The following is a 72,089-nucleotide window of genomic DNA, read 5'->3' as shown; positions in this document are numbered from 1 at the left end:
AAAAGGAGTCCTTAAATTCTTACATGAAGTAAGTATTGAATTATAAATATTGCATTATACAGCCTATTTTTAAATGTAAATAAATATTGCTATGATTTCTTAAAATTCAGATGCATTTAAAAGCTGTGCTATTTTCCCAACCTACAGTCACTAGGCATAGGCTGCCATCATGGATTCGGGTTAGGGGAGGTGTCTAGACACATTGATATGTTAAACGGAGGGGTGATAGGCCTCGGCTGAGGCAGTGAGGGAGACAAGGCTGGTTTGCAGTCATATTTCTGATCTGGAAGGATCACATCAGCACCAAGGGGTCCATATGGGTTATAGAACAAAAGTCTCATTGGAGAAAGGGCAAGCAGTCAGGAGAGTCTGTGAGTGAGGGGAGACAAGGGACAAGCTGACAGACAAGTGGTGCTAATGTGTAGAGAGTAGCCTATCCAGGAGGCGCTGAAAATGGGGAGCTGAGAGGCCGGCCCAGGCGACTGCTCAGTTGGTTAAATACAGGCATGGGACCTAAATCTGACCCTGTCTTTAAAACCAAAAACAGTCCGGCATAGTGGTGTGCTTCCGTAACCCCAGTAATGGGGGGGGGGGGTAGAGCTATGAGGACGCCTGGGGCTAGTCAAACCTAGTCTGTGCACTGTCTTACACACACACACACACACACACACACACACACACACACACACACACACAAAGAACTGATGGAACTCTGTGAGCAAGCACAGACGAAGATGAAGGAGACAGGGATCCAGGATGAGTTCTGGTCTCTTGGTCTCACAGTGACTGAGACCATTCACCAAGGTCATCTGCATCCCCTCCTGTTGCCCTCACTGGTAGCCACCTGCGTGGTGGGTCCCGTGATCAGCCCCATTCCAGATATTAACTTAATGCCTGGAGCTTTCCACTAGGAAATTGCCAAACTCCGTGGAAAAGAGATTTGGGAGCCTTGATCAAGTGTTTGAAGAAAGAGGAGGCAGAAGGAACAAAGTCAAATGGTCTAGGCACCGGTGATCCCTTTAGAAGCCAGAGGCAAGTGCATGAAGCTTCAAGATCCGGGCCACTCTGAGCCTTGTTTCTGAGCTGCTCTGAATTTACTTAATGTGTGATATTACTATCCCGGTTTTACAGAGGGGAAAGGGAGTCCCATGCAGATGAAACCACGTATCCAAGAGAGCACACAGGGTGGATGGGGAAGCTGGAACTTAAGCCTGGCAATCTGGCAGCAAAGACCCCCTCTCTTTGGCCATGTCGCAACACCCCAGGACCAACTACAGAGCCTGCCCAAACTAAGCTGCACTGACTTGGTACTAGACAGAGTTCCCATGGAAAGAGAAAAGAGAGCCAGTTCAGGCCAGAGCAAGGAGAGGCCAGGGGAAGTGGGTTGTCTCAGCGAGGGGCACGTGGTGGGGCTGTGGATCCTGGAGGCCAGGGCCGTGGTGGCTCCAGCCTGGTCAGGTAAGAGACTGAGGGACTACCAATGTCCGTGGGGGCTGAAGCAAGGGAGCTGTGCTCGGAGGCTGGCAGGAAGCTCACTGGGACTCAAGGCCGGGCATTTTACAAGAAAAGTCAGGTTTTCTGGGTCTTGTGAAATTGATTTTATTTTTGTGTCTTAAGTTTGTGCCAGGATGTTATTTCTCAGTTGAATTCCTTTGACTACTTCTTTCTTGAAATTACACTCTCATCTTCTTCCTGTAGCTGCACATGCGTTCCCACTTGCAAACAGGGGCACCGTGCGGACAAGCCTTGTTTCCTGTAGGCTAAACACGCTGTCTGCTGTTGGCCATGACCCAGAAACACACGCACCTCTGACTCCAGCAACGCACACTAAGCCAGGACTTTTCCCTAACCAGTCAAGGCTGCCTGCCTCTTTTTATTTTTTTACCTCCACTTGCTTCAGTAACTCCTCACTCCCAAACCCAAACTTATTTTTTTTCCTTTTTAACTGCAGAAACTCAGTGGTAGCAAAGACCAAGAGATTGGGGATCATGCTCCTTCATTGCCTGCCCTGTCCTCGGTACCAGGTGCCCTCCAGACGTCACTGTTCCCTGCCAAGGCACTGCCCTACTGAAGGCTGCTTCCCTTAGGGGTTCCACCTTATAAAGCAGACTCCAGGGCAAGAAGAAGGGCAGTGGATGAGATGCACATTTACTGAGACCCAACTATGCACCCCTGAAAATACTGGGCATCTCCAATTTAATGCATTTCCTAGATGTCAAACTCCAGGCTACACACGTTATGCAACAGAGTGGCCTGGGTTGTAAAGCATATTTGATTTTTGGAGACAAAGTCTCACTATGTAGCCTAGGCTGACCTCAAACTCAAGATCCGCCTACCTCTGTCTCCAGAGTGAGTTCTGGGATTAAAGGTGTGTGCCACCATGCTCTCAGGGAGCTTTGTGTCTGATTGGGAAGAAGCAACGGGGGGTGAGGTGGGGAGGGGGACGACACTGACCATGGTTTCTGACCATGTCTTCGGCCTCAGGCATCAGTCATCTGATCCTTGTAACTTTATCCTGATATTTATCCTTCAGACTTCAACTCAAAAGCCACAGCATCTGAGAGTCAGGAGAGCAAAATGGTTTTCTGCAGGGCCTTGATGGCTAAATTAGGTTCAGATCCTTACTCTGGATCTGATTGGTCTCATCTGGGCTTGTGCATCAGCCAATCACTAGTCAGGGTGATGGACAGTGCTGCTTGATTTAGCCAGCTCCCCATGCTGCCCCCTAGAGGTCAGGAAGGAAATCGCATTCTTTTGGAGTTGGTGCAGGAAAGGGTGAGTCATTGATAAGAGCAAATCACAGGTCTAGGGAGATGGGTGGCTGTAGCCTCTGCCTGCAGTCCCAGCAATGGAGAGGTGGAGACGAGACAAGGGGATTCCACGGACTTCCCAGCCAGCCAGTCTAGCCAAATCGGTGAGAGCTAGGTTCAGTAAGAGACCCAGTTTCAAAATCAGTAATTGACGCAATCCTCCACTGTCAACCTCTGGCACACACACAGACATATACACACCCGCACTCCCAAAGGACACACACACACACACACACACACACACACACACACACACACACACACACACACACACACACACAATAAATAGGTAGAAAAACAAATAAATGGGATTCAATTAGACCAAGTCAAGCAATGTTGGTCCAAGAAGGGAGCAGGCACACGGTAACAATGGCGGCTTGCTTCCCGATGATGTTATGTTTTCTAGACTTTGATTACAAACCCCCCTCTGTCATTTTCATTTTGCCTGTGTACCAAGTGCACTATTATTTAATTAGCATGTTTCAGGGCCTCCTTTATGTACTTAGAACTTCATTTTTAAATACATTTGTTTCTAACACAGCTACAAATGAAAAGCCAATATTATTTGCCGTAAATGGGAGGGAATCTTAATTTTTTTAGCAATAAAACAAAACCATGTTATTAAATTTATTTCAGAGACAGTGGCCTGCTAAAAACAACCCCAATATGGTGGCCTTGTTCTCTTTGTTAAAAAGAGAGATTATCAAGTCTTAGAGAGGTGTAAAGACATACTAACACCAACCGGAGCCTCTCTCCCTGATGCAATCAGAAAGCTTCGGGAAGAATTGAAAAGGAAATTACTTTCTCACTGTGTGATTTGATGTGATGTGGTGGCACATCCACGCAGCCTCAGGAAGTCATGTGCATGCCACTCAAGAGGTGCTGGTGGTGCTCCCGGCTCAACACTCTCCAGGACATTGTATTTGAGCTTGGTCAGAAAAATACAGGGAGACTGAGGACCAGTCGATTATTGGAGGGGATGAGGCACACAAACAGTTTGTTTCATCACTAGGCTGTCCCCTCTTTGTCTCCTTCACCTTCAAAGTGAGTGGAAGTAGATGACAACAGCTGTGTCTCTCCCATGTCCCCTCCTGCCCTCCGCATGGGGCTATCTTTCCCCTTCAGAAATGCTGTGCTTCTTAGCCGGTATCTACAATCTTCCCGAAGAGACCCTTCCCTCTGCCCAACTAAAAACCTGAACTCCATCCTCGATTCCTCCATTTTACTCATCACTTTAAGCAGGACTATTTCCCTGGTATATTCAGTCTTTCCACTTCCCAAATGACTTCTCTCTCTCTCTCTCTCTCTCTCTCTCTCTCTCTCTCTCTCTCTCTCTCTCTCTCTTTTCTCTCTCTCTCACATACACACACACACACACACACACACACACACACACACACATCTGTCCCTTTCTGCGCATTCCTCTCTATGACAGTCACCAAGGTTCACACTCCCACGATCTTCCTTCTGGACTACTACAAACACTCTTAACATAGGTTCATTGTGTGCCCTAGTCTCTCAGTCCACTTCCATCTTTCATGCTGAGTGATCCTGTCAGAATGTGTATTAGAAAATTCACTCCCTTGTATTAAGATGTCAGCGGTTGTTCGAGATTAGGATAAAAACCCTAGCAAGCCCTACCTTAGTCTCCCTTCTGACCCCACATCATCACCTGTCTGCTCCATCCCTGGCCAGGAGAGAGCCCTCTCCTGTCTTTTTCCCACACCCCTACTCTACTGCCCATCCAAATGTTCATTTCCATCCTTACACCTTCTCTGCCCCCCAATACAAAGCTTATCCATTCATGGGAAGACTGCCATAGATAAATATAGGTTTGTGCATTCACACCTGTGTGTGATCTCCTGCACACAAACACACACACACACACTCTCTCTCACGTTGCTTAATGTCATTCTTCCCAACCCACACAAAGATGCTTGGGAGGAGGGGAAAGTTCTGCCTTGTTCATTGACATTTTCCCAACCATTAGTCCAGAACTGGATCTCATTGATGTTTGTTTAAAATCACACACACACACACACACACACACACACACACACACACACACACACACACACACATGTTTCCCACAAAGCAAATCATGTCCTTAACATTTAAATTGACTAAGGGGAAATTGTACTAACTTAGAAGAGGAGAAACTGTAGGTTAAACATTAAATGTCTTTGGTAGGGTTTGGTAGCAGAACAGTTTTAATTGTGTGGCTTAAATATATTTAGGGATAACTGATGTTGTGTGCTTAGTTGGTAGAAATAAAAATCTCTTTGAGTTGGGAAATTTAAGAAAAACAGGAGAGTTCATTAAGAAATAGGGGGAGCACTTCAGTGGCCCTGAGCACTCACCTTCTTCTGCCCACAGGAGAGAGGGGAGCAGTGGGCTATGCTTGAACTCCAAAACTGGGGACTGTGAAAAGGCCACCCAAATGACACCTCCCTGCTTGTCTTGCTCCTCCTGAGAATTAAGCCAGGCATGGGAAAAAGCCATCTGCTAAGGGGGCAGCGACAAAACAGACCTATGCTTGATCCACCCCAGAGAGGGACTAGGTAGGAAGACGTTGAGATTGTGACACTGGCACTGGACAAATCGCTTGGATGGGACCCTGAGTCTGGATCCCCAGAACCCCATGGGAAAGGCTGGGCGAAGTGGTGTGCTCATGCCATCACAGTACTAAGTGGGGTGCTCACGCCATCAAAGTACTAAGTGGGGTGCTCACACCATCACAGTACTAAGTGGGGTGTTCACACCATCAAAGTACTAAGTGGTGGGCTCACGCCATCAACAGTACTAAGAGAGGAAAGATGTAAGCAGCAGGATCCATGGCTCATTGGGCCCTCCATAGCAAAGTTCCAGACCCTTGAGAGAGCCTGCCTTGAACAAAAAGTGGAGGGAACCTGAAAACTGATACCAATGCATGAGCACGACATCATTTATCACTCATCACCTACAAGTGAGCAACCGTGCACCACACACACACACACACACACACACACACACACACACACACACACCACATCACATCACATCACATCACACAGAAAGTTGATGTGCTTGAGAACTCTGTGAGCAGCGTTCCTCAATGTGTGTCTCCCCTTTGAGCATGTGGCAGCCATTGCTGATCACTCAGGGATTTCTCAGTCCATGCTTCTTCCTCTATCCTGCCCAGCCCAGCTTCTTGAAGAAAACCCTTCGCATAAAGAAATCTTAGATTCCACCAGGTTTTAAAAGTCAAGTATTGCCAGGCAGTGGTGGTGCACACCTTTAATCCCAGCACTCGGGAGGCAGAGGCAGGTGAATCTCTGTGAGTTCGAGGCCAGCCTGGTCTACAGAGTGAGTTCCAAGACAGCCAGGGCTACACAGAGAAACCCTATCTTGAACTCTCCCCACCAAAAAAGTCAAGTATCGTCTTCCCACTACATTAATTAGGCCAACAGAGCCGAGACGCTGATGTGTGAACAGGACAAGCTCTCATGTGATTAGTATGAACACATTCCATGTAGATAGTCAGAGCACAAACCCCACAAGTTCCCAGTGAGCTGCCTCTTGGACAATGGATCTGCTGGAGATCTACTGCAGAGTAGGTTTGACCATCAACACCAGATTCCAACTGGGCAAAGCAGCAGCACACTCATAAACTTGCAGAAGTCGAATGCTAAGATCTCTGCAATTTTCTCAAATGACTGTTGGGCAGTTTATTATCATTTCAAGCTCAATTCTCTAAATCTACAAATAACTAAATTGTATTTAAAACACAGATAGTTGGCGCCCCCAATCACCTGGAACTCAAGACCCAGGAGATCTAACACCCTCTTCTGGTCTCTGTAGCAACTATACACATTTAACACACACACACACACACACACACACACACACACACACACACACACACCACAAATTAAAAAGAATAACAACCATGAATACTTTTTAAACATACAGACAGTAAGTATCCAGAGCTCATCACATCATAATTAGCTTATTGCTGTCTGTGTTCTTGAGATTATTTACATCGACTGCACATGCATGGTGGAAATGCTGCCCTGTGGCACTACCCCTGCATCTCTTCCCCACTGTGTTCAGAGACATCATGCTGGTGGTTTGAAATCAGCCATGGTGGGACTGTTTATACCATGGAAATCAGGAACAGCTACAAATCAGGGCTTCAGTTATTGTTTTGTTGATTGTCTGGACTTAAAAAACGAACTGGTAAAATTTTAATAGTTCTGATTAACTGGAAAAGCCTGCAGTGTCTGTAAATGTTACACAGAGTGGCACACAAGGAGAGAACCTTCCTCTGGTGTTTGGAGTGGTATCTGGTTGGGCAAAGCAGCCACTCACAGCATTGATGAATGGAGGGAGTCCTGGCACGGCTTCATTACTTCACGTGTGCCCTTAATGCAGAGAAAATATGAGCCACCAGTCAGGTCAGGGATGTACCTGTTCCCTAGATGCTTTAATAGGTTAGCTGTGGATACAAGGGTTCAGCAGAAATCAATGAAGGCGTTCTGTTAGCTACAGGGAATCCCCAGTCAACTATGGCGTAGTGTGTATTTTTAGATTTGTTAGCTGTATGCTATGTATCCCTTCAATTAGTGACATTTTAATGAACTTGTGGACCTATGTATTACATGTGTTCATATTTTTGAAATGAGGTTGTCAAACACTGGCTAGTCCACCACTTGGGACCTCCCATACCAAAGCAGGGGACTGTCCCTAAGAGATGGCTGAAGGAAATAATGTCAGTTCAGGGAAGCTGTACTGCATGAAGCCCTAAGAGGATCCAGGACAGAGCAATGGCAATGTTTACCCAGCCCTAGTCAGATGAGAGACACACTGGGCTTTGGAGTAATATGCATTAAAGGGTTGTTTCTGCTGTTGTTGGAGCGAGCAAAGGCTTCAGTGGGTGTCTCCATATTGATATCACACAGTAGTGTCTCCATGTTGATATCACACAGTGGTGTCTCCATTTTGGTATCACACAGTGGTGTCTCCATGTTGGTATCACACAGTGGTATCTCCATGTTGATATCAATCAGTGGGTGTCTCCATGTTGGTATCCCAAAGTGGATGTCTCCATGTTGATATCACACAGTAGTGTCTCCATGTTGATATCACACAGTGGTGTCTCCATGTTGATATCATGCAGTGGGTGTCTCCATGTTGATATCATGCAATGGGTGTCTCCACATTGATATCACACAGTGGTGTCTCCATGTTGATATCATGCAGTAGGTGTCTCCATGTTGATATCACGCAGTGGGTGTCTCCATGCTGATATCATACAGTGGGTGTCTCCACGTTGATATCACACAGTGGTGTCTCCATGTCGGTATCACACAGTGGTGTCTCCATGTTGATATCACACAGTAAGTGTCTCCATGTTGATATCATTCATGTTGATATTACTGTTTCTTAACTTCACTTTCTGATCTCCATAGTTGGAATTGGGAGGTACTCATTGTGAGGTATAGGCTATTGAGCATTATCTCTGGTATTCCTCCAGTTAATGCCCATAGAACCTCCCTATTACGGCAACCCAAAATGTCTGAGGATATTGCCTGAGAGGGACAAATGGCTCCTGTTGAAAAAAAAAATCACAGGTCCAGATGGCACTTCAATTCTACTCAACTAAAAAGGTCATTTGTGTGGGAGGCACCATTCTGGACACTTAGATACTCAAATCAACAAAAAAAAAAGCAGTGGCCTGCTCTTCCACATTCCTTTGGTCACCCTCTGACTTACTTCTTCCATCAGAGCATGAGCTGTGTGATCAGAAAGTGGTCTGAAGTCCATCAGGGGACATGCCTGGCACTGAGGTCCCCATTAACTTTGTTGTACTGACTAGACCTGAGTCTTACACAGAGGCCCGGCACACTGCCCACCTCTGCTGTTGAGAGCCCTCCCTCCTACTTCCCAGTCCACTGCACCTAAGAGGCACTGAATGGTGTACCAGCCTCTTTGAGACCTTTCCTAGCACTGTTCCCCAGGCATGTTCATCTTCTACCAATATATGACAAAGCACCCTCAGCATTAATAAAATTTCATGATTTATTCAGAGCAGTTCAGGCACCCTATGGGAGTTCTGCACTCAGAGTCTCCCAGTCTGAAGTCAAGGAGTCAGCTGACTTCATTCTCATAGGGAGCTTAAAGGCCATGCCCAACCTCATGCAATTTGTTGGCAGAATTCATCTCCTTGCTCTCAATGGGGATCATGCCCAGCACCAAGAGATCACTCTCCTGCGGTTGTCACATGGTCAACTCCGAGTTCCAAGCCAGTGGTGGGGAATTTATCACCAATAAAGCCCTCATGCTTTGAATCTTTCTTTGAACCTCTTGGTGGTTGTTTGAAAGAAAATGGTCCCCAAAGGGAGGGGCACTATTAGGAGGTGTGGCCTTGTTGGAGTAGGTGTGGTCTTGTTAGAGGAAGTGTGTCACTGTGGAGGTGGGCTTTGAGGTCTCAAATATGCTCAAACCACACCCAATATTTCAGTTCACTTCCTGTTGCCTTTGGATCAAGATGTAAGGACTCCAGCACCATGTCTGCCTGCATGCTGCCCTGCTTCTCGCCATGCTTCTCGCCATGATGATAATGGACTAAACCTCTGAGCTGTAAGTGAGTTACCACAATTAAATGTTTTCCTTTATAAGAGTTGCCATGGTCATGGTGTCTCTTCACAGTGATAGAAACTCTAAGACACTCTCTGTCCAAGAAAAGCCTTGTCCTTTTCCAGGATTCCTGTCATTGAGTCATAGAATATATCATGTAATACAGTCTAGTTATAGTAGTGATGTCTCATAATATCCATACACTCCTCTCCACAGAGGATAGAGGGTGTATGTTCCTGGAGAACTGCTTATTACACTTGGACTCTACTATCCCCATTCAACTTCACTGTCTCAGCTCTCCTGTCTTTTACACTCGACTCAGATGTCCCAATTTAATAACAATCGTAGTTTTTCTTTATTATTCCTGACAGCCACACTCCTTGCTTTACATATAGTATTATCTACTTTCCATAACAACCATATGGAGTAAATGTGACTGTTATTCTTTGCACATAAAGTTTCATCTACATAGCACTCTTCACTCAGGTCATCTCCATGCTCATTCTCTTGGTCCATTCTGATCTGCATTCAAATGTCACCTTCTTGGAGAAGCCCTTCCTGGTGACCTGTGATGGTTAATCTTGATTGTTAACTTGACAGAATACAGGATCATCAAGGGGTTAAACCTCCAAGCATGTCCGTGAGGCATTTGCAGAGAGGTTTCACTGGGGTAAGAGGAGCCATCTTGAATGTGGGTGGCAACATTCCCTGGGATGGGGGTCTCAGTGCAACATTCATTCTCTCTGCTCCCTGATAGCATATAATGATTAATTGTGAGTGTTTACTCGATGGGATTTGGAATCACCATGGAAACAGGTCTCTGGGTCTGTCTATGAAGGCTTGTTTAGATTAGGTTATTGAAGTGGGAAGGCCCACCCTAAATGTGGGTAGCACCACTCAGTGGGTTACAGTCAAGGACTCATTCAAAAGGAGAAAAGAAGCTGAGTGCACCCATTCATTTCTCTGCTTCCTGACTAAAGATGCAGTGTGGCCACCTGCTTCAAGCACCTGTAGCCATGACTTCCCTGCCATGTTGGGTTGTACCTTGGAACTGTAAGCCAAAGTAAATTCATCCATCATCCTTCCTTCCTTCCTTCCTTCCTTCCTTCCTTCCTTCCTTCCTTTCTTTCCTCCATCCCTCTGTCCCTCCCTCCTTCCTTCATTTCTTCCTTCCCTCCCTCCCTCCTTCCTTTCTTCCTTCTCTCCCTTCTTCCATCTATCCCTCCCTCCCTCCCTCCTTCCTTCTTCCTTCCTTTCCTTCCTCCTTCCATCCCTTTCTCCCTTCTTTATTCCCTCCCTCCTTTCCTTCCTTCTTTCCTTCCTTCCTTTCTTCCTCCCATTGCTTTTGTTAGGATATTTTGTACCAAAATCAAACCAAGAAAGTGATACATTTGGGTGTATACATGTGACCAGCCACCTCTAGCTCCTGTTGCCATGCATTCCCCATCATGATGGAATCTACCCTCAAAATATGAGACCAAAATAAGCTCTTGCTTCCTTAAGTTGATTTTATTGGATACTTTATCACTGCATGAGCAAAATATCTAGGCTTCCTAACTCTGTTGGGAAAGCTGCTTTCATCCAGGCATTGTCTTCTCTGCCCCATGCAGCTCCTAGGGCAATTTAAACAAATGGTGTAAAGTCAGTGCTTCCCCACAGAGATGCTGGACTTTTCCTCTTCATTGTAGGGAGACCTATGGAGCTGTTCTCATAGCCCACCCATGGAAACAGAGGGCACCAGTGGGAAGTCACAAGGCACCTAGCAAAAGAGCTGAATGTTTTTATGATTGGGGATGAACTGTACCCATTAGCTGTGGGCTCAAATAAACCCTTCCTTCTCGAGTTGCTTTTATCCAGATATATCATCACTGCAACAAGAGAAGTAACTGATACATGGCAATGTCTAAAAATAGCTCCTCAGAGAATGCTGACTAATAAATCCAGAGGGGATGGTGGTAGAATGAAAGACATCACTGTTGGTCAGCTGTCGTATTAGTAGTTGGTTCAGGTGAGGGTCTTCTTGCTGAGGATGATTGCTGAAACTAGTAAGATAAAGTTTAACGAGTAATTGGATAATCGTGTGGGCTCAGAGTATCTCCCCCATGAAATAGTCATTCACTGTGAAAGAAAAAAAAGCATAGTGCCTTTCAGCGGGAGGAGGACGGAAAACATGCTTTCACTAAGTGATTCAAGCTAATGGCACTAGTGATGGGACAAAGCCACCAGGTACCTCCTGATGCGATAGGATGGACAAGCCACAGCTTGCGGTTCTCCTGTCACATCAAATGTGTCCAAATGGAGAGGTCACTCTACAAAATAACTACTCTGGATTTCAAAAGATTTCATGGTTAAAGTATTTCATTGGTACAACTTAAATTTTTAATGAGATCTATGGAGTAGATAATAGTATTGATGTTAATATCCCTACTCAGGATGTCAGATCATTTTACTAGACTCTGTTAATTGTACAAATAATAGGTTTTGTGTGTGATTGACACCCACAATGTTTAAAGAACTCAAAATATTAAGCATTCAAGGAACAAATAACCTAATCAGTAAATGGGCAAATGAACTGAACAGTTTTCACATGAAGAAACACAAACGGCCAATACATACAGGAAAAAAATGTTCAACATCTTTAGCCATCAGAGAAAAGCCAATCAACACTACATTGGGATTCTAGCTCACCCCAGTCGGAAGGGCTGTAATCAAAGAAACAAAACAACAACAAATGTTGGCAAAGAGGGGAGTGGGAAAAGCACTTACACACTCCTGCTGAGAATGGGAACTAATGCAGCTGCTATGGAAATCAGTATGGAGAATCCTCATGACACCGAAAGTAGAATGACCACATGATCAGCTATGGTGGTTTGAATGAGATGGCTCCCATAAATATCAGGCATTTGAATACCTGGTCCCCACTTGATGGTTGAAGAGAATTAGGAGGTATGGCCTTGTTGGAGGAAGTATGTCCCTGGGGACAGAAGTTTCAAGAGATTCACACCATTTCAAATTAGCTCTCTCGGTTTCCTGTTTGTGGATCAAGATGTGAGCTCTCAGCTTCTTGCTCCAGCTGCCATGCCTGTCTGCTGCCATGCTCATGCTCCCCACTAATAGTGATACTAATAGACTCCTATTCTTCTGGAAACTTAAGCCCCAAATAAACCCTTCCCTCTATTAAGTTGCCTTGGTCATAGTGTTTTAAAAATCATAACAAAATAAATTAACTAATATACCAACTATACCATTCTTATGCACATACACGAAGGGATCAAAGCCAGCAAACAGCCGAGAAACCTGCATGCCCGTGTTGACTGCAGCATTCTTCACAACAGCCATTATGGAATCAGCTCATCAGTGGGTGAATGGATGAAGAAAATTTGGTACCTATACAGAGTATTATTTATCCATTAAGGGGAATGAAAGCATGTCATTTCCAGGAAAATGGATGGCACTATGGATCATCATGTTAAATGAAATAAGCCAGACTCAGTGAGACAGATATCGCATTCCTCATATTAGAAACCCACAGTTTCCTGATTTTTGTAATTGGTCTGTCACTCTGCAAAAATAAAACAGCCCTTGCTCATGAAAGATACATACTAATGTATTTGAAGCTAAGGGACAGCCTATCAGGAACTTGCATTCAAATGGCTCAGAGGGTGAGTGTTAAAGGAAAATGACAGTGTGAACTCGGCAAGATGAAGAGTTAGAGAAACTGAGTAAAAGGTGTATGGCAATTCTCTCTTGCAGCTCTTCTGTATATTTGAAATTATTTCAAAATCAAGTTTATCAAGAGAAAAGAACAGATAATAAGCTGCCTCATCCCGTACTCCTTCCTCTGCTCTTCTCTGCAGCCTCGGCCATCACTGGGTAGGTAACGTATCTAACATCCCTGTCAGAACTTCCATAGAAAGTAGGCACTGTTACTGTGTATTGCCCTTCCAATTCCTCCTCCCAGAATTCCCTCTTCCTCTGGGTATCTATAGGCTGCTCCCTCCCTCATGCCTTTCTGATGCTTACAGCAATGTTCATGTCTTCCTTGACTAGACTGCAAACTCCACAAGACCAGTAACGTTGTTTACTGCTGGTTACTCTGCCTCTGCCACAGCACCTGGCAAATACTTCACACTCATTAAACACCTCCATTACCAAGAAGAGACTTGGGGAAAGCTGTAGGTGGTGGGACCAGGCATTGAATAAAAGCAAAATGATTCTAGAATCACGAACAACTTTGCTGCATTGGCTCTGCTTTTCCAAGAAGCTCCCCAGCTTACCTCTGCTCACAGGAAGATAGCTGATGCAGACACTTCTTGACATGGCTCCCCATATCCTTTAAATCCTGGTACTGGTGTCTTTGGAAGACCTCCCCCACTTTGAGTGTGAACTGGATCTTTTAATTTACCTCCAACAAATCAAATATGTCAAGAAAGACAGACTACCTCTTCCACAATTGGCCTAGTTATAAAAGACTGTGGCTTCTATCTTACTGATAGATTCTTTCTGGAACTTTCCCGGCCTTCTCTCTGACTTACCACTGCTTGTGACATTCTCACTGGAGAGGTCCATGGGGCAAGGAATCAAGGGAGACCTCTAGCCAATGGTGTGTGAGGAACTGAATCTTGCCAACAAATATGTGAGTAGTCACTTTGGAGACAAGTCTTCCCCAGTGAAGCTCTCCCACCAGACTTCAGCCCCAGCAGACACTTGGATTACAGCCCATGAGAGATCTCAAAGCAAAGGACCCAAATAAGACAGGTCAAACTTTCTGGCTCACAGAAGGGGGACAATAAATGCTGTCATTTGAGTCGAGTGGGTCTTGGAGTGCATCTAAGAAACACACCTTCCCATGAAGTACAGATATCACCTGAGGGTAAAAGGTTGAAAAAAAAAAAAAGGTATTCTAAGCAAATGGACCCAAGAAGCAATCAGGCAGAGCTATTTTAATATCTGACTTCAAAGCAAAACTAATCAGAAGAGATATAGAAGAACACTACATGCTCATCAAAGGAAAACTTACCAAGAGGATATTGCAATTCTAAACATCTATGCACCAAATGCAAGGGCACCCAAGTTCATAAAGGAAACATTCCTACAGCTAAAATCACATATTGGAACAATTTGCTGGAGAATAGCGGCTAGCTAATCCTCCGTCCGCCTGCATCTGCACTTCTCCATAATAACCAAGCACTCTGGGTACGTAACTGCCTGGTTTTGCCACACTTCCCGTCACCCACACTACAAACTCCCCGGGCACCGTGATTTGCTCTCCACTTTCTCATAGCACAATTCCTGTCTGATCCTCAGAATTCAGGGAACACTTCCACACTGCTAGTGGCAGCTGCTGTGGAAATGAGTGTGGCTGTGCCAAGAGCACTGGAAAGTTAACTAACCTGTGATACAGTTGTATCCCTCCTGGGAACATACCCCAAAGGATCAAGGACGACGGAGAGGCTTTCATACCCAGGTTTGTCGTGGCATTGTTAACAACAGACAAGTGATGGGAACACAAGCCAATGGATAAAGAAAACATAGACTACGTACACTATATACTCGCCCACCAAGAAGAAAAAAAAATCACATCTGTAGGAAAAGGGGGAAGACTGGAAATCATGTTAAGTGAAACAAGCTGGACTCTAAAAGACAAATATGGCACATAGAATTTTTTTAAAGGCATGAAAATAGAAAAGAGATCATTAGAGAAGAAGAAAGGGGCAAATATGTTCCATTACCTTATATACGTGAAAGAAAAGGCCTATTTTGTACAATTAAATATACACTAATAAAAATAAAGTAATAAAAGCATTGCAATATGTATTATGAGAGCATCCATATGAAATTCAAAACGTGATGATTTAAATATGGTGCCAACTGTCTGATTCTTGATTCCCTCTGAGCAGTGAGCAGAATTAGTAACTGGGGATACAAAAGGAAGGTTCTGGGGTCTGACATTTAGTTCCTATGCTGAGTAGTGCTGACATGAGTTCTTGTTTATAATGGTTATAATGGTTTATAATGGTTATAATGGTTTATAATGGTTATAATGGTTTATAATGGTTTCACTAGTCTGAAACTTGTATTTTGGGGGGCTTTTTTCTATTTGCTTATCATACTTCATTATTAAGGCCTTTTTAAATAAAAAAGCATTAGTGAGAAATCCCTCATTTGAAGTAAATTTTAGGATCCAAGCATGAGGCACAGTTCTTTGATTACAGCACTAGGAAGAGCATGAGTTCAAGGTCAACATGGGCTACATAGAAAGATGCTGTCTTAAAATGACTATCTAAATAAGGGATGAGCTTGTGCATTAACCTATGCATGTAGACAGCTATTTAGACCTAATAAAATTCTTAATTTTGGAAATTTCTGGAGCAGAATCTGAATTGTGGGTACTTTGTCATGGCTTGGCTCCCTATGAGGTCTCAGCTGGATGGCCATCTGGCCCCCTGGACAATATTTTTATATGTCTTCAGCATATAACTCTTTTTTTGTAAGTTATTCGTGTGTGTATGCTGGGGGAGGGTTCACATACCATGGCATGTGTATGGAGATCAGAGGACAACTTTCAGAAGTCAGTTTTCTCCTTCCACTTTTCTGTACCCTCTGAGAATTGAACTCAGGTCATCAGGCTTGCATCATTGGGTGGCAAGTACCTTTATCCATCAAACCATCTTGCCGGGCCCCATGTAATTTTTGAAAATAGTATTTCTAACATTAAACTACATGAGAGGACAGAATGACCTGTCCATCTACCTGTTCTAATTGATGTACTTTTCAAGGAAAAATATTTCTCCTTCTTCTTCTTGACCACACAAAGAGGTAGCCATAGAATTCTGGCTTGTAGTAATCACACCCTGAATTGTTGGCTTCTTTTTGTGAGTTAAAAAAAATTCTTCCTAACATGTTCATTTTAATTTAAAAAATGCTATTTTAAATGGTAGGGAGCCTTTTAATTCTCCACTCTAGGTTATAAAAAAATAATAGATAGGCAGAAATGTGTTATTAAAGCTATTTTTCTTGGCGTTCTGGTAATTTAATAAACTGCTGAAGCTCGGCCTTAAGACTTTATGATGCAGCAAGAAGAAGACTTGTGTGTTGATGAATAGCTTCTGATAGTCCCTCCCCCAACCCCTGGTTCCTGGGACGCCGCATCCTGAAGGACAGTGGGCTGCCACTGAAGAGTAAAGAAGGTGCAGGGAAACATTGTGTAAATATGCTTTCACCAAGGCATTTTACTCCAGGACCTCTCTCTCTCTCTCTCTCTCTCTCTCTCTCTCTCTCTCTCTCTCTCTCTCTCTCTCTCTGTCCCTGTCTCTGTCTCTGTCTCTGTCTCTGTCTCTGTCTCTCTCTCTCTCTGTGTGTGTGTGTGTGTGTGTGTGTGTGTGTGTGTGTGTGTGTGTGTGTGTATCTCTGTCTGTCTGTCTGTCTGTTTGTCTCTCTCTCTCCTCAAAGGCTCAGCAGAGAGGTTAGGGTAGCTCTCAGCAAACAACTCTTGGGGTTGGCAACTTCTGAACGTTTCACTAACCCCAGGAAGATTCCACACCAAGGTCATTGAGGGGCCCTTCCTGCTGCTTAGGCTACCATGACAAAAGGCTGTATGTTGGGTGACTTAAACAATTTATTTCTCTCAGTTCTGAATGTTGGAAGGACCAAGACAAGATCATGATTATCATCAAGGTTTGGTTCTAAGACCTCTGCCCGAGACTTGCAGGTGGACACTGTGGCACTGTCTTGCTCTCTTCTCATGTGATCTGTTCTTTAGAAAGTGAGCAACCTCTCTAGTATCTCTAGATACTAGATAGTACAGTTCAACTCTAAAGACCTCATCCAACCCTGGTTGCTTCCCAAAAGTTCATCTCCAAATAGTCCATCTCATCACAGTGGGATTCAGACCCTCACCTGTTCAGTTTGGGAGGGCATAAGCATTCGTCCTATAACAGAGGATGTACTGGGTACCAGATCTGATCCTTGGCTCCAAACCCTCTACCAATGGTCCTGGAACTCAACAGACCATTTTTGCTCTGCCTGCTACTTCCCACCTCTGCTATGTCTGTATAGGGCACTGGATGGAGATCCAAAACTGGAAGAGGAAGGACAATTTCCCAAGCACCTTCAGTTCCTACTCTGGTCAGCATCATCCAACAGCGGCATTTCCCCCCCGACAGCAGTTACCATACCAGTTTGTAAAATTCCAAACACTTACAAAAACAACCTCACTGTAGCTTCTTCCAACACCGACACCAGGAAGGAGGCTCCTCCTCCTCAGAGGTGAAGATCACCACCCATGAGAGACCTCCTTGAGTTCAGAGACACTAATCCCAAGTAGCCCTGCTCCCCAGATGTGGACGTGAATTCCAGCTCTCTGCAGCTTCTTAAGCCTTTTGAATTTTTGTAACCCCACCCTCTTCTGTTGAGTGGCAGCCGCTTCCTACAGTCAATACTTTGGGAATTATTCTTAGAATCTTTTTCATGCCCTTTCAGTTTTTCAATACAAGGCTAACAAGTATTTGTGTTAAATACTTCTGTCTGTTGAAAGAGCTGAAGTCAATTGTCTCTTGCCTTGGCTCTGACTCATGGCTAGAACTTGGCCTCATTTGACAGAACGATGCCATCCTGGGATACAGGTGGACCTTTGGATCCCCCAGGACTTCTTCCCTTTTAAAGTAAAGCAAATGACAAAAGTGTTTCATTTATGAGTTTGACCCCACTAAGCCAGTTTTCTGCCTCTCACTTGGGTAATGTCTGGGTAGTAGGTTGTAGCAAGAAAAATATCCCTGGTTGAAAAGCCTTTCTTCTTTCAGCCAGTTGGGTCTGTTAAGGCAAAAATATGATGTTCTGTGTAACTAGCATCTAGCCCTATGTCTGGTGCAAGGGAGGTGTGTCATAAATGACTTGGAACTCACCCCAAAAATGTCTACTAAGCAAGCAAACAAATAGGAAGGTGGATAGACAGATGGGTGGGTAGATGTTATATGAATGTATATTTATGCATGTGTGTATATTACCTGACCTCAAGAACATTTACTAGTGATAAAAATAAATGTCATTACTTCATTTTTTTAATATGCCAAAACTGGAAATGGCTATGTGTGAAAGAAATTCAAAATAGAATTTTATTTTAGTTAGAGTTTGCAGTCTTCTAAGATGAGCAAAGCCCTGGTCGCTCTGAGGCCAAAAGAGAACTAAGAACTCAGCCCAGTCCCCCCCCCCATGCTCTTCCAGCCTCACAGAGTATCCCCCACCTCCAGAAATCATGCACACACTCCTGCTTTCTACCCAGCCAGACAGCCAAAACCAGGTCACACATGCTAAGTGGTGAAGTGTCTGTCTGCAAGTGGGGTTCTGTGCCTAAGGGCAAGTTGGAAATGCATCGTCAGTACAAATAGCAAAGAACTGAGAAGTGAGGAGGCCCTAGCATCAGGAAACCTTGGAAGAGGACCTGAAGTCCTGGTGGAGGAGCTCAAAGGCTGACAGTCATCCTTCAGGCTTCAGGCAGCTCCCTTCCTTCCTGTGTGAAAGCCTCCGTCCTCAAACCCATGTCTTCTCACAGGGGCCTAACACTGGAGAGTCACTTAGACATCTTAGTTCTCCGAAATATTAATAACAATGAAACAGATGATCTAAGTTATAACAGAGCTCATCCACTCAAGGTTGTGCTGGCAGAAACAGGAAAGCAGGCAAAACCACTGTCTTTGAGAGAGTCCCACCAAGTGACCCTAAGTAAGGTATTTGTCCTGTGTCTCTCTAAACTCTACTTTCTGCATGTGCGATAAACAGGAATCTCATGGGATCATCATGATGTTAGGTAACAAAGGCAATGCATGCAGTGTGTGAATGCCGCCATTGAAGGGCTTGCCAGGAAGTGGCTGTTCTAATTTCATGAAGAATTTCTGGGACCCACGAAAACATGCCACTCTTCTACTCTGTTGCAGAACTACACCTGAGCTATCATTAGTTTTGAGATTTGAAAGTAACTGCCTGGAGGAAAGGCCCTGGCAAGGGGTGGGGAAGGATGTATGAGGCCATATGAAGGTTTGATGCAAGGACCGGGTGTTCTGGTCTGGACATGAAGTATCTTCCAAAAGGCTCGTGCATTGAAGAGTTGTCTGGAGAGTCAGTTCTCTAAAGCCTTTGAGACCTTGTGTCCCCTTAAGAAATTCTTGGGAGGGAAACATAGCTAAGGGAGGAGCTGACACAGAAGCCCAACAACTTCCAAATACATCACACTCCCTGGTGCAGCTCACCTCTCTGGGGGCCCCAGAAATAGCCATGGGAAGAGGCATCCTGGGAACTTTTCCTGACTCAGGATTTGGAAGTCTGGGTGGGATTGCAAACAGATAGCACTATTTTGGGATGTTCTGGAAACTTTGAGATGTGGAAACCAGTTAGAAGTAGGTCACTGGGGGCAGTCCTTTGGGGCTCAATTGTCCCTAGCCCCTTCCAGTCATGCTCTCTGATTTATGGTCAACTATGAAGTGAACATTTCCCTCCATTATGGTATTCTCTACCTACATTCACAGAGTAAGTGACAAGTGACTGAATCTTCTGAACCAAAATATATCCTCCCTTCTTGAAGTTGTCTTTGTCGGACACTTTGGTCACGGTGAAGAAAAGCTGACACAATGCCAGGAATGTTTTAAAAAGAGTAGATGTCACTTGTCTGAACTCCTAAATGAAGTTGAGGGTCTATGTTCTCACTCATCCTGGGATATCCCTATAACAGTTGCATCATCTTCCGGAATAACTACGGCTTAATGGCTGGGTTGAAATCGTCAAAAGCTGAGGGAATGTCTGCATAGGTAAAAGTGGTTGTTGAGCAAGTGAAACGACCTGAGTTTGGATCCCCAAAATATCTGGACCTAGTTGTACACACCTGTAAGTCTGGTGCTGGAGAAGGGGTGGGGAAAGTGGGCTCACTGGTGTTTGCTGGCCACCAGTGTCGCATAAAAAATGGAGAGTTCTAGGTTCAGTGAGAGACCCTGTCTCAAGGGAATAAAGTGGAGAGTGATTGAAAAAGCTTAATGTTCTCCTCTGGTCTCTGTGTGCACACAGATAGGCATGGGTACATACACACACACACACACACACACACACACACACACACACACACACACACACACACACACAGAGAGAGAGAGAGAGAGAGAGAGAGAGAGAGAGAGAGAGAGAGAGAGAGAGAGGGATATAAATGAGGCAGGCACTGTGTTTATCTTGCTTTCAGTGAATAAGGGGAAGGTCCCTGAATGGGCGATAGTTTCCTTGAATGTTGTACAGTTCTCTGAATCAGGGGAAGTTCTAAGAATGCCTCTTTCTATGACTACTCATCTGTTTCTGGGGTCCTCTGGGAGGTGATCAGAGGCACAAAGAGCAATGTTTTGGAAAGATGTTGGGCGGTGGCGCCAGGCCCTCCCTTAGCTAAGTTTTCACTCAAGAATTTCTTAAGAAAAACATGATCACAAAGACTTCCAAAAATTTTACTCTCAGTCTGTAATGGAGCCTCAGACACCGGGCCCTGGTGGGTCAGGAGAAGCTCAGCAAAATTCAATGGGCATTTTTGACACCAACCTGTCCTGAGGACCAAATTAGGGCATCTTCCACATGTGCTCTCTCTCTCTCTCTCTCTCTCTCTCTCTCTCTCTCTCTCTCTCTCTCTCTCTCTCTCTCCCTCTCCCTCTCCCTCTCCCCCTCCCCTCCCTCCCTCCCTCCCTCTCTCTCTCTCTCTCTCTCTCTCTCTCTCTCTCTCTCTCTCTCTCTCAACATTTGTTTTCCCTAAGGCTTGAGGTAACACACACATACACACACACACACACACACACACACACACACACACACACACACACACACACAGTTTAAATATGGCAAATCTCATTGCTGAGACAGCAATCCCCATGCCGCCATCCTCTGTTAACCCATCTACTTCCCACAGGGAGCCCTTTCACTCCCTTGGCTCTTTATCCTGGTGTTCATAGCCAGACTTCTAGATGGTTCTGTGAGTCTCTGGAAGTATATATTTCAAGTAGATCTCCTGCCTTCCTGTCATGATAAGCAACTCTGCTCTCTTCACTTCCTACAGCTGTCTTCCTACTATAGTTACATCACCATTTTTTCCTTAAATCCATATTTGAGCTTTGTATCATTGAGGCCACGTCATATCATGCATTGGTGAGTTAAAAACTGCTTCGTTTTTGTTGTTGTTATTTGAATTTTTAGCTAAATTTTCCCACTCACGTCATAACTGCCAATACAATTTTCCAGAGCTACCTCTGATAATTAATCTACCACATTCCTATTCTGCAGCCGCTCCCATACCCCTGTTGACACACCTCCTTTCTAGAGGTTGCCAGGTTTCTTCTCCAATCCAGGCTGGTGGTGGCAGCTCCAGGAGGTGCTCTCTGCCTTGTGGTTATTGAGTTAAGCCCTTCCTGTCTTCTCATTCTGGAAATCCCCTGAGCACCCTTCCTGCGCTGAATCTCTGTTTCCTGAATACCATCTCTTCTTCCTGGGTTGGTCCTCTTGTCTTAGAGGACCAATTTTCACCCACCCACCTCCACCTTCCTGACAGAGATACAGGGAGATGATAAACTTCTAGATACTTTGCACGTCTGAAAGCATATTCATTTTTACCTTCATCGTTAGCATCCAGGTTTGGAATCCCAGAATGAAGACCATTTCTAGTCGATGTTATGACTGCACCAATGGATATTCCCAGCTCTGGTATTACTGTTGAGAAAACTCAGGGTGCTATCCAGTTCTTGAACACTGTTGTTCAAGGTCTTTCTGGGATTTTCAGCATCCTACCTTTATCCCTGCTTCTCTAAAATTTCCTAAGGTTATGCCTTGGTGTAAGTCTCCTCCACTCACCTCTTGAAGCAGTAGATTGGGCATTCTGTTGGGGATAGTGCCTCAGGACCCACCTCCTTGCTTTCACTGGAGCCTGAACTCCAGCTGCCTGAACATCCAGGGCCTGGACTCAGCCTCGCTTGTCCTCTCTTCTGTCTCTTGGAGGTCACCCTGTTTTCTTGCTTATTCTCCTTTCATGAGATTGATCTGATATTAACCTTTCAACTCCTTCACAGGAAAAAAATCTTTAATAACAAGGTAGAGGGGAAAAAGACTCCAAAAATTATTTTTTCTTGTTTTTAGTCATTTAAAATACGGTTGTAGAAAAAATTATCCTTTCTAAATATAAGTAAATATAAATATTACTGATTTCTCTCATTACCTTTAGAAATTTTTATCTGTCTTTCTTCCTTTCATTTTTTTCCAGAGACAGGGTTTTTCTGTGTAACTCTGGCTGTCCTAGAACTCACTCTGTAGACCAGGCTGGCCTCGAATTCAGAGATCCACCTGCCTCTGTCTCCCAAATGCTAGAATTAAAGGTGTATGCCACCACTGCCCAACTTTTTCTTTTCTTTTTCTTTTTTAAATTTTTTTTTAGCTTCATCTTGATGTTTCTTCTTGGGGAATATCTATTTCTAATAACTATCAGGTCCTAATACTGTTTAGGAGCTATTTACAAAAGGACATTTGGTATTGGCTGATTTCCAAAGGCCTCTGAGCAATTCTTTAGAGCCTTCAAACTCCTGCTTCTCTGTCACAGCCTGGTTGCTGCCTCGGGGTATACATGCATATTCCTATTAATCCCAGTTTTCCATCTAGGCACTCAACTCCACAACCTTGATGTACGGATGTACGGCCTCTAAGTTTCCCCCGAGACAATATCTCTGTCTTCCATACAACTGCCTGTGGAGTTTGTGAGGTCAGGACAGAAGCTGCTTACAGTGCTGACCCCCTGCTTTCATCAGCTTCCAGTCCATGTTCCAGAGTGGGACCTCAAGCTCAGTAGACTTTGGAACTCTGAAAGTGCAGCTTACTTCTTGTCATAGATCCTTCCATCATTCCTGCATGATCTGTCCTTCCAAGGCATTTCCCATTCCTCTGTCACACTTCGGCCTTATGAATAGGTTGGATGTGCTGGATACTTTTAAACTGTGTACTTGACACAACCTACAATCACCTTAGAAGTCAGTCTTCATGAGAAGTTATCAACATCAAGTTGGTCTGTGGGGGACTGTCTTGGTTGTTGAGGTGGGAAGACCCAGCCCACTGTGGGCAGTACCATTCCCTACACAGAGGGGGTTTCTGACTATATAACTGAAGAAATTTAGAAGCAGGCAGTCAGTGGATACATTCATTTCTCTCTGATCTTGACTCTGCAGTGAGGCTTTAAGTTCCTGCCTTGACTGCCCTACAATGGACTATAACATGGAATTGAATACCAAACAAATTCTTCCTTCCCTAGGTTGTTTTTGGTCAGGGTGTTCTATCACAGCACCAGAAATGACACTGGGGCAGCAGGGTTATAACTTCCCCTGCTCTTATTAGCTGTGGAGCTTTTTCTTGTTATTTGGGGGAAAGTTTCAGGAGTAGGGCGGAAATGTCTTTATTACCCCATCTTATACCACAGTCTACACTGAGTAGACATTAAGTCTGCCTTGAGTCTACATCGTCTTTTAATCTGCACAACTCCTGCCATTACCAATAATTGGACTCAGGTCCAGAGGGGGTAAGTTCTCTGCCAATGTCAAAGTTGAGAAGTTTCTAAGAAACTGGATCTGATCAGGAGTAAACCCATGTTCTCTGTCTTTCTGTCTCTGTCTCTGCCTGTCTCTGTCTCTCTCTGTCTCTCTGTCTCTCTGTCTCTCTGTCTCTCTCTGTCTCTCTCTCTCTCTCTCTCTCTCTCTCTCTCTCTCTCTCTCTCTCTCTCTGCCTCTCAACAGGCTGAGATAAAGGGAGGGTGGTAAACTATAGTATAAGTATAAGTAAAACACTCTTAGAGGCTGTGATAGTTTATATTGTCAACTTGCCTTGGAAATAACTTTTGGGGCATGTCTTGAAAGAATTTTCTAGATTAAGGGCATTGGAGAGGGGACCAACATTTCATGAGCCTGGTTTGCAGGCTGCATAAAAAGGAGGAAGCCAGCTGAGCACCAGCATTCATCACTCTCAACTTCCTGACTGCAGATGCCATGGAACCAGCGGCCTCAGGCTCCTACTGTCAGGCCTTCCCCATCCTGATGAACTGCTTGAGCTGTACGCAGAAATAAATCCTTCCTTCCTTAAGTTGCTTTGGTCTGATACTTTGTTTCAGAAACCAGGAAGGTAATTAATATGGGGGGGGGCAGCCTGTTAACCAAGCACAGCAAGAAAAATCAATACGAGAAGCGGAGGCCTAATGAGTAACAGGAACCCCCAATTTAGACCATGGAGAAAGATAAGGTATCAGTCTTAAGGGAAACTGGAGGAGAAGTTACTTTTCCAGAATCCAAAGAAAAAAGTCAGTGAGTCTGGTGACATTATTCTATGAGATCAAGAGAAATACTTCTTGTGGCTTAAGCCCATTCCAAGACACAGATGCCTTTCAGACAGGCAGAGGCCTGTCACTGCATGTAGGACTAGAGTATAGTATCTAAAGTTCTTCAGACCTGGCTCTCATTGTAGAGTTCAGCTCCCAGGTACCCAGCACTGTTGATAAAAGAGCAGTGTGGAGGCAATAGTGGTGGTCCATCTATGTGCCTGGACGAACAAGCCCTGTTTAATTTCATCTTGATAACAAGCATTAAAAGGATAGCCCATGGTTTCACTTCACAGACCAACTCTGGTTGGTAACAGCTGCTAGCAGCACCATCAGGAAAATGATTCTTCAGCTCTCAAGGGCATAAAATCCTACAGTTGATTAGTGATGCCTGCCCGTGGATGTAGACCTAGAGAACCAATTCACACTGTCTCCTATTTCCACAGTGCATTCTCCATAGATGTTACCATGTCTTGGTGTTGTCCTTCAGGTCATTGGTCAGAGTTGGACAAGACAGAGTCAAGAACAGTGTCATTAGGTACAGTGTTGAGAATGACCTCTAGGCTGACACCAGTGCATCATCACTGAATAGAGTTTGTCACATTTTAGATTGATTTTTGTTCCATTTATTTGAGTATATGAGTGTGTGTGTGTGTGTGTGTGTGTGTGTGTGTGTGCATATGTGTGTACGTATGTGCACACATACATAAAGATTAGAGGACAACTTCTAGGAATCAGTTTTCTCCTTCTACTAACTGGGTCCCATGGATCGAACTCAGGTCATCAGGCTTGAAAACAAGTGCCTTGACTAGCTGAGCCATCTTATCAGCCCTTAAGATTCATTTTGAAATCATGTCCTATGCCAATACCGTGTCCAAGAGAGACTTTCTATAAAACTTCTACCTGGGACAGGCCATAGGGGAGAATATTCCTGTATTGATGGGGGAATGTCTTTCTGTATGCTGCGAATATGTGTTGCTCTGATTGGTTGATAAATAAAGCCGTTTGGCCTATGGCAAGGCAGCTTAGAGGCAGGTGGGAAATTCAAAGAGAGAGACAGGAAAAAGGCAGGGAGAGACGCCAGTGAGCTACCCAAGGAGCAACATGTAATGGGACACAGGTAAAGCCACAGAACATGTGGTGATACATAGATTAATAGTTATGGACTAATTTAAGATATGAGTTAGCTAGCAAAAGGCTTGAGCCACGGCCATGCAGTTATAATTAATACAAGCCTGTGTGTGTTTACTTGGGCCTGAGTGCCTGTGGACCAGGCTGTGGGACAAAGGAAAACTTTCAGCTACAGTGTACAATGCCCATTGTAGAAATAAGGAATTTGGGATGTTGGGGAGTAAGTGAAACACAGGAGAAAAGAGGTAAGTGCTCAAGATTTTGACCCCTGAGATTCCACGAGTAGATAGCAACCTTCCCAAGACCCCAGTCTGTGTCTGATGAAACGCCAAGACTCATGGGAGGAAAATGAGCAGCAAAGCTTTCATAAGTCATAGCAAAATAAATGAATGGGCACAAGCATGTTCAAGCAGCTCTTAGTTTTATCATAAAATATAAACGTTCTAAATTAAGTGTCTTACTTTCTATCTTACCAACAACAACAAAAACAAAAACCAGTCATGTTAGCTAAATACAGGTGCCTGTGTGGTCTTATGAAGAGGAGGGTGTGTCTGTGGTGTGTGCTACATGTGAGGGGGAGCTATGCAGGTGAGTGTTGGTCAGTAGATGAGTCTGGTCTTGCTGTTTTCTGTCGGCCACCTGGTTGGAACCTTGGCTTTCCAAACTTCACACCAAGCTGTTGCAGAATCCAGTATTCCAGAATCTTTAGCCCTGATCCAAGGGCAAAGAGAGGTGGGGAGAGAGAAAGAAGTCTAAAAGCGTATTCCATTCCCACTGGAGGAAAAATAGGGGCTGTTCATCAGAGGGCCGCTGGACGCCGAGTTGAACCTGGAAGAGAGGGGAGATAGATGTAGCCACAAAGTCTCTGCTCTTCTGGAGAGACTGGAAGAAAATAATCTATTGATTTTGTGGCTGTCAAAGGTTGGGAAGCTGGGGTGAGCTTGGAGGCTAAAAGCTTTAGTATCATACAAGGCTTTGGCTCTGGGCAAGTCAAACACAAACACAGTTAAAGGACAATGAAGAGCTGTATCCTTTACTATGTTGCTGCAGGGAGCTACTGGGAGCACGTAAGGATGATGTCTAGGGTCCATGCTGTCTCCATGGAGGGGCCACAAAGAATGAAGGTCCCTGGATCTGAGCACCTCACCTATAGGCCTGTGAGCACCTAGCTGCCTTAGAGGGGCAAATGCATTAGGGAAGCCCACAACTTCGCAGAGAACAGAGCCCGTCCCGGCATCTGATCCCAGCCAGCACCAGCACAACTTCCCCTCCATGGAGCTTCCCCTCTCAGCCCCATTACCTCAACACACCTCAGAGAAGTAACCCTGAGATACCACTGTGTGAGTGCCTGCCATGTTACTCGACCCTCAGGGAAGAAAGAGCAGAGATGATATGTGCCTCTGCTTCGAAGAGCAGAAACCCACACACCTCCCTGATTTCTTTACTTAGCCCACTTGTATGCACACTTCAAAACAGAGTTCAAAGGTCATCTCCTCCATGGAGCTTCCCCTGACCTCTTCAGATGGGACTTACTGCAATGGCCTCACTCATCTCCTATCATACTTCCAAATGGAAATAGAGCTTAATACAAATTGCCTCAGAGCAAACGGCCAGATTTAATGTAATCCAGGGATTCTCACTTTTCAGCCGGGCAGATGCATATTACAAAAGAGAGTCACCTTCAAGACATTCTTCCATAAAATGGAGAGACAACAAGTGTGAGCATTAGGGGAGGGAGGGGTCGATGGATGCACACCACGGTGAGTGTGTAACGGCTTCAGCTGCTTACAATATCTGCAGCTCCCTAGTTGCAATGGTCTGCAGACCAGCCACAGTTTGGATACTATTTCATTCCCTTTTCTCTAAAATAAGTTCCAGGACAGCAGCAATAGTACCTGGCTGCTCACTACTCCATGCTCAGCACCCAACCCAGGGCCTGCAAGCACATCCCTAACAGGCAAATTGCCTATGGAAAACACATATCTTTTCCTCTCTTAAAAACCATACTGAAAGGCCTGAAGAGATGGCTCAGCAGTTAAGAGCATTTGGATGCTCTTCCAGAGGATCCAGGTCCGATTCTCAGCACCTCCATGATGGCTCACAACCATCTATAACTCCAGGCCCAGGGGATCTGGCACCCTCTTCTTACCGTCTTGGGCATTGTACATACACAGTACACAGATATGTATGCAGACAAAACACACATACCCATAAGGTGAAAAAACAAAAATATTAAAAAAAAAAAAAAAAGCATTCTGGATTATAAATGATTGGAAGCAATGGTAGTATGGTGCGTGCCTGTTATCCTAGCACTTGGGAGGTGGATACAGGAAGATCATAAATTTGAGGCCCATTCAGTCTCACTAGATACTGCCTCATAGAAGCAAGGGCTGAGGTGTGCCTCAGTGGCAGAGTGTTTGCCCAGCAGGTGGAAGGCCCTGGCTTTAATCCCCAGCACTGGAAGAAAAGAAGTGATGTTATTAAGATGCCCTGGATTTTGATCTGATTTACAAAATAAAAGCTGAAACAGTAACAAAGGCTGTCAGTAACAAATTAACCATGTTGTCCCTCATGTCCGATCACTGCACCCCTCGTTCCTAGCTTCTCTGGGTAGATCACTTGTAATCAGATCAAGGATTACAAGCTTGTAAACGGCCAAGGATCCAGACAGCATGAGCACTGGAGGGCCAGGAGGAGAAGCAGTGTGTATGGACTAAAGCTACCAAGGGATGCTTCCTGCAGGAGAGGGAAGAGGGAGGGGAGGAGGGAGGAGGGGCTACATCAGCTCCTAGCAGTGGTTCTCAACCTTCCTAACGCCGCAACCCTTTAATACAGTTCCTCATGTTGTGATGACCCCCAACCACAGAGGGACTGAAGGGCTTTCTTCCTCCTCTTTTGAGAACATGGGGTTCTTGCTCCCGTCTACCCCATTTCATCCCCTCACCTCTTGCTTCCATAAGATTATTTTCATTTCTACTTTGTAACTGTACTTTTGCTACTGTTATGAGTCATAATGTAAATATGTGTTTTCTGATGGTCTTAGGCGACCCCTGTGAAAGGGTCATTCGACCCTCAAAGGGATCGTGACCCACAGGTTGAGAACCACTGTCCTAGATTGTGCATCCTGATTTACTTGGGGCAGCTGATAGAATACTGTTTCCAGAGCAAGCATTACTCATGCCCCAGTAAACGCTCAAACTTATTATTTTATTGCTTGGAGGAAAATTGTACAGTTGTCATTCCTGATGGGGTACGCAAATCAACTGGGCAGAGGGACTGAAGCGCTTTCCAACTCCTCCTCTTCTGAGAACATGGGGCCCTTGCTCCTGTCTGTCTCACTTCATCCCCTCTCACCTCTTGCTTCCTCTGCTTCTGATGACCACACCTGTCTTCCAGACCAAACTATGCACCAATGGTCATGCGTACATCTCCCCTTGCCTGACCCAGCCTCACCGGGTCTTGTTCAATCCTCAGTTGCATAACTTCCTCAACAGCTCTACTACCCAGAATTCCCCATCTTGGCTCCCATAGCACCCAGCTCTCCTTTCCCCACTCTGATCCTGGTGCCCAAGTGCTCTTCTGCAGAATCACTTTCTACACATGACTTCCATTCTTTTCCTGACTCCCCCATGGTATACACACACACACACACACACACACACACACACACACACACACACACACACCTCACTAGAAGCCGCTTCCTAGATCTTTTCCAGGCCCCTTTTCCCCTTCCAGCCCTTCCATCTTCTGGAGGCTCCAGGGCTGGGTCCTTGGGTCTCCTCTATGCGTGTGCACTCCCTAGCGATTTGTCTTGTTCCAAGCCTTCATCTGTCACCTATATTCTAATGATCCCCAAATTCATTGCCAGCCCCAACCTTGGCCCCAAGCTCCAGGCTCCTGTATCCACCTGTCGACCAATAGTTCTACTCATCTGTCTGTGCTGATTTGAATGAGAAATACCTCCACCCATACTCTCAGGCATTTGAGCACTCAGTCTTCAGTTGGTGGCACTGTTTGGGGAAGTTAAAGAACTATTTTACTGAGGGACGGGGCTTTGGGAGTGTAAAGCCTCTCCTGACATCTGGTTTGCTCTCTGATTCCTGGTTCAACATGTGAGCTCTCAGCTTCCCGTTCCTGCCTCCATGCCTGCTGTTTGTTGCCATGCCTCCCTTCCAAAATGGATCTGTATTCCTCTGGAACCCTAAGTCCAAAGGGTCTTTTCCTTCTCTAAGTTGCTTCTGGCTGTGATGTTTTGTCACACTGAGAGTAACTGACATTGGCGAGCAAGTTCAGTGTCCAAGACTGAACCCTTTATAAACAGCCTTGCTCTGGTCATTGCGACCTAAGCATTGGCCACCATCACTTATCTAGTGCACAGAGCAGAAGCCGGGGACTTGTGCTCGCCCCCAAACCTGTCTGCCCTCTTCCCTCGTCCTCATTCCATACACAACCATGGCCAAATCCCACTGGTTCTGCCAAAAAAATGAATATCCTAGATTGGTTCACATGTCCGTTTTCTCACAGGAACCACCCTCCTCTACATCATCAGCATCTGTTTCATGAGCAGCATTGAAGACCCCAGGGTTGACCCCTGCATCAGCCCTCACTCCCATTGCCCATTCTTCAAACCTTGGCCAACATGATCTGCTCTATACAGGAAATGAGAGCATGCTCTTCCACAGTTCAAAGATCTCCATGCCATTCTGCTGTTCACAAAAAACTTATCATGCTGACCAGTCCTGACCTGTCCAGTCCTGCATCTCTGATTTCTATTCCACCCACTCTCATACTCCAGTCACTCAGGGGCCTTCAAATGTCTAATCCTTCTGGGTAGAGTGCTTGTCTCTCATACACATGCATGACAATGGTTCAGGAAGCCATCCTTGCCAGGAATGGTGGTTCATGATTTACTCCCGGCACACATAATGCATGTGAGAGACAGGATGATGGCTATGAATTCAAAGCCAGCTCTAGGTAGCATAGTGAGACCTTGTTTAAGGAAGGAGGAGAAGAGGGAAGGAGGATGGGGAGGAGAAGAAGAAAAAGAAGAAAAGAAGAAGCAGAAGAACGGAAAAAGCAAAAGCAAGAAGCAAGAAGAAGAGGAGGAAGAAGAGGAAGAGGAAGAGGAAGAGGAAGAGGAAGAGGAAGAGGAAGACGAAGACGAAGACGAAGAAGAAGAAGAAGAAGAAGAAGAAGAAGAAGAAGAAGAAGAAGAAGAAGAAGAAGAAAAGCCAAAACCACCTCATCCTTTGGGCCTCTGATGACACGTTTGCATCTTATCTCTGCCCCGCCCCCCCCGCCCCCTCAGACTGTGAGACTGTGAGAGAAAAAAGCACTTTGTGTGTCTTGTTCACTCCAGTGCACATTGCCTTGGACAGTGCCAGGCACAGGAATTGCTCTAGCCAGTTTATTTTGTTTTGTTTGAGACAGGATCTCACCATGTAGCCCAGGCTGGCCTCAAACTCAGCATCTTCCCAATTCATTTCCTAAGCATTGGTATTACAGGCATGTGTCACAAGCCCAGAAATCAATAAGATTTAAATGTATGCATATGCATGTGTGTTTGTGTGTATGTGAGTGTGTGTAAATGCATGTACATGCTATATATGGAGACTAGAAGTTAACTTTGGGAGTCTTTCTTCAGACGCTATCTACCATGGTTTTTGAGATTCTCTTAATGGGACTGTAGATCACCCATCAGACTAAACTAGCTAGCCAGTGAGCTCCAGGGATCCTGCTGTCTCTGTCTCCACAGCCCTGGGATCAGAAGTATGTTGTGCCACCATGCCCAGATTCCTATGCAAATTCTGGGGATCAGCATCAGGTCGCCGCAGAGTGAGCACTTACTGACTGAGCCATCTCCCAGCTCCCTCATTTATTTTTTGTTTGCTTGTTTGTTTTGGCAAATGAACAGACCATCCTCTCTAGGGATCCAGGCTGGCACCTGTTTCTGACCCCATCCTCCTGGTTTCCCCAGCTCTTGAGGCACCATTGTCCCCACTCACCACCTCTCCTTATTCACCGCTCTTCTCTGTCTCCAGGGTCTCCCACTCTTCTCAGTCCATGCCTACTTCTTGGACTGCCCCTTCCTGTCCCTCTTCCCCCTCCCCTTGTCTCCCCAAAGACACATAGACATCAGGCCTCTGCCCCTTGTGCTAACAACTCCCCTGGCTCTCTGGACAGCCAGCATTCCAGTTTGTCCCTGTGAAGAGTCACGGGTGGTAACACTGGGGTGACTGCCAGCTGAGGGATGGTTCTCTGTGTCCCTCGGCAGCCCCATTCACTCTCACCTCCAGGAAAGTAATAGATAACCTCCTGTTGAGACTTCCAGACTACACCTTGTCTCCTGTTCTCTCCCCCAGGCCTGTGTGTTCACTCTGATGTGCACAGGCCCTTATTAGATCCCCAGGCCTAGCAGACAAAAGCCTTTAGTAATCCATTCCCAACCTCCCTTTCCAATCCTATTTTCCACCTTTTCCAGGCACAAATCTCACACTTCAAACCACACACACCTCCATCACCAGGCCTCCTGTTTGCCTTGCCTCTTCTGGGCTTCAGGAACAGTTCAGCAGTAAGTCACTTGCCTAGCATGAGTAAGAACTTGGGTTCAGTTCCTGGCACCTCAAAATCAAGAGCCCAAGGGGGCATTTCAGTGATTGCCTTGCCCTTTCCCAGTGCAGGGCCTGACTCCCCCCTGCCTAGATTGCCTCCTCTAGCCACTCACTCGGATCTCCTCTGAGCCATCAGAGATCCCGCCTCTGGCCTGGGGCCACTTCATTTTCACCGTACCAGAGCATCTGCCGTCCAGTCCTGGCAGTCCTCATTTGTTTCTTAATGTGTGCATATGTGTGTCTGCATCGGTCTATATATGTCATATGTGTGGGGGTGCCTAGAGAGGCTAGAAGAGGGTATTCGATCCCCTGGAACTAGAGTTACACATGATTGGGAGCTGCCGATTGCTGAGTGCTGGGAACCAAACCTGGGTCCTCCGCACGAACAGTAAGCTGGGCCATGTCTCCAGCCCCCAGCCCTCTGCTTTTTGAAGGGAAGAAATCCACCTTATTATCTATGAGTTCCCTATAGGCTAAGTTCACATTAACTCCATGAATTAACAGAGTACTGTCTAGTGTGCATGAGGATAGTGGTGGAGGTTCAGCGTGCCATGCTGTGTGCTCTACAAAGTAAAAGGGAGGGAAGGAGGAGGGGGAGAAGAAGAGAGGAGGAAGTAGAGGAGAAAGGAAAGACATAAGAAGAAGTCATGGGCATCATATTCAAATACTACCATCGATCACCTCTTGAACGTTCTCTGAGCACCCCAGGCAATTAAATGATCTGAGAGTTCCAACTGTTAAGAAATCTGCTTGTCTTTGTTTCTCACAGTTTCCCCCAAACAGATCTGACTATCAAAACCTCTTTGAAACATTGATCCTTTTCCACAAGATATTAAGGGAGATGCAAGATTCAAAGGGTGAGAGTCTGGGGTCATGCAGCAGTGGGTCAGGTAGGAAAAGGGTGTCTGCTGGACAGAGTGGGGTGGGCAGGAATCAATGTCACCCTAGAGAGTTTGATCCTCACTTAGAACCTGAGTTTTTCCAGGTGGGACATACATGCCTCATGATCTGCCTAGGATTCTGAGGTCCACAGGGGTGGTATTGTGCTTCCTGCCTTGGGTCACCAATATCAGCTAAGCATTTGGTTTGTTGGAGTGAGTAGCTACTTGTCAATTATGTTAAAAACAAGCACAACTTTGTAACTCCACACCCTGCACAATCCAGAGGAATTTTTATCCTAAAGCCCCAGTTTGTGTTAGGAGTTTGCAGCTGAGCCCCTCATACAAACCCAGGAAATACCAGACTTTTCTACTGATTGGGGGTGGGGATAGGGCTTCAGTGGATAAGCTGTGGAAGACCCTTCACCTAGACCTGTCAGAAGTCTAGAGGGGGATTCTTGAAAGATTAGCCCGGCAAGGACTCCAGATGCATCAGGAAGTGGATAGGAGTCATATACAGATTAGCTAACCACATTCTTTGCAAATCATCCAATGATAATGAGAGGGCATTATGAGCCACTAGCAGCACCTATGCAGTGAATAGAGAGCCCACTTGCTTCTGATTGGGCAGCTGTAATTCTACAACTGGCCTGTAGGTGGCAGTCTGCAAAGTACCTTCAAAAGGCTCCTCCTAGATCCCAGCCCAGGCACGCTTACAGGTGTTCCCTCCAAGTCCTCAGAGACATTGGGCACAGGTACAAAGACATACCCCCCCCCCCACCGCCTCCACCGTGGGGCACATGTACCAAGAAAGGCTCTATGAAGCCTACCCCATTCATCTGTCCTCTCTTACAGCCATCTAGATGCAGGTCAGCTCCCCATCCCCATCATGGCTAAGGACTCACCCATATCCCTGGGGGAAGAGGTATGGAGGCCCATCTCCTGCCATCGGGGTAGGATCTCGGGGGTTGGCAGGCAGCTTCTGAGGGGTCCTCTGAGGATATGGATAGTTGGGCTGGACAAAGGGGATGTAGCTCATCAGAGGGGTGTAGGAAGAGCGGAAAATTTGCTGTCCCATCTGCTGTGGGTTGTATGGTGTCACCTGCAGGGCAGAGAGAAGAAAGGGACATGATCAACATCCCCCAGCCCTAACCCTAACCCCAGCTGCTACCTTATCAACCTGTGTGCCCCTTACCTGCCTTGTGTATCTGAGCCTCAAACTCCTAATCTGTAAAATGGACAAGCACTATCTACTCTGTGTGGGGAGGGTCTAGCTGCTGTGATTCACATTGCTGGATTCTACCTTCAGACCTCAATAGACTGTGCGCCCTAGACAACCTCGCCCAGTGGAAACTCCTGCCAGGGAAGAACAGGTCTGTGCTGTGAGGACGGCTGCAGAACTGCCCAGCTATGATTATCAAACACTTGAAATCCAGCTGGGATGAATGAGGAGCTGAAGTCCGGATGTTATCGAATTGCGATTCCTGTAAATGGCCGCACGTGGCTAGTGGCTACAGTACTGGATAATATATAAGAAAAATTCAAAAAAGAGGCAGGGCAACAAAAACCTGAGGGGAAGATGGGAATTCAGTAGGATTTCTGCCAATACCTGGACAAATGCTCACTGAGAACTGGGGCTCCCACTTTCTTACCCTCAACAAGCAAGGGCACCACCATGCTATTCATTGCTACTGCTCCAGCTCTGAGACAGCAGAGTGAATGCAGTAAGAGAGGTCAGGGAGGAGGCACGAAGAAGGGGGAGCACTAAGAAGACAGCATCTGCTGACTTGATGGGGAGCACTCATCAGGAACAACAGGTCCCATTACTGGCAGCCTATACACTGGAAGGCCTTTCCTCACATTGATTCTCCTGTGTGCTGAGGGGAGTTTCTGTCAAAGCTAGGAAAGTTTCTGAATTTCCACCATAGAAGCCACAATACTCAAGAGCCCCCTTTCTCCCTGCATATTCATGTCTAATATAAACCCACTTGGTGGGTGGTGGTAGCTTATGCCTTTAATCCCAGCACTTGCGAGGCAGAAGCAGGTGGGTCTCTAACTTTGAGGCCAGCCTGGTCTCTACAGAGTGAGTTCCAGGACAGCCAGAGCTATGACACAGAGAAATCCTGTCTCAAAACACAAACAAACAAACAAAAAACCAAAAAAACAACCTGGGCTAGTATGTATGAAATGTATGAAACCCTTGGGCTGTGGGAGACCCTTCACCTAACCTCTGTTACTACATCTCTAAACCCTGTGAGACAAAGCCCTCTGATCTTATCCTGTCAGTTTCATGGAATTTAGAATCACCTAGGGTGTACTGTGAGGGTGTTCCCGAGAAGTTTAATTGGGGCTAGAGGCCCCACCCTAAGTGTGGGCTGCTTCAGCCCTAGGGGTTGGGGTTTTTGACCGAATAAAAGGGGAGAGAGAAGACCACTTGAACAGCAGCCTTCGTCTCTCTTTGCTTCCTAACTGTGGCTGCAATGTAACCAAGTGCCTCATGTTCCTGAGGCCATGTCTTCTCGCCATGGCAGCCTGTACTCTCGAACTGGGCAGAGAAATGAAAACAAAACTTCCTGTAGTTGCTTTCGTCAGTTATTTTATCATGACAATGGGCAAAATAACTAACACAGGCCCCCATTACTCCCATTTGGCAGGTAGAGAAGCTGAGGCTCCGAGAAGTAAAATAACCAGCTTAGCAAGTGCTTCCAGTCCCAAATTGCAGCCAGAACGCCCAGGGAGAGCCCAGAGTTCAGTTCTGTTCCAGCCTTACTATGCTGTGCACTCTTTGAAAGCTGAGCCCCTCCCCCAATCTTTGCCATGCCACTCAAAGAGAGAATGCAGGGTCCAGTGACACTAAATGTGGGTACTGAAACCCTGAAAGGACAGCTGTCCCACTAGTTCATAGACAGGACAGAGGAGGACACCTCACAGGACACACTCTGTGGGGGCCACAGAGTCCCTGCTCTCCACAATGAAAAATGTTTGGTCCTGGTAGAGACTAGAATAAAAGGGGTGAGTCCCAGAACTCACACCAGCCTTGTCCAGGGATATGCCCATGATTCCATGGGGATGATCAAAGCCATCACATGCAGCTTCTATGCACCTCTAGAAACTACCTCCAAATACACTCAGCTCTAACAAAAGCATAGAACAGTGTGCCCAGAATGATGCACTTGTTCAGAAATACTTATATAACTAGATGTCCCTAGAAGAATATGAAAGAAACCAATAAACAGCAGTGGCCTCCATCTTTAAAGTTCCTACCATGTTTATACAAATCCTTCAAATATATACATACTCATAATCGACTAAAAAGTCTCTTTGAGCCAGGATGAGGTGTTACTGTGTGTAGGTGGAGGTAATGTGACTGGGATTCCTGAAACAGGCTCTCTCATCCCAATTAGGATGGGGAAGGCTCTTATTCCTGATGGAGCATCCTGCTCAAGGTAGTTTTTACCTATGGGCCCATCTCTACCCTCCAGAACATACTAGCTCAGAACATGCCAGCACAGAGAAAAGGTTTTCAGAAACAGGGTGGGATTCCCTGGGAAGCATCAAGGTAGAAGAATCTGGAATTGAGGATGTGGATTGTCCATGGACCTGTATGTGAAGTGCAAGTCCACTTGGGAATGTGGAACACTTGTCTTCAGCCCCCTCTATGTCCCCAATCTAAATGATTTTGCTCATATCCCATCTCTGCCCCAAGACTCAGTACCTCTGGGCATGCTTCCATGTCTGTCGATGAGTATGTGGGAGCATGTATGCTAGCTTAAGCAGCTTGGGAGCATGCAAATAAATACATGTATTTCTCGTGTGTGTGTGTGTGTGTGTGTGTGTGTGTGTGTGTGTGTGTGTGTGTGTGTGTGTGTATGGGTACATACACCATAGTGCACGCATGGAGGTCAGAGGACACCCTTAGGTGTCAGTCCTCACCTTTCACCTTGTTTTGAAGCAGTGTCTCTTGTTCACTGCTATAAATGCCAGACTAGCTGATCCATGAGCTTTTGGGGGTTCTCTTGTCTCCATCTCCCATCTTGCCATAAGCACACTGGGATTACGGATGCATGCTACTGCATCTAGCTTTGCATGGGTTCTAGGGGTCCAAAGTCCATTCCTCATTCTTGGAAAGCAAGCACTTTAGCCACCGAGCTGTCTCCCTGCCCACTATCTAGTTCTTTCTGCTTCTATCTACGTAGGTCTGTTACTACCTCTGCTGCCTTATTGGAGTATGTTCGTGTTTCTACCTACAAGAGGTGTCCGGCATGGTGGCCAACAACACGAGGCTGCTTCCTAGTTAATATCTAAGAGGCAATTGTATCTGAAGTACCTCTGTAATTCATACTGCCACATTCAGCAAATAAAACTACGGGACACCAGTTGAATCCAAACTGGACATAAACTGTGAATGTATTTTTAACATAAATATGTCTTGTGCAATATTTAAGATTTACTTATACTAAAAATGTATTCATTATTTATTTGAATTTCAAACCAAACTGAGTGTCTTGTGTGGGAACTAGCCAGCCCACATAGCATAAACATGACTCTTGCCTCACACACACTGGGCAGAGCTGTAGGGTTTTGGTCAACTGAAAGTGTGTGGACATCACCATGCACAGAGCTGAGGCTTCTGGGGGCACTGTGAGTTTCCTCTTTATCTTTATGTGCTTCTGTCATCCAATGGGAGAGAAGCAACAGCTCCTGCCTCTTCAGTTCAGACCCCAAAAGACAAAGGAGAACAGACCTTATGCTGACCCACAGCCCAGTCCAGCCAACCCAGAGATTCCCAAACAAGAACTAAAGACTCCTGGAAAGTCTCTGAGTCACTGAAGTACTTGTTGTCACAGCAAACCCAAACTTATGTGTTAATTTTTTGGTCTAATCTCTATATGCCTCAGTTTCCCCATCAATAGCATGCACCATAAAGATGGTTGAGAAGGTTAGACTAGTACAGTAGAAGCCTTCGGGAAAGGCTTGGCATTATCATGCAGTAAAGACTCTTAAGTGACATCTGGTATCATCGTGTGATAAGTCAGTGATGGTCCAGAAAATAACGGTGATGACCGCTAGGCAAGGATGAAGGAGCAGATAGCTTTCTGACCTAAAGACCTTATGGAGCCAAGGCGTACAAGGGAAGAACCTACTTACCTGTCTGGAGTAGCACCCCAGCGGGGGGTGCACAGGTTGCTGGTAGGGCATCCTTGTTGACCGCTGTGGGTACAGGCCCTAAGGAGAAAGAGAGAGGTTCCCGATGCTAGGCAAGAGTCCCTAGCCTGGGTGTGGGAGCTGCTCGGCATCCGACCCACAGGCCTAGATCTACATCCTGGGTTGACTTCCTCCCATCCCCCACATGACCAACTCCATGAAGTTGCCTAGAGCTGACTGGACCTGGCTGGGGCCAACACAGCCCAGGCCACACGGGAAGGCCCTTTTCAACAGACTCCAAAGCCTAATTGAGTGTTCAGGAATGTTTAGGAGAGAGTGTCAAAGACTGACAGTCTCTCAGAGGCTGACCTGTGTCCCTGAGACAGCTACCTCACCTCTCTGAGGGTATTTCCTTTATCTTCACAGGTGTGTGGGGCCAGGCCTGTGAAGCCTGTGGGAATGGCCCCATTGTCACTGTTGCTATCTGCATACACATGGGTGGAGACCAGAGGAGGACCTCCTGTGTCATTTCTCGGGTATTGCCCACCTTGTTGTTGTTTGGTTGGTTGGTTTTCGTTTTTGTTTTTAAGATAAGGTTTCCTACTGGCCTGAGGCTTACCACATAGACTATGTCGTCTGGCCCATTAAGCCCCAAAGATCCTCCTGTCTCCACCTCCCCAGTACTAGGCTCACAACTGTGCCTCACCATGCTCAGCTTTTTTATTTGAGCTCAGGTGGGTGAAGCCCAGGTCCTCAAGCTTGCCAGGCAAGCACTTAATTGAAGGACTGAGCTGTCTCCTTAGCTATCACCTTTTCTACCTTTTCCTAAGCCAATTCTCACCTAAGATGTGAGGTGTCCTATACATCTGGATGCCAGCACTGTTAAATCCCATGTTCAAGTATATCTGCATGTGTAGGGGCCTGGGTCTTGCCAGCTGTGATTCTGTGTACAGATGTGCAGCTATGCCCCCTGTGTGCTCATTTGGGTTTCTGTGAGGGGGGCTCTGTGTATCTGTAGCTCATGGTGAGGGTAAGCAGGAGGATAAATAAAGGAATGCCAGCAAAGAGCTGAGAAAGCACCTGGCCACATAGTAAGGACTCTGTAAATGTTATGTCTGTCCATCATCCCCCACTGGCCCCTCCCTCTAGGATCTCTGGCAGCTTAGTCCAAGGGGATGGAAATTTTACTTATAGCTCTAAGAGTGGGGCCTGGGATATCATGTGTTCATAGAGACACAAAACTCACACCTCTAGTAGAAATATTACAAAGGGTGGGCCAACCCATGACCCCTCCAGCTGTCCACCTAGTCATTATCTACATCACAAGGGTGCCCCAACCTAGCCCTTTGGGTCCCCACATGGGGACCAGGAGAGCTATGAATGCAGCCTAACATAAAATGGTAAGCTTACTTAAAACATTATCCTAAAATTGTTTTGCAGCTCTTTTGTAATGATAGAATGATTCTAGGGCATGAACGTCTTGTCACAATGTCATGTAAAGTAAACACGTTTGCTCTTGTAACCCATGGGCCTTGGGTTGTACACCCCTAACTTTAATGTGTGGCTCTAGGCAACTCTTCTTTATCCAGTGTGGCCAGAGATGCTAAAAAGCTGGACACTTTGCACCTAGCATAATGCTCAAAGCCTAATGCACCTCTCAGCCCAGGACATCTTTCCAGAGCATCCTTCATCCCAAAGTGCTGTCTCTGTTCTGGATTTGTGTCAGTCACCAAAATGGTGATAGTGAGTGGACACCATGCTTCTGATGATGTCCTTTGCTCCTCATGAAGGGCTCCAGGATCTCTGATGGGGAGTTACCCCAGAAGCCTCCCAGCTCTTCCTTTTCCAGCTTCCAAGTCTCTGAGAATCACACATCCCATCAGAGAGCCCTGCAGTTCCTCTGTCACTAAGCACTGACACTTGAGACCTTCCTTCCTGTTTTGGCCCCTCCCACTTCCACCCGTCCTTGCCTGAAGCCAGTCCCTGAACCACCCCTCCCACCCCTCGTGCCCTATTGCTTAAAGTTCTGCAACCAGTTCGGCCAGCCAGCCCAGTCCCTGCCAACCCATCCTGGTATGGACCTGGCCAGAGAAGTCCTGCCAAAGGGATGACCTTGCTCATTCCTGGCCCTCGCTGAGTTGCAAGGCCTCTGGGCAGGTTGCTAAGGGCTCTTCTGCTGCTGCTTCCTTTCTACTCCACTGACAAGCTTAACTGCCACCTCTTCCAGGACTGCAAACACCAGGCAGCCATCCACCAACACCACCTGTTCTGCACTAGGCCACACTGGGGCCAATGGAGGGCACACAGCTGGCCAGCCCTGCCCCCTCCCTGTAAGAGATATTGCTTCGTTCATTAATATGAGAAAGACTGCCTGGCTCTAGGGACCTTTGCAGTTGTCAGAATTGCAGCTTTGGAAAATCGTGAGCGAGTAGGGGCGAATAAGCATTCACTCCTCTTCGCTTGAGGCCATGGCCTTTCCCCACATGGCTTCCCTTCTTCATCTGAGGATGCTCATGCTCCGTGTTAGGAATCTTGTCTTCCTATCCCTGAGTCTCTCTACCATGGCGCTCTGAGTAAATTGGATTTGGGGGCCTCATCTTTATTCCTTCAGCCCTGTGTGGAACCGACCGTGATAGACTAGTCCCCTATTCTCTCTGTCCCCTCAAGGTCTACTGAACTCCCTGACCCCCTTTTCTTGGAGGGCCTTAACTGAATATTAATGCAATGAACATCTGTGTCACACTGGGGATTTTAAGAGTCCTTCCCCATGCTTGGGCTCAATTAATCCTTATAACCAAATCAGTCTCTGTGGCTGCTATAATTATGATAAGCCTGGCTCTCCTCCAGACAAACTGGGGAAGTTAAGGAACTTGCCCAAGGCCACACAGTGCAGATGCTGCAGAACCCTCTCACCCATCTTCTGGTTTCCAGATTTGCCTTCTGACCAGTTTGTCTCAAAGCAAGCACTAGGAGCTTATGAGACACTATGAGAAGGCAGAGATGCTGTCTTTGGCCACCATCTGGGAGGGTCAGCTCCTTCATGGCCAATTTCAGTTGGGCCCACTCACTGCCTGAATTGTCTCACAGAATCTAGTAGGTCCTCCCAGCCAAGCCAGGGCATCACTTTTTTGCAGAAGTGGCTGGATGGATAGATAGATGGAAGGATGGATGGATGGATGGATGGATGGATGGATGGATGGATGGATGGATGAGTGGATGGATGGATGAGTGGATGGATGGATGGATGGATGGAAGGATGGATGGATGGATAGATGAGTGGATGAATGGATGAGTGGATGGATGGATAAGTGGATGGATGGATGGATGGATGGATGGATGGATGGATGGATGGATGGAAGGATGGATGGATGGATGGATGGATGGATGGATGGATGGATGGATGGATGAGTGGATGAATGGATGAGTGGATGGATGGATGAGTGGATGGATGGATGAGTGGATGGATGGATGGATGGATGGATGGATGAGTGGATGGATGGGTGGATGGATGGATGAGTGGATGATGGATGGATAGATGTAGGATGTATGGATGGGTAAAGATAAGTAGACAAATGGTAGATGAATGGATGGATAGGAATATGGATGAGTAGTCAAGTGGACAGAGAGATGGGTACATACAGCAGAAAGACCAAAATAAGCAGCAGCCAGAGAACGCTTCAGAATGAGCCTGGGGATACAGCTGCCTAAGACACTAGACTGAGCTGAACTTCCAATGCATGTTATAGAAAAATCTATCTTCTGATCTACAAGAAAGTACTCTCTGCTTCTAGAAACTTGCCATCCAGAGGCGCTGACTCAGTTTCCCTCCTTCTGTAGGAAAGTCACAGTCAGCCATACAATATGAACACCTGTGTCTCTGAAGACACAGGACAGGCTTTAGGCTCAGAAAAATATATCCAAACCTTATTCACTTGAAAAAGCCAAGTCGGTGGAGCATCGCAGTGCAGCCCGACACTGTGATCTTGGTGCATGTGTTCAGCAAGAGTGACTTCCCACCATAGGAAAGCATGCAGTTGTTTTTAGTTTTGAGGTCGAGTGTATCCCCCCCATCTTTGATTTGCTCCTGAGCTTGCACTGGACTCCAAGCCTCTTCATCACCTTTGAGTGCCCTCTCCTAGTGCAATGCTCAGCCTGAAGTAAGCCCATAGCAGAGGTCTTTAAGATTACTTAAGAAAAATGAATAAATAAATAAAAATGAGTCAGCCAATGAGCAGGTGAATAGATGAATGGGGATTAGGCAAGCCCCAAATTGCAAGGGGCTAAGAATGCCAGTGAAGGAAGCCATGAATTAATGACCCAGATGCTTCTCTCGAGACTGTGTGAAGAAGTTATTACTAATGTGAAGATGATGCTCTGTGATTTCCCCTGGATGATCTCCACCTCGTCCTGGGTGGGGTGGGGAAGTGCAGATTCATTCTTCCTGAAAAAGTTGAGAACAAAATAGAGACTGGTCCTTTGCTAAGCCCCTTTAAGATGGAGATGCAGGGGGCATCAGCTCAGGGAGTCCTTAGAGTAGAGAGGCTCCCCGCCTACCTAGGATGTCTAAGCCATACACTTCTTGCTCTGTGGTAAACAGAGAAAGGACACTGGCTCCGAGCAGAAGGAACGTGGAGGAGGACAAGTTAAGTGTGACACAAATTTCTTCTCCATTTCCAGACCTGGCTTCCTGGAGGAACTATGGGACATGACGGAGAAGAGCCAGGAGTGGGAACTGAAGCTGGGGAAATCTTGGATGCTGAGCGCCTCTCTTGAAAACACAGAGCGCTACCTAAGGGGACTGTTAAGTTATTGGATCGGACAAAGGCTTAAACTAGAGTGGACATTTATTTGATTCTTTCTTCCTTCTACCAAGTGGGCCACGGCTCTTAAGGGATATTAAGTTAAGTGGACAAAATGAAGAAACTACATTATCCCTGCATAAATAAGCTCCGTGCACAAAATTTCAAACCCTGCTACAAATTCTCCCCTATCCCTTTGTGTGGCACTTCTAACTCCCTTTCAGATGGGATCCCAAGATCATGTGTACATGCATGGTATGCATGTGTGTGAGCCCATAAGTGTGTGTGTGTGTGTGTGTGTGTGTGTGTGTGTGTGTGTGTGTGTGTGTGTGTACCAAGTGGTGAGTCATTATGGTTACAAGAAAAATAGCAGCAGAGGTTCACAGGTGGACATTGTACACTCTTGTTCTCATGTGACCTATGGTTAGGGATGATGTTCAAGGGGAGTCCCAAGGCTCTTGGTACAGCAGGCTCCATTGGGGAGCCGGAGCCACCGACTTACCTGATACTGAGGGAAGGTAGAGTGGCTGGAGAACACGGGTGGAGGTGGACAGTTCAGATTGAGCCAGAGAGGCTGGTTCAGGGTGGTCGAGGTCAAGGCTGTGGTGAAACGTGGGGCAAAAACATTCCCAGCATACTTAATGTTGTTCTTGTCCGGCACCGTTGTCGGTGGGTTAACTGAAAGGCACAGCATGGGAGAGTAGCTCAGTGCCTGCAGCAGGGAGAGGCTGGATGCCTTCTGTACTATAACCAGCCGGGATGCATACTCTCAGGGTCACGTCCTTTAAACTCCAATAGGGTCCTTCCAAGTCCGGGAGGTTTCTAACTCCAGGCAACCATCATTAGTGCACCGATTGCTCATTTGGAAGGAATGGCTTCTCTCTCCATCACTCACTGGTAAATGAGGCTGGTGAGCAAGGTATGCAAGAAACCACATTGCTAAGGCTGTGTTTCACCTACTTGCAAAGGCGAAATCCAGCTTTATACAAACAAATGCAAAGCTGTTGCTCTAATGATTAAAACCACCCCGGCCAGGGCTGGATACTGAGAAACACTAGAAACTTTGTGCAGGCTGTTGTCTCTATATAGCAAGGGCTTCCTAAATATTTTAAAGATTAATTTTCATTTTCCTTTATGTGTATGTATATGTCCTGTGTGTAAAGAGGACAGGTGTCAGACCCCCTGAAGCTTGTGAGTCACCCAAAGTGGGTGCTGGGGACGGAACTCTGGTCCTTTGGAAGAGCAATAAGCACCCTTAGCCACTGAGCCATCTCTCTAGCTCTCAATGATTTCCTGAGCATTTAAAAACATGAAATAGTTCAGTGTGGGCTAACTTAATACTGAGTTCTAAAGCATGAGGTTAGGTTTAATTGTTACTGTGCATGAATACTGGATTCTTCTTTTCTACAGAGACATCCATGGATCATGGAATCAGAAATAAGGCCCTCCACGGCATCCTTTTTTGTTTATTTGTTTGTGTTTGGAAAGGGGTTTTGACTTTATGACTGAAGCAGTTGTAGGAGAGCAAAGGAGAGGAAGCCAGGCCAGGCTGTGGATAATCTCAATGTGGAAATAATACAAAGCATGGATTTCTCTGTGGCCTGGGCAAACTGAGAAGCTGTAATATATCTCAGGTTGGGGCTATGGACCACATCAGTTGTTGTTTGTGCCTGTGGAATCTCTGAAAACCAATTACATTCCTCTAGCAATTGGATTCCCGTAGGGGATGCTGGGAGAAAATCATTTCCTCCATTTTATGGAGTTAAAAATCCTGATACCCAAGAGAAAACAGTGACTTGGCCATGGACAGAATGAGGTACCCCTGCCTGGATCTATGATAGTTTCTGAGTACCCACCCAGGGAAGGTTCACTTACATTTTAGATCCAGTCCATCCATATCCACTTTGCTTCGAAGCCTCAGCTGCCCACCAGGGTTCTTAGTGGCCCCAAAAATCTCATAAAGCAGGTTCTTCTCAGGCGGCCACATGGGCTTCTTGGTTGGCAGGGTCACTGAGATGGTGCCCATTGCGTCACTGTGACCCTCCTCACCACAGGTGTCCTTCCGGCTCTGGGGCCACTGGCTGAGAAAGAGGCTCTCTCGACCTTTGGTCAGCTCTTTGGTACCAGGGGTTCGTTCTACAGAAAGAGTAAATTGAGTCAAAGCCTCTGAGAAGCAAATACTTTTTGTGGATTATTTTCTTGCAGCCCATAGCTCCTACTGAGGTCCAGGCCATACTAGGGACTGTGTTTCAGTCAGGTGCATCCCCAAGCTCATGCAGAAGTCTCCTCTGATTGCTGCCCCTTCTGACCTCCCTGTCTTATATAGCCATCTCTCCATCCACCTGTCTACTGATCCATCTGCCCATTAATCCATTCACCCACCTAACTCAGCCATCCATCCATCCATCCTTATCCATCCATCTTTCCATTCACTCATCAGTCCATTCATCTGTTCATTGGTTTATCCAGCCAGCCACTTATTCTTTTATTCATCTATCTGTTCATCTACCTATCCATTCATTCATCCACTCATCTATCTATCCACTCATCTATTCATCTATCCATTTGTTTATCCATTCACCTATCCATCTACCCATGTCTTTTTTTTCTTCTTATACATGGCCTCACTGTGTAGCCCTGGTTGACCCACTATGTAGACCAGGGCCCTAAGGTCACAGGGACCTGCTTGTCTCTGTCTCCTGAGTGCTGAAATTAAAGGTGTGCACCACCATGGCTGGCCCTTCATTTTCATTCTTCCTTTCCTCCCTCCCTTCTCTTCTTTCTTCCACCACTTTCCCCTCCCTCTCTTACTTCTTTCTTTCTGTCTGTAGTGCCAGGCTAAGGATATGAGGTAGCATGGATGTGGTTTGGCCATGAGGGGGCACATGGCTTAGGGAAGGAGACACACATCCCTACAGAACACACAGTTGAGCCATGCTGCTTAGTCCCTTATCATGAACTTCACCTCTGCTGTGATTCCCACAGGCGATTCAGCTCTCCCAACAGCACCAGGCCTTGCCCAGAGTACTGGGGACAAAGTGATGAGTCAGAGCCAGGCTGCCCTGCAGGAGCTCACACAAGGAAGAGGGAGATGTGCCCAGAAATAGCTCCAGGACAAGGCAGATGGGCACCATGAGGTGACAAAGAGACAGAATGGGAGAAGACACTGGCTGGGATCTTGTCTGTTGGAGAGGATCCTTCAACCAAGAAAGGTTTAGCAAGACCCTCATTGGGGCCATCAGGAAGGTGTCACAGGCCTGAGCAACTGCAGACAAATACCAGGAAACATCACAGGGACAAAGTGAGTCATCATAAATGACTGGAATGTACAGAAGGGACTCAACGGGTGTCAGACTCAGGTCTGACTGCACACACACCGAGCATCCATCCCTTGCAGAAGGACATTCTGACACCTGACACTCGTGACATCTCTGCAGAGCTCTCGCCCACATTTCCCTCAGCTTTGTCATGCTTTCTTCAAAAAACGGAGTGTTTGCGTGTGGCGCAGTGAATGGAAAACAGTCTAAGAAAGAATTGCGTTCTTACTGAAAACACACAGAATTTCTTGTCATTATTCCCTAGGCCACACGCTGTAACCACCGTTTACACAGTGTTTACACTGGATCAGGCACCTACACTGGATCAGGCACCATCAGTAATCAATAGATGTTTACAGTGTGCAGGAGGGAGTGGGTAGGTGGTATGCCATTGTGCATAAGGCTCTTGAGCATCTATGGATTGGGTGTTTGAGGGACTCCTGGGACCAAGAACTGGAGAGATAGATTTATAAATGTGTATACACTTAAGTTATATTATATGTTATATAATATATATACATATACCCACATGTGTATACACATAAGTTATATTATATATTATATAATAAATACACATACTCAAATGTGTATACACGTAAGTTATCTATCGTATAATATATACAAATACTCACATGTGTATACACATGTTATTATATATTATATAATGCATACATATACTCACATGGGGACATAATTATTATTAAGGCATTTCTCTGTTAGAAGCAGAAAGTGGGCTTTGCCCTCTGCCCTTCACTCCTTCCTCAGACTGGCTGTCTCTGTAAGCCTCTGCAGAGCTTTGCTAAGAAGCCCATGTGCAGGGGGATGGCTCTGAGCTGCTCTAGACAGGCTGCAGGCACCTGGGAGCTCTGTACTAGCTGGATCTGAGGCCCTGTGCTTCATTTGTTACCTATGGCTGTGGTCGTGATCCCACCATATCATGGACCCCTACAATCCAGCCCAGCAGCCTCGAGAGCCTCTGCATGGACCTGGACCTTACCTTCCTAGCAAAGGAAAGCACTGCTCTAGCCAGGGCCAATTTAGGAGTTGGTGACAATTTTAGCAGAACATGTCCCCAGAGTCTCTTCCAGGAGTTCCTCTGGTTGCTGAGTTTAGCCCCCAGCTAGAATGCTGAAATAACATACCCACTAATAATAGTCCTTTCCCCCAGAGACTGGCATATTTGCAGCCTCTCACACATCTACAGTCAGTCCCTTGAACATCTGCAAGACCCCTCTGACATCCGGACTCTCTCTCTCTCTCTCTCTCTCTCTCTCTCTCTCTCTCTCTCTCTCTCTCTCTCTCTCTCTCTCTCTGTGTGTGTGTGTGTGTGTGTGTGTGTGTGTGTGTGTGTGTGTGTGTCTGTCTCTCTGTCTGTGTGTCTCTCTCTCTCTGGTATGCACACATACATACCTATCTCACCCCCTGCCTCATAACTAGACAGACACACACGACAAGCACGCTCACCAATCTACATGCAGGCATCCTCAGACGTGCTGTCCCTGTGCTTTCCCTGAGGAATGCACTCACCTTGCGCAAAGCTCCCTCTGGCACACCTTGCCCACAGGTTTGTGCACAAAGGCACTTTCTGAGTGTGGGGAGGGGAAATGGACAAGATATCTCTAATCTTCAGCCCCTTCAGCAAGGAACATGAGGAGTACCTCTAGAAGGAGAGGATATTTCCCTCCATGGGGGGTGGGAGGGTGGGTTCAAGCCCCTCCCATCCACAGCCATCATTCCAAAGCCTTGTGACTCCTCCAGGCCTGCTGGACACTGAGTCCAGCTTGTCATCTCAGCTCTGATTTCCTTGGGTCCCACAAGTGCTCCAGAATGTAGAACGCTCTGGAAGGTCATCTTGTTCTTGTTTCTCAAAGGAGTGGATTTGAGGCCTCTCCATGCAGCCACTGTCAGTTAACTATCACACTTCAGCCTGGGGGTGACCTTTCTTTCGGTTGGCATGAGTAGAATCTATTCTCCTAGCAACTGGGGACTTCGGGCAAATGACTCTGCCGTCGGAGCATACACAATGCAGAAGAAACCCAGGGAGGAGTCAGGAGCACTGGGAGGGGGCTGAGTTTCCTGGGAAGACTGTGGAGTCCTCATTCAATTGTTGGAAATATACTTAGCTAAGCCTCTAGAGTCCCAGAGAACAAATCCCAGGACCAACAGTTTGAACCATGCCTGGATAACTTAAACCCTAGAGAGAGTGGACCAGTCCTGATGACCAGGGTGGGTGCCTCCATCAGAGGTTAAGTATCCATAGTTGCCAATCAATTTCCTCTTCTAGCCTAGACCCCAGGCTGGGATCTTTCCTTATAAGGTAAATACTTCCTCCAGCGTGCTCTGGGTACCTAGTAAAGTCAGAAATTATACCTTTTCCAGGGCCCAGCAAGATGCTAAGGTAGCGAAATGCTTGTCACAACAGCCTGAGAGCATAGGTTTGGATTCCCAGTTTCTATATAAAAAGCTGCACGTGGTGATGCCTGTCTGTGATCCTAGTGCTGAGGAGGCAGCCAAGATCTCTGGAACCCACTGGCCGGCCAGCTACTCTAGCTGAATCAGTGGGCTATGTGTTAGGTGAGTAGAAGACCCTATCTTAAGAAGTAAGATGGAGAGCCACAGAAGAAGTCACCTGACACCTCTGGCCTCCAGACATGCACGTGTGTATGCATCACACACACACACACACACACACACACACACACACACACACACACACACCTAGAGACACTGTGTTGTTTTGCTTTGCGCCAGGATGCACCACGGCCTTGATCAGCTTTCCTCATCCCTGAAACGCCCCCTTACATCCTTGCTCCCCGTCCCACTCACCAATCCAATGGTGGCCCTCAAGAGTGGGGTCAGCCTCAGTCTTGGAGCAGATCTTGGCAAACACTGGGAGCTGCCTTTTCGGAGGACAGAACTCAGAGAGCTTGTCAGCGGGTGCAGAAGGGGGTGGTGGCGGCAGCAGCAGGAATGGGCCCAGCCCCATGGGCTCCCGGGGTCCAGAGCCATTGAACATGTTATTCTGCAGGAAATCCTTAATGACCTTGGTCTCTTCCATCACCATCTTGTTGTCAGGGGCCTTGGACATTTCGGTAGACTTCAGCGGGAACTGGGCCAGGAGCTTGCTGATCTCTGAATTAGAGGCACCCAGGCTATGGCTCTTGTCTTTAGATCCCTTGACACTCTTGACCTTGGCGGCATGCAGGATGCCCGTGACTGTAGACATGGCCGAATCACAGTCCTGTCTGCTACTGATGATGGGCATGGACAGCTTCTGCTCCTGAAGCTTGTCACCAGCCGTTATAGGGGATCCTGGGTATTCAGTGCTGTCTGTCCCCAGAGGAGGCACAAGAAAGCAAGAAGCCAGCTCTCGGGTCCCCTGGGAAGTGACAAGAGGTGTTGCCAGCTCCCCGGAGCTCTCCTGGACCAAGATGAGATGTTCTTTGGTGAGACTCAAGAACTCCTGCTCCACCAGCAGGGAGATCTCATCCTTGCCACTGCTCAGCTCCAGAGCTCTGCAAAAGGTTCAAAGACACGGTGGACTTAGTGCAGCAGGAGGCAGGCCTCGGGGAAAGAAGGTGGGTTCACAGCCTGTTGAAAACGTGTTTCCTAATGAGAAAAACCTGTTGCTTTCTCGAGAGGGGAAAAATGGGCCAGGCAGACACAAAGCCAACATCACCCACTAGGCTATAGTGGTGAAGATGTCTGTCGCCTCCCTCCTCCTCAGGCCCCAAGGCAACAAACAGCAGAGAGATGGTTCACTGGGAAATTTGCCCAGCAACAAAGGGGCTGGCTGTGACTAAGTAGTTCAATGAATAAAATCTAGAGCCTGAAGAAGTCTCCAGGAATACAATACAGCCAGTCCCCTCTTGGGGGACTGCAGAGTGTACAGTAAGGTTCACACCTGCCTCTGTCACTTTCAATCTGTGTGACCCTGAGCAAGTTGGTCAGAATCTCAGATACTCTGATATCCTTGTGTGATTCCCAGGAATATCACAGAGGGGTGTTTTAACAGTGCAGACACCCTGTCACAAGGGTCATACACCTGTCAGCTCTTAATGTCTGCATAGCTCAGGCTCATAGTCTGACCGGACCCTGAATCCTGGATTCCACAGTGTGACCATCTGGATATCTGCCTCTACCCTTGCTGGTATGGTCTCTGACAGGGTCATGGCATCTGAATTGGAATATTATTGTGGATGACAGCAGCACTTGGTTGGACCTTGAACCAGTTCATAAGGTTCTCCCTGTCCCCTGTCCCCTATCCCCCTGTCCCTGATCACCATTAATGATCTAGACTCCAACAGCCTGATGGTGCTTGGTGAGCCAATGAAGTCCTAGCTCCTGGTTACTGGTTCTCCTCAGGTGAGGGAGAAGGTGATAAGCCTGCCCTCCCAACTACCCAGCAGCAACCTTGGTGAGGAGGAACCTTCCTCCACTGCATTCCCAGGGGAGCCAGGGTCCCCCAGTTTAGAAGTACCTACTATGCATACATGAAAGGGTTCCTGGGAGGGGTAGATAGCATTGCCTGTGCGTAGAATGTTCTGGAAACTTGCTCAGCAGCCTCTCATGGCACACAAAGAGGAAAGATGGTTAAGAGGCAGAGGGAAAACGTGGAAGGGATGCATGAGTGGGGCTCAGCTGCGGCAACTTCACCGTGGGTAAACCAGAGTCACTTTGTGTGACCCTGTCTATCTGACAACCCACTACCCAGGGGGCACAAGAAATACCCAAAACAGTGTTCAGGGGATGTCCCTGCTTTCCTGGTAGTGCTGTTGGCTTATGGCTTATGAACACACACATATGCTCTCTCTCTCTCTCTCTCTCTCTCTCTCTCTCTCTCTCTCTCACATACACACACACACACACACACACACACACACACACACACACACACACACACCTCGATGCACACAGATGTGCACAGAAACAGGTGGGCTCACACTTCACTCAAAAGCAGGGGGGGCAGAGCCTGCCTTTGACAGTCCACAGGGGAAGGCCCACTTCCTGCTCTCAATTTCTCTTTCCTTCACACTCTCCCTCTCCCTGGCCCTCTCAAATACCCCTTCCCTTTGCCTCCTTCCCATGTCTAGACTTAGGGCTATAAATAGGCCCTACTCTCACCGTGCCCCTGGAACAATCAGAGTAAAGAGGATGCCCCAAGTTTCAGTTCCTCCTCCCCCTCCTCCTTTCAAGGAATCTGGTGAGTCTCAAGTCCTAGGAACCAGTCACTTGAAGGACCAGTTTTTGCTTTCCCTACCCCCGCCCCCCCGCCACTGCCTTGCAAAGCCAAATGCCAATAGCTTTTATGAATTAGCCCCACCCCAAGGATGCTTATTTTTTTACCACTGTGAGCAGGGCATTGTGGGCACACTTAAACAACAAACAAAAGCAGCCCTTATCTCTCAGATCAGAGCTGCATGCCAAATATGTACAGATCAATTATGTCTGGGGTTTCCTTTAAAACTAACCCAGCTGAAGGAGGAAGAGAGGTGGGAAGGGGGCACAACAGACAAGGTCCTTCATAGGCTGTACATGCCAATCACAGGGAAAGCTGGAAGCAGAACCCTGGGGCCATCACCCTAGTCGGTCTGCTGGTGTCTGTATTTGGTTTCTCGGTTACACACATACATACAGAGTCGCCACTGAACCTTCAAAAGTGCCAAGTGGCAGGAAAGCAGCTGCTTTTTTCCCAGTGTCTGTGTGTGTGTGTGTGTGTGTGTGTGTGTGTGTGTTTATATGTGGGAAATTAATGTGTGCTAGTATACGTGTTGAAGCCAGAGGTCAACTTCAGTTATCTTCCTCAGGGACATTGCTCACAGGGTCTCTCACTGACCTCAAGTTCATCAACCAGTTGACCAGTAAGCCCCAGTAATCCTCCAGTCTCGATCCCTAGGGGTGGGATTACAAGTACATACCACCATGTCGCCACTTTCGTGTGGTTTCTGAGAATTGAATTTCGGCTCTCACACTTCAAGGTGAGTACTTGAATGACTAAGTCATCCCTTAAGTCCTCCACAAAAACACCTTCTAAAAGACCTTGAGGTCTCTGTGTCAAAAGACCCCAGTCGTGGTCCCTACTTGACATCCAACTGATACTCCCATCATTCCCAGCCTGGAAGGCAGGTGATGGGAAAGAACCAGTGGGTGTTGGGTGGGAATTCCTGTGCTGCCCCTTAGCTCCTGTATAAGCCTTGTTTTCTTGTACCTGTCAAGTTAAGGCCACACCCTCTTCTCAGGGTTAGACTGTGAAGATATTGTAAAGTAGGTAAGTTAGACAAGGGCTTAGTGCAAGACTGGTACATAGCAAGCCAGACTATATCCTGTTTTTATCAGTGGTTAGATCTGTAAAAAAAAAAAAAGGCACCCCAGCCCACCTTTACACAGTCTGCCATCACCACCAGACTACTGTGGGCACCAAGAACAATTTAATCCCAGCTCATTCAGCTCATTCCCCTCTGGATACTCTGCCAAGGCCGAAGGGGTTGTTAAAAAGTTAGAAGAGCCGGGCGGTGGTGGCGCACGCCTTTAATCCCAGCACTCGGGAGGCAGAGCCAGGCGGATCTCTGTGAGTTCGAGGCCAGCCTGGGCTACCAAGTGAGTCCCAGGAAAGGCGCAAAGCTACACAGAGAAACCCTGTCTCGAAAAACCAAAAAAAAAAAAAAAGTTAGAAGAAAACACTGTACCTAAAATAGAGGTGCCCACTCTGGCTGTGAGCTCTCCAGGTACCTGCCTCAAAGGCTACTCGAGGCATCATTGATTATGAATGTACCAAAAGCCACAAGGGAGGCCTGGTATCAGCATCCATGCCCACACCGATCCTTCCACACCCCTGGACACCTGACAGCACCCTTCCCACTTCACAGACAGGAATGGTTTCCCTTTGAAAGACGGAGGACCTTGTCACCATGTTAGGGAGGAAGCTGATGTGGGGGAACACAGCTGGTCCACTTCCTGTACTCACTCCTCCAGTCTCAGCCAGCCTTCTTTCTGGAGAGTTCCTCCATCAAAGTCCCCTAGCTCCTGCCTGAGCTTTGTCCCCCGGTCTGAATGCAATCAGGGATGTTGCCACATCCTGTAATGCTAGCCCTTGGAGGAGCAGCATGGCGAATCTCCAGCCTGTCGTCTGTGGCATGAGCCATCCCTGACAGCTACATGTCAGCTGCATGTCTGATGAGCATGTCCTCTGAGTCTTCCACCTGTTCACAGTTAGACGTGTCTAACTGGAGAAGAGTCCAGGGCAAGGCCATGGGGACAGTGTCAAAGACCCTACTTCCAGCATGACAGTAATCCGGTATCAACACGTGGGGAAAATAAAGCAACCTGATAGCATCCAGTCTCCAAGCCTCCGTGAGAACCTTTATCAAACACCCTGCAGTGATCAAGATTCCTCACATACCCCGAAGTCCTTAATCCCGTGTCTTCCCAGTCTTCTCAGCCCCCTCTATCCCCAAGAAAATAAGATCGGCTCTTTCTTGTTTGTTTTAGAAAACTCCATGGTCACAGAGCAGGGACATTCTTAGAACTCAGATCAAGCAATTCCTTTGCTTAAAACCACCTTGTGGATTCTCATCACTCACAGGATAAAATCCAAACCCCTTTATGATCCCCGGGGCACTACGCAAATTGGCCCCATCTCCCATTCCTTCCACCACATTGATCTTTTATCTATTCCTTGAAATGCCAAGCTCATTCCTGTGACAAAGGGCTCTTGCATTTCCTGTAGAATGAATGATCTGTGCAACCCCCTGGAATGCTCCTTGCCTGGCTCCTCTGTAACATTCAGGTGTCAATTCAGGTGCCATAGTCTCCAAGAGGCCTTTTCTATCTAAATTTTATTTTTTTAAAGAATTTTTAAAAAAAGATTTATGTATTTATTATGTATACAGTATTTTGCCTGCATGTGTGTCTGCACAACAGAAGAGGGCACCAGATCTCATTATAGATGGTTGTGAGCCACCATGTGGTACTGAGAATTGAACTCAGGACCTCTGGAAGAGCATCCAGTGCTCTTAACCTCTGAGCCATCTCTCCAGCCCTCTGTCTGATTTTTAAAGAAATGTTCTACCCTCTCTTGTTGGCATGCTCTATGGGAGTCTCCATCCGTCTGTTTCTTTCATGGCAGCTGCCTCTATCTAGTGATTATTATCATTATTATTATTATTATTACTTTATTATTATTATTAAAAAGATGTTACTTCCCCATCATATGCACTCCATGAATGCAGGGACTCTATCTTGGTCATCACACAGGCCTTGGAGCCTAGAACAGCACCTGGCACAAAGCTCCAGCTAGGCAAGGATTTGTTGACTAAACGTATGAATGAACTCTCTTGTCTCTGTCCCCTGCTGTAATTTCTCTTCCCTTCTCCTGGCCAAGAATTGTGCCAGCTTCTTCTGCTTGTTGCAACCTGCCTGGCTTTGCACTCAGTTCTGGTCTGGCTGGCATTCTCTTAGGCTAATCAGAAGACACCCCTCCCCACCCCCACTGCCAACTCCTGCTCCTGCTTAGCCTGATCCCTCATAGGCACAGGTGAAGGCCTTTCATCAGCTGCCCACATTCCCTGACTGGTATGGAGACTAGGAGGTGCAAACCCTCAGGGAGCCAACACTGACTCTCTGCAGTCAGCTGGGGTTTCATGGGAACATTTTCTAAGCACCACCTAACTTTGCTAAGTTCAAAGATAAGCATATGTCCTGGAATCCACCAGAAAATTGTGTGTGTGTGTGGGGGGGGGGGTCTTTCAGTTACGTATGCATATGCCCCCCCTTGTGCAGATCATCATCAATATCATCAATGCCACAGGTCTACATTAGATGGCTTTCCTTTTTTTTTTTTTTTTTTTTTTTTCAGGCAGGGTCTCTCACTGAACCTGGAGTTCATCAGTTTAGCTAGACTGACACTGACTGTCCAATGAGTTTGGGGAATCTGCCCATCCTGCCCCTAGGATTACAGATGCGCATTGCCATACCCAGCATTTATTTATTTGAGTGCCAGTAATCTGAACTCAGGTCCTTCTTGCACAGAGCACTTTACCCATGGAACCGTCTCACCAGCCCCTAGGATTCCCCCTGAGTTTTGCTAGTCCTGGCACCCCTCTCCTGGTGTCCACTCTCTCCTCTGGGCTGATAAAGGCCTTAAAATCTACCAGTCTCTAGCTAGTGAATCCTTCCAGGAAGGCAACCTAACTCCTGGGCTCCTGACAAAGGAATCAAGTCAGAAGCCATGCCAAGGTTGCTAGCCCCTCTGCGTCACCAACCTCTGAAAACGACAATTACGTGCTTGCGGTTCCAATGCTGTGTTATTTCTGCATTTGCAATGTACAGAATTGTGTAAAAATAAAGGCTACTGACTGCCTGGCACCCCTTCCCAGCGTAATGACTAAGCAAGCATGTTGTTAGCTCCCCAGCCGCCGTTCTGTGTACATGATAACACAGAGCAAAGTTGGAAACTGCTACTCGGCTGAGCCAAACAACAGAAAAATGCAAGCAGGAAATTGTTAGCGCTGAAGGAGGACACCAAGACAAATATGTTCTTCCAGCTATGGCATCTTAGACCAACGACAAACACATCACCCAGGCCAAGTGTCCTGGCCACATGACTGAAGCAAGTTGAAGGCGTTGGAGTCACACACAGACTCGGGCTTGAACTGTGGTCCATCTGCAGACTGACCTCTGACCTCATGGTTCTGTATCTACCTGGTGGGGTACAGCATGGTAGAACACTTAAGAGGTAAGTTCCTGGAGGGAGGCAGAAACTAGACTTGACTCCTACCACTTCCCAGAGGCCAGGACTTTCAGCCTCATATCTAAGCCATAGGTCCTATTTATGAAAATTGACTAAGTGTTAGCATTTATTACATGATACCACTCTGAGCTTTCCCTACCATAGCCTCAGTGGGGTAGTATGATGATCCTATAAAACATTTCTACTTTATCATAATTTTATCAAATCCTTTGATAGCTGCTTCTCTTCAGGATTCAGTTAAGAAGCAAAGACTTAAAATGTGCTTGGGGCTGGGCGGTGGGGGCACATGCCTTTAATCCCAGCACTTGGGAGGCAGAGGCAGGCAGATCTCTGAGTTCAAGGCCAGTCTGGTCTACAGAGTGAGTTCCAGGACAATCAGCACTACAGGAGAAACCCTGTGTTGAAAAAACCAAAACCAAAACAACAACAACAAAAAGCTAATTGAGAGCCAATCTCTAAGCCTAGCTTAAGTCACACATCCTGTGCTCCAGTACAGCCTGGTGATTCCATCTGACTCTAGTCCCTTCGCACCTTCCCCAATCTTCAGACCTGTCCTGGGTTGTGCATTTGTGTTCAGGCTCAGTCTGGTAGGTCTGCCTGTACTGTTCCCAACCTCCAGGCTTGGTCCCAGGCACATATCCTAGCCTGATAAGTCTGCCTGAGGCTAACATTTCCATACCATATCCAACCTCCAGGACTAGCCTGGGATACACATGTGTGCCCCAGCCCAACCTGGGATGTCCTGGGAACCTTGCCCACCCACACTATCCCCAACCTTCAAGCCTAGTCTCAGACGCACAGTCACAACCAGTGAAAGAAAGAAATCCACATTCCCAGGTCTTATCACATACACAAATAATGTGAAAGGCCAAGATAGAACATCCCATGAAGTCCACCAGTCGCATATAAATGTTCTCTAATTAGAATTCCCTGGATGAACTCTAAAACACAGAACTTCCAAGAACAATCATAAACTTCATCAAAGAACTCAAATTTAAAGAGGAGAGAACAAACCAGCTCAGTGAACTTCATGAGAACAGCAGTACATGCCTGAATGAGGTCCAAGAAAACAAAAACATATGGCAGAGTGAAATATCTAAGACAGCTCAAGACTTGAAAACTGAATTCAGTTGAGAATATTGAAGAAAACTCAAGCTGAAATGAAGATAGAATTAAAAAAAAAACTCAACAACCCAATTAGAAAACTCAGGGCTTGGCCTACAGAGGCCAAGGTGGGCATTTGTTGAACAAATGAAACAATGAATGAACAGGTGTGTCCCACAGTCAGAGCAATGGAGTCAGCGGGAAACCTGAAGCCCCCATTCTGAGGCTGAGGAATTTTAGTGATGTGGCAATTGGATGAAGATGTAATCCTCTTCAGTAAGTGGCTTGTCACAATCCTCTAAGTCCAAATTTAAAATTAATTAAATGACAACTAAACAAGATTCTGGAGTTTGAGTCTAGAGAGAATGATTGATTTCTGGCAAAAAAAAAAAAAAAATTCTCCCCATTTTTTTTAAATGTCTTCATTGTTCAACCAAGAACCCAAACCAAAATTCTGGGTTCTGCCTCCATGTCTCCGGCTCGCTCAAACTGCATAGGGAACCCCACCTGCTCACTCCTTACAAGTAGAACGGATCAAGTAGAAAACAGAATATCAACATTTGAAGTTAAAGTAGAGGAATTAGACCACACAAGCAAAGAAGAAAGGAAGAGGAGGAGGAGGGAAGGAAGAGAAGGATGAAGAAATAGAAGAAGTAGGCAGGAACTGTGGGACACCATGAAAAGACCCAAATATTCAAAATAGGTATAGATGAAGAAGAATGCCAGACCTGTTACCTAGACCATATCTTCAACAGGTCCATAAGAGAAAACTTCTCCAAATTAAGAAAAGACACAGCCATTCAGATACAAGGAACACACAGAATATCAAATAGTCAAGACCAGAAAAGAAACTGCCCATGGCATGCCACAGTTAAAACACTAAATATTCAAAACAATGTGTGGGTATGGAAAGATGCAAGAGAAAAAAAACATCACATAGAAAGGAAAGCCCATTAGAATAACATAATTCCTTAATGGAAACTTTAAAATCCAGAGGAGCCTGGAGTGATGTACTGCAAGTCCTGAAAGACCACAAATGCCAATCTAGACTACTGTACCCAAGGGCTCCAGGCAAGGAGAGGCCTCCCTGGAGAGATAGGGGCTCTTGCACCTAGCATGAATTTTCCCCAAGGGAGACCCATCCTAGCTAGGGTTGAAGACGGTGATGTTTCTGGCTTTTCTGCTTACATGGAATCAGAGGCCAACATTCTGTTCCCATGACACACATATCACACCATCCAGGGTGGCCTCTGACCACTGGGAAGGGAATCGGGGCAGCAAGCTCATCAAAGTTGCCTGTCTTCCTCCATCTTCTCCTACTCAGGTCCAGTACTCACCAAATTACTGGGTCTCCTCTCCCTATACACTATACAGCCATGCCCACACATCAGTTATGCACATAGAGGTATACCCCAGAGACATGTACAGGCACACAACCATGTACACACACCATAGTGAAGCACATACACTACATGTATACCACAGGCATGTATACATATATCACAACCATATACACAAACTGCAGCCATGCACCCATGCACATCCATCCATCCATCCATCCATACATACATACACCAAAGCCATGTATACATACATGTACCCCAAAGCCCCCCCCCCCACACACACACACATGGTAACCTCTTGCTTACAAACCAAGGTTGAGTCTACCTCTCTGGCCACCAAGAAGAGACCCGGACCACTTCTCTCTTTAGAGGTGGTGTCCAGTAGTCATCTAGGCAACCTATGTCCCCAAGGTTGGAACCCTGCTGAGCTGCCAGCTATTACTTTTCTGGTAATGAGTCTGGGGTAAAAGGAGGGTCTTGAAAAAGCTTTGGTCTCCCAGCACCCCCTCTCCCCACCAGTCCTCCTCCTCTCTCCAGGCCTCAGCAGGATTAAGTGAGACGATGAATTCCAAAGCGCTTGGTAAATTGTAAGGAGCACTATGCAAATGTTAGCACTTCTGACTCAGAGGCAGCAGGGTGAGCCGGAGAGTCAGACCTGGTGGCAGCCTCTGGAGTCCCGCAGGCCAGGTTCATACATAGCCTGAGCCCCACATCACCAGGGCTGCCCAAGGTGTAAAATCATTGAGACCTCATTTCTTCAGCTGCTAAGTGGGGACAGGATGGTGACACCATCCCGGTCAAAGGTAAGCAACACTATAAAATCGCTCTGCCCCCAGCATGCCAAGCCTGTTTATCACATTTCTCAGCAAAGGTCTTCACACATAGAGGAGTCCATTTCCAAGAACGTCCCAGTAACGCATGGTGGACTCAGTAAATATCAGCCTCCTTCTTGCCTCCCGTGCTTTTCTTTGAAACTCCTCCTTCTCAACCCATCATCCTGAGATTTCTCACCCTGTCAGCCTGGGATTTCTCACCTTTGACCCCTAGAGTGCTCTGGAAGTGTCTAAGAGCGGTAGAACACTGGTTTCTATTGCAGGTTCCAGGGCACTGGGGTGTGGTCTCAAGTATAAACATTTTTAGTGGGTCTTCCTTCTTAGACACAGTCTGGATGTATGACTTTTTCTCTAGACTCTTTACAGCAGTCCTGGGGCTATCAGCCATCAGCAAGTGGAAGTGAGACACGCCCCTCCACACCACGCCCCTTCCTTGAGTCCTTCCGAGGGGAACAAGTGTTGAGAGGGGCCGAGGCCTGAGAGAGCTGGGTTTGGAGAATGAGGGACTCAGTGAGCTGGGGAATGAGACAGGAAATGCTGGGAATAAATACAGCAATAAAGGAGCTTCGGCTGGGAGCTACCGAGTGATTCTTATTGTTCAAATTATCTTTAAAACTTTTCATTTGAATCTGTTTAATAAGGGAAGGCTTACCCCAAGGAAGAGGTATTTTTTTAATGTGACTTGGGAGCTGAATTGGAAAGAGCGTTGCAACAAAGATATTAAAAAGGGGATTAAACCAAACCACTGGTGGCCCATCTCTGCAGGCTCCCACAACCTGCGACATAGCTCCTGAAACCATAAAATTAAATTACAAAGGGGGACACGGGAAGCAGGAAGCGGGAAGTGGGACGTTAATCATGATCCATCTTCCTTCCCTGCTCATGGCTCCTGGTGTTAAGCAGGCACAGAAGTCTGCTGGGAAGGGTGTCTGCTGTCCAGTGAGCTCAGGTACTGAAGGCCCTTCAGGATTCCTAGCTTATCTCAGCTCCCTTCCAGCTGGCCAGGTTGCCTAACCTGACCTCCAGCATCATCCCAGTCACAAAATGAGAGTAATAGTGGCCATCTACATGGAAAGGTTGCTCGGAAAAAGAAATAAGCATACATTGACTTCTGAAGCCCTCGCACATACAAGCTGCTCAAGAACATGCAAGCTCCCTTTTATGTAGCCTAAGGCAGAAGGACAAAACCTGCCCTGTCTTGGTTTGCTTGATATTCTCTCCCTACATGCCTCAATGCTCTCTCTGATGGCTGTGACCCTTTGCTTGGATCCTAGCCACCTCTAGGCCTCACTCTTCTCAAGGTGGCATTTTAATAGCTCATCCATCATTCACTTCCTCCCTCATTCATACATACTGCATAATCATGAAGTGCCAGGAACTTGGCTGGACACTGGAGAGACAGAGATGAGTAAGACATAACCCCTGTCCTTAAGGAACCCCACAGTGCGGTGCTAGAGGGGACCACTGCGACAAGGCAGTGTACAATATGCGTCAGGTGACCATCACCTCATCAGAACATCAAGACTCCCATATTAGGACGAAGCTGACAGGCATGCTTCTGGCCAACAGGCAATAAGAGTACTGGCTCTAATTTGGTTCTTCAATCTGTTATAAAGACTTTTATAAAGACTACACCACCCTGCCCCTGGTGCCAGGGACGCATTTGTCTTTTGTGGTAATCGCTTCTGCTTTCTCTTGTTAGATAATAGAAGTTACAAAAGTCTCTGGCTTCTGAGAATCTCTCTCCCTTGCTTGAGTAGTTTCCTTCAGCTTAATTCATGAGACGTCAAACCTCCTCTCCACCCTGTACTCTTGTGCCGTCATTTCATCTTTGCTAACATCAGCATTGATGGCGAAGGTGATGATGGTGGTGGTGAGGAGGAGGAGGAATGGTAATCGTGATGGCAACAATGATGGTGGTGTGATGATGATGGTGGTGTGATGATAATGCTGATAGTGATGATGTCGACAATAATTGGGATAATGGTGATGATGATGGTGACAGTAGTGACAATGTTGATGGTGGTGTGATTAGTGATGATGATGACGATGATGGTGATGGTCGTGCTGGTGATAACAATGGTGATGATGGTAACAGCCAGGAGGGTGATGATGATGACAATGAGGGTGCTGATGCTGATAGTGGTGATGATATGATACTGGTAAGGATTGTGCTGCTGCTGCTGATAACAATGATGACGATCATGATGGTTGATGATAGTAACAGCCGTGACAATGATAATGATGGCAATGGTAATGATGATGACGATGGTTATGGTGGTGTTGTGATGATGGTGAGGGCAGTGATAATGATGACAATGAGGAACATGGAGCTTTGTATCTTATTCCAGGTGCCATTGGCATCACATTCATTACTCCATCAACACAACCTTTGGGGGTAGTGACTATAGCCTTTCTCCATTTTTCAGATGGGAGCAAGGGGGGGAAGCTTAGGGATAGTATACTTTCCAGGTCCCCAGTTTAATCCCCAGAATCAGAGAGACAGGGTGAGGTGATAGAGAATGGTATACTACCTCCCGTTTCTAAGACCAGGTTGGAATTCAACAGATAAGCAGGAGAAGAGCATTCCCGATAGTTGAGTAGCCTGAGTAGAGGCAAGGCCATTGCATGCCTGCTGGTGCTCTTCTTAGATTACAGAACACTGAAAGAGGACAGCAACATGTGTGCCTAGAGATACTACACAGAGTTACTACACAGACTCCCGACGGCCAAGCCAAAAGAACAGAGGCCAATGTGAGATGTTCCGGCAGGGCTGTTGACAAGCTTCAGGAGGATGAAGCCGGGGGAGGAGGGGCCACGCGGGTGGGGGGAAGGGTGGAGGACCTCTTGCAGGGAGAGGAAGCAAACGTACAAGAACAGCAGTGGCAAAAAAAACCGACAAAAATGAGGAAGCGATGACTCAAAGGCCAAGATGGAAGGAGCTGGAAGAGAAAGGCCAGGAGCTCTGGAGCCTCTGGATCCCCAGTTCGTGCAACTACTTAATAACAGCGGTAGAAAGAATTGCCCTGTTGGAAGAGTTGTTCAAACAAGGCAGCTCCTTGGTTTCCCAGGTCTCTCTGGCTTGCCCTGTGTGGAAGACTGCTGTAAGCAAGGATCTCCTGGAACAAATGAACTTCAGTGCAAAGCAACAGGCTGCCCTGCCCCGGCTCATTCCCAGTTTTGTTTTGTTTGGATGTTGAATGTCATGTGCTTGGTTCATGGGACAAGCAAGGGTGGGGGGCGGCACAATGTCAACATTGTGGGGGTGGACATATTCTGAGACCTGGAATAGGGGGGCTCAGGAGGGAGGCACACCTCTTTATGGATCCCAACCTGCAGCCCACAGGGTCCCTGACATCATTCTCCAACTATTGAGAGACCTGGGAATATGTGTTCCAGCAGCAGGGGGCCCAACTGCCTTCCCCAGACTCTCAAGGAGGTGTTGTCTCCTGGAGAGGAAGAAAGCATGGCTTTTCACTTTAGATAGCAAAGATGCCCAGAACTGCCTGGAATGGGAGGCATGTGTCAGGACGGCTCTCCGTGTGTGGATCTTGTTAGTTTTACTCTCATCTCCAGGCTCCATGCTTTCAAGGTAATAGTCAAAGACAATGTGTGTCTGAAGCGATTTCTCTAGCAAAGTAAATCCACTCAATTGCTTAATAACGATAGTAGAAAGAATTGCCCTGTTGGGAGAGTCATTCAAACAAGGCAGTGAGTGCCTTGGCTTCTCAAGTCTTTCTGGCTTACCCTGTGTAGATCGGCTTGAGCAAGGGTCCTACTGGAACAAGTGGGAGTCAGCAGCTCAAAGCACCAGGCTGCTGGGCTCCTTCTGATGGTGCTTTTGGTTTTGCTTGCACTTTGAATGCTTAATACAGATTTCTCCCTGCAGACTTATCTTTCTGCTGGACTTCACAGGGCCCTCAGCAAAGCCTTTGACCTCTGCAAACCAGGTTCAACCCGATTTGACAAGCTCACGTACCCAGGGAGGGTCTGGAAGCAGTCAAGGAGGCTGGTCACAGGATCACTTTCCCACTCCCTTTCTCTCTCACAGTACACTCCATCCTTAGGAAGCTCCCATCCTTCCCTAAACTTGCTGGATTCTTTCCACAAGCTCTGCTTCTCCATCCTCAAGACCAGGGACACATTTAATTTGAGAAGCCTTGACAGTAAAGCTACTGTTAATTATGACACCATCTCCTACCATGGAACTGTACCCACATCATCTGCTACAGTCACAGTGCAGGGTGCCCAATCTATCTCGAAAGCCTTCTCTAAGTCTTAATCATGTGCTCCCTCATTAGCATGCTTATTGTCTTACATCACCCATTGTCCTTTGCAAGACACTGAAGCTCCATGAAAGATGTCAGGGCCTGTCTCCTCTTTCTGTCACAGAACAATGTTTCACCAACACATTAGATTGAAAACAGTTAAGTGCACACTAAATGCTTCCTGGATATTGCTGCTGTCTGATGGGTCTGTGCCCCACCCTATTCACTGGACTGGCAACTCTTCAAGGGAAGAGGTTTTTTCCCTTCTTAGCCCTGTATCCCTGTGGCCCAGCACTCGGGCCTCATCTACAGAAGGCTAAGCATTCATTGAAGGAATCAAAACAGAAATGAACGAACAAGTACTGTTCTATAGTCAGAGCAATGGAGTCAAGAGAAAACCCAAAGCCCCCATTCTGAGGCTGAGGAATTTTATTAGTGATGCTGTGGCGAATGAATGAATATGTAATCCTGGAATATGAGTCAGTAAGTGGCTTGCCACAATTCTCTAAGCCCAAATTTAAGACTAATTAAAAGATAACTGAGTAGGATTCTGGAGTTTAATTGACTCTAGACAGAACTATTGATTTCTTGCCAAAACCCATTTCTCCCCACCTCTTCCCCCACCTCTTTAAATGACACCATTGTTCAACCCCAAGGTAAAAACCCTGCATTCCACCTCTTTGTCTCGGTGTGCCCAAGCCATCATCAGGGTCCCTGGATCCCTCATGCTGCACATGGAACCCTCTACTCCTTCCATCCCGTAGCTTAGGGTGTGTGGTACAGTCACCGTGGTCCAAAGACTATCCCGTGTGGGCCTCAACTGGTCTACTGTAGCATCTTCCTGAGACCTCTGACTTCTCTCACACACCCTGAGCCATCCCTGTGCAGAAACTGAAGGGATCTCTGAAGACATCCCAGAGTGTGCCACCACATATGCACTAGACCTCAGCTCTATGCAGTGACACTTGGAGGTCTCTTAAGACCTCACCAGCCCGACTTGGGTGTCAACTGGCACTATGTCCCCATCCCTCAGGACCTTCCAGCCACACTCTCTTTCCCAGAGCTCATATCATCCTCTCAGGGGCCTTGAGCTTGCTGTATCTCCTGACCTCCACCTAGATGCTTCCTCCAGGATTGTCAGACTACCAGCTGCTTACTGGAATCGGAGACTCAGCTCCCAGGCATCTACATTCAGATGAACGGGTCTCTTGCTGTTTCTTTGTCGGATGTTGCTTCCACCGCCGCACTTGTTGCTCTCTGATATCATCTCACCTCTTTTACGTGCTTATCACTGGTCTCCAATGAGAAGACCTTCACATTTTGAAGTTATCATAGATTTTTTTTTGGTTTAAATTTTACTTATTTTCTGTTATTTTATCTGACTCAAAAGATTTGTCCCCCATCACTTAGCACTGCACTGGGCACACAGTAGCTACTTGATAAACATTGGTTGAGTCAAGGAACTTCTATGTGACTATAGAGCAAACACAGCATGAAAAGGAATGTGACTGTGGTGCCAATCATCACTAACAGGAATATATAATGCAGCAAGCAGGGATACCAGCCACATATCTGCACTTGGTTCTGGGGACCCCATTGCCATGAGCACGAACAGGAAGCCAATATACGAGTCAGTTAAAGAGTAAAAGAAAACTAGGGGTATTCATCTTGCAAAGCCAAAAAGTCCTGGGAGGGGTCTGCTGTTGTCTTTTACCATCTAAAGCATTACAGAGACAGGAGAGAGTAATTCAGGAGCCCCAAGAACAGAATACCGATCACTTAGTTTGTTGGGAACAAATTTCAGCTCTAGGGAAGCCAAGCCCCTTTGAGAGAGTTGACAGCTTCAGGCATGGCACTCCTCCATCTGAGAGAGGGTGTGAACGACTGCTTGGCAAGGACATCACGGAAGTGACTCAGGCAGCTCAGGATGGCCTCCAAGACCTCGTGTCAAGGTTTCTGAGACATTTAGGGACAGGGTCAAGAAACTTCTTTTGGGATCTAGAGAGATGGCTCAGTGGTGAAGAGCACCGGGTATTCTTCGAGAGGACCCAGCTTCCATCTGCAGTACCCACATCGCAGTTCACAACTGTCTGTAACTCCAGATTGAGGCGACCAATGCCCTCTTCTGGTCTCTTAGGGTACCAGGCACACATGTGGTGCACAGACATACACACAAATAATTTAAAAACTTTTGAAGTTTGTGAATAACAAGATTCAAGAACTTGCCTAGCTATCCTGAAAAGAGATACTACCAAGAACTTGCTTAGCCAATCTGAAAAGAGACACTACCTAACCACACTCTACCGATTAGGCAGGGAAAAGTTTGATAGGTGGGTGTCTCATGGCCTGAACACCCTGGTGTGCTCTCTAGTTTTAAAGTCTACCCATGATCACTCAGAACATGGGGTTCCCAGGTAATGTCACTGTGCAGAGATGCCTCATGTTCTAGGGGGAAGATGACCACCCTGGTCACAGCTAGGCCAAGGTGGTCCAGTACTTCATTTCTGAAATTCTACTCTTTCTTAAGAGTAGAACCTCAGACCTCAGGCAAAGAAAGGAACTTCTTCAACCCTCAGCCTACTCCTCTGTACCAAAGTATTTCAAGATCTGGGAGGCTGTGAGTTTGAGTTCATCCTGGGATGTATAATGGCTTCCAGGCCAGTCTGGGTTCATAGTGAGATCCTGTCTCAAGATAACAAATAAATGAGAATAAATTTCATTTAAAAGTGTGGGGGGGGGTAGCAACTGAGACAAGAATGGCATAGTTTGATAATCATAGAAATTTAGAACTATAGGCTCTCAATGCCCTAATTTATTTTAGGGGTTTGCAAATCTGTATGGTGAAAACAAAATGAGTTTGAAAAGGTACCTACTCCTGCAAAAATTACAAGGTTTAACAGAAATTATAACTCTTGTTATTAGAAGGGATTTATCCATCCTAATTCCTAGCAGGACCATTGAACAATTCTGAGTTGTCACCTCCAGCAACCCCTGCCATCGCCCCCACTTGGCAGATGAGTAGACCATAGCTCAGATCCATCATAGAGTCACAGGTTCTGTAGCCGGCACAGGGCTGAACCTGGTTGTCTGACTCCAGCAGCATGGCTGTCCTTCATTTCAAGAAGCGTTCATTCACTGTGTTCTGCCGGGTGGACAGCCACACAATTGTGTTGTGGTTTCTTCATCTAAGTCGGTGGTTCCTCAGGTCTCCTCTCACTCTCTGAACTCATTCAAATGCAACCAGACTTAGAACTCCAGTTAGCAAAACCAACAAAAGCCAGAACAGCTCTGGCTGGGGCCTGTGTGGGGCCCGGCAAACGGCCCACTTGACTCCAGTGTGGCCATCTGAAGGATCCTCGGGTCTTGGAGCACCACATGAGAACTCTAGATGAAAGCTAACAGTGGTAACCCTCCCACACCCCAAGCTCGATGAATTACACATTAAGGCAGCCTTGCTTGTAAAATGCATCTTTCATTTCTTTGTTTCCCATCACATTCGACCCTCGTTATCGACTCTGAGTTGGACAAGGCAGGACACATCATCCTCAATTTGCAGATGAGGAAATCAAGGCCAAATGGAGTGAATCAGCCGGCCAAAGGTAGGCCAGTTCAATTTCCGGCCAAGTGTGGACTGGACGCAGAGTCTGTCTCCATGAATTTGGTGTGACCTGGCAGAGAAGGGGCTATCTACTGGAAATTGCTGCTGACCTTTGATCCAGAAAGTGGACAATCAGCTCCTTGGCCACTGAGAGAGCTGAGTACAGCCCCAAGGTTTCCTGTGCCAAGGCGCTGCCCCAGAGCAGATGGCAATGAACAGGACGGAGGAGCTCAGTGCCACTCAACAGACTAGCCACAGGATTCTGGCTATAGAAAGGCCATTTCCATCCGAGTCGGGTCCCGCTGAGCACAGGGCAGAGGAGGCAGAAGCAGCCAGCATGCCTCCTACCTTCATCTGCATCGAGCAAAGGAGCTTGCAAAGGGACTGCAGACCTGAGCATCTGCTCTCCTTCGCTTTCCCTCTAAGCTATCGCTTAGAGAGCCCTGAAACCTGAGGCAGCCGATAAATGCCTGAGTGGTTCCCCCATCTCTGAACCGAGTTGGAGCATGTGTTGGGGGCAGACAACACTTAATTATCACTTAGTCTTTAATTAGCACTTAATTATTAACACTTAATCCATCTGTAAAATGGGGACACTAATACCTGTTTCATAGGGATGCTGGGAGGATTAATTAACACTCACAGCCCACTTTGAAGATGCAGAGCCTTGAAAGAGTACTCAGCAGTGACATTAATCACTGCAGCGGATGCACTCCTTTCCTAATGAGATCCCTTCTTCCTCTCTGCCCCTCCCTGGCTTTTCCAATATCCAGCCCCAACAATATCTCCTCAACTTTTTCCTAGTACAGAAACACTTAGCTCTGTGTTTCCCAGACATGGGATTTCCCATCCCGGAAACTGGCTATTTACAGCCATCTTCCCGCACTTTAATTTTCTATTATGTCCTCTGAATATGTCAATGCCTTCCCAGTAAATATTTTGATGTGCGCTCTTGCAGTAGCTCTGTGGATGCTGAATGGGACAGCTGCTTTCTGTATTAGGGGATTCCAGATGTGGTTTCCAACCACCAGACTCATCTGTGCCAATGCCTGAACTTTTCCTGCGAGAGGGGAAAGATCATCCAGTTGCCTCTGAAGACAGTGATCTAACCCCTAATCTTGGTAAAAATGCTCTTGTAAGGACCCCAGATCTTCATCTTAGTTGCTTTTAGAATGAGAAATGTCTCCTTAGCAGCTGGAAAGAAGCTGCCAGTAAAGGTCTCTTCCCTCGCGCTGAAACTTCAGGACCTTGGCCAGCTCCCTCCTCCAAACTGCCCATACTAAGGATTATGGGGATGGAGAACATGTATGTAGAGCTTAACACCGGGCCAGATCGTTCAACCCGAAGTCAGACTGCATTCCCCCTCCCTTTATTCCTTGATAATCAACCAAACAGGGTACTACTTACTCTTCTTGGAAGCTGACAGTCGCAGTCATTGGTGCGGAGAGTTTCTCCAGCGAGGTCCTGGGCTGCAGGGACTCCGGCAAGCCCTGAACTCTCTTCCAGATGTCATGGCAAATCTTGTCTAGGCTATCCTGGGGTGTGTCCTGGTGGATCCAGACATATCTGGGGAATGGCCCCAGGGCGGAGGGACGCTTGGCCACCAGGGCCGAGGATGGAGGGAGCCCATTTCCACTAGCCATCCTCTTTCTCTCTTTCCGGAAGCCCCTTTGTCCACCCAGGGCTGGGAGACAAAGGGACTGTCCACCACCAGCCCTCATTCACCAGAAAAGGAGCTGAGGACTGGGCCTGGGAAGTAGTCAGTTCTGGCTGGCTGTTGCTGCAGCCAAGGGGTGGGTTTCAGAGGCCTTTGGTTTGGGTAAGGATGAGGAGTAGGGGGCAACTTTCTTTTGGGGAGGGGGGTCTTATGTTGACTTGCTTTTATTTGCTCTTTCCTGACTTTTGCCCCCCTCCCCCTCTCCCTTAGAAGAAAATATTTGAAAGTCAACAAAAACCAGTAACTTAGTAACCGTGGAATGCCCCGGAACTCAGGAACCAAGCGCCTGGGCGGGCAGAATGACATCTGGGAACGGCTGGAGGGGAGGACTGGCTCTCCCCACAGAACCCGGCACTCCCCCGTCGCGACACCCCTGTGACACCTTTCAGGGCCTGAGGCTCAGCCCATTCTCGCCTGTCAAGCCACCAAGAGGGTTGAGTAAGGGCTGGGCACTGTACTAGACTGGGTGGGGGCAGGCCATGGGACTGTCACCTCCCACCTTCCCAGAGATCCGGTGCACACCGAGGGCTAACGGCCCCCCCGCCCACCGCAGGTCCTGGCTGTAGCTCTCCCGGCTGCCCCCTTTCGTCCCTCTCTCTCTGCTGCTGCTGCTCTGCCTCCCTAGAAAGAAATCTTCAAAGCGGTGTTGTGCTGGCTGTCAGCCTGGCCCAGGTCCCCAGCGGACACCTGTGGCGCCTCTGCGCAGAGCGGCGACCCAGCACCGCAGGGGTCCCAACCCTTAAAACGGCGCCGATTGGGCAGGGCGGGCCTGGGCGGGGGCCAGCAGATTTGCGTGCCGAGTAGCTCCCACACCCCTGCCGTCGAGAGCTGGGATTCTTTCTGTGGGTTCAAGCGCAACGGCTCGGCCGCTGGGTGCGCGGGGGCACGGGCCGGGCGTTCGTACCCAAGGATCTCAGGTGGGGTGGGGGAGGGGTGCAGCTGGGAAGACCCCGGGAAGCCTCCCTTTTGAAGTAAGTCAAAGTGAAACAGTGTCTCTACCCCACCAATGAATACAAACTTCAGAGCCTGCGAGGGTGGGGGACTTGCCCCTTGGTCCTCCGGCTTTAAGCCTAACTGCCGAATGCCAAGGGCTGAGCTCAAACCTTATCCTATTCAAGCTAAAGAGTTTAGCACTACTTTTTATTCCGCATACACGGTGGGAGGAAACTGAGTCTCCAAGTCCTAAAAGGTTGTGTCCAGAGTTCAAGAGGGAAGACTGGAATTCAAAAGCTCCGGACTCTAGACCTGATCTAGTGCTCTGGGCTCCCAAGCAGATCCCAGCGCTGGGACATGGAGGCAGGCAGAGGTGGAAAAAACAAAAACAAAACTCCGCTCACTCACTCTTTACTAGGGATCGATAGTCCCCACCCCCACCGTAGCTTTTCCTTATAAACGTGCACAGCACCTTGCCAGGCAGTCCCTGGTCTCCCCCCACCCCCACCCCACCCCCCACCCACAAAGCCGTGGTTACTCCTCCAAGGGTTCACCCTGGGAAGAACCAGCAGGAGTTGGAGGAAGAAAGAATGGAGGCAGATCGAGACAGCCCGGAGCAGCCAGTCTCAATGAACTGACACTATACTCCTTAGCTGTGTGACCTGAATCCTTCTTCCTTTTTCTCCACTACTCACGGACCTTTCTGTACCAGGTAAGCTGCTGGGCGCTGGAGAAGCAAGATGAGGGAGAAAGATCTGCTGACTCCTTTCTCAGAGCCATCTTCTGACCGAGGGAGGTGTACTATTAACTCAAAAAGCCAGAAGCAGTGACCACAGATAGACCAAAGAGCTGCTGCGAAGTAGCCGATTTTGAAGACTGTGTTTCTGAGCTGGGGGTGGTGGCACACACCTGTAATCCCAGCATTTGGTAGGCTGAGGCAGAAGGATCTCAAGTTCCAGGCTAGCCTGAGCTACACAGTGAGCCAGTCCATCACATTTCTGGCACACAGTAGGTACTTAATAAATTCATGTCAGATAAATTAATGGCATACTGTATATAAAGTGTCTGGCATACTGTAGGTGCCCACCACGTAGCTTTGCTCTTTACAGAGGGACTGAGTTCCTGGAAATGTTGACTCTGAGTTTTGCAAGCCGAGCTTCATTCCTTTTTGATTTTCATTATGAAATTGAAGATGTGCTCCTTTGGGGAAAATTCTGAGGACCTAGACTGAATAAAATTATAGTTAAGAATGTAGAAAACCTTTTAAGAGTGTATTTAAAGGAAAAGTGATCACTTCTGATGAAATATTAATAGTTCTGAAAATGTCACTCAGTGTTTGTGCCGCTTGGCATTTGGTTGGCTAACACCCATGCTCAGAGCAGTGCCAAGACCTTGCACTGCCCAGGCCACAGGATTCAGAAAGCCAGCCTGGCTCCCCCACCCACACCCCTGCATTCTATTCCCCTGAACAGGAAACCAGGCACGGAGGACTAAATCAGAAAGGACAGGAGAAAAAAAAAAAAAGTAAAAGAAGCAGGAGTACAGAACAAAGGTAGAGGTGGGTTTCTTAGAGTACACAGGCTTCTGCAAGATGCTGAAAAATCCTTAAGTGCTGTCTTTAAAACTGCATAAAGCCACATCTGATATGAATGCCACCAGCCTCACGGAGTTATTGAAATTTTAATTGTATTTTAACGTAAGTTTAAAAATTCAGGTCTTGGGCTGGAAAGAAGAGGACTCAGTGGATAAAGTACTTGTCCTGTAAGCATGAGGCTGCCCTGGCTTCAGGTCCCCGACGACGACGTCATAAAGAAGCAAGGCAGCAATACCCTGTAACTCTGGCACTGGGGAGGTAGAGACAGGAGGATCCCTGGGTGT

General features: G+C 46.9%; 1 protein-coding gene across 2 annotated transcripts; it reads right to left on the bottom strand.

Moving 5' to 3' along the window:
- Positions 1 to 26,318: 26,318 nt before the first annotated feature.
- On the bottom strand, positions 26,319 to 69,798 carry CUNH1orf94 (chromosome unknown C1orf94 homolog). 2 transcript variants are annotated; one of them, XM_052718592.1, is made up of 7 exons: positions 68,969 to 69,798; positions 49,494 to 50,182; positions 45,226 to 45,486; positions 43,853 to 44,028; positions 38,555 to 38,632; positions 34,312 to 34,508; positions 26,319 to 26,742 (listed from the first exon to the last, which is right to left on the bottom strand). In XM_052718592.1, exons 1-7 carry the CDS (start codon positions 69,280 to 69,282, stop codon positions 26,667 to 26,669), a joined length of 1,791 nt encoding a protein of 596 aa, XP_052574552.1. In that variant the 5' UTR covers positions 69,283 to 69,798; the 3' UTR covers positions 26,319 to 26,666. The 2 variants fall into 2 exon arrangements, with proteins under 2 accessions (XP_052574552.1, XP_052574553.1); XM_052718593.1 differs by lacking the exon at positions 68,969 to 69,798 and adding an exon at positions 59,188 to 59,291.
- Between the last annotated feature and the right edge of the window lie 2,291 nt (positions 69,799 to 72,089).

This window comes from Peromyscus californicus, unplaced genomic scaffold, assembly GCF_007827085.1.
Source record: "Peromyscus californicus insignis strain IS unplaced genomic scaffold, ASM782708v3 Scaffold_5__1_contigs__length_169319896, whole genome shotgun sequence".
Taxonomy (NCBI): Eukaryota; Metazoa; Chordata; class Mammalia; order Rodentia; family Cricetidae; genus Peromyscus; species Peromyscus californicus.
This window is presented reverse-complemented; position numbering and strand designations above follow the sequence as displayed.

Excerpts from the sequence above, each read along its gene's own strand:
- CUNH1orf94 (XM_052718592.1), bottom strand. The coding sequence starts at position 69,282 with ATGAGGGCTGGTGGTGGACAGTCCCTTTGTCTCCCAGCCCTGGGTGGA. Across the intron at positions 50,183-68,968 it reads ACTGTCAGCTTCCAAGAAGA|AGCTCTGGAGCTGAGCAGTG; the intron begins GTAAGTAGTACC and ends AACCTTTTGCAG. Across the intron at positions 34,509-38,554 it reads TGGGGTGCTACTCCAGACAG|GTGACACCATACAACCCACA; the intron begins GTAAGTAGGTTC and ends TCTGCCCTGCAG.